The sequence below is a fragment of the Poeciliopsis prolifica genome, unplaced genomic scaffold (assembly GCF_027474105.1).
Source record: "Poeciliopsis prolifica strain line A6 unplaced genomic scaffold, Auburn_PproV2 SCAFFOLD032, whole genome shotgun sequence".
NCBI classification, from domain to species: Eukaryota; Metazoa; Chordata; class Actinopteri; order Cyprinodontiformes; family Poeciliidae; genus Poeciliopsis; species Poeciliopsis prolifica.
In genome coordinates this window covers 5,217,775-5,289,863 of record NW_026562407.1, presented here as the reverse complement: position 1 = coordinate 5,289,863, position 72,089 = coordinate 5,217,775, and the positions used below count along the sequence as shown (strand labels likewise).

At 39.1% G+C, this 72,089-nt stretch overlaps 2 protein-coding genes and 1 long non-coding RNA gene across 4 annotated transcripts; all 3 read right to left on the bottom strand.

Moving 5' to 3' along the window:
* Positions 1 to 17,714: 17,714 nt before the first annotated feature.
* LOC129373216 (leucine rich adaptor protein 1-like) lies at positions 17,715 to 22,999 on the bottom strand. Its single transcript, XM_055051026.1, has 2 exons — positions 22,160 to 22,999; positions 17,715 to 19,271 (listed from the first exon to the last, which is right to left on the bottom strand). The coding sequence occupies exons 1-2, from the start codon at positions 22,382 to 22,384 to the stop codon at positions 18,879 to 18,881; spliced, it is 618 nt and encodes a 205-aa protein (XP_054907001.1). The 5' UTR covers positions 22,385 to 22,999; the 3' UTR covers positions 17,715 to 18,878.
* A 104-nt stretch (positions 23,000 to 23,103) lies between these two features.
* Positions 23,104 to 28,730, bottom strand: LOC129373215 (5,6-dihydroxyindole-2-carboxylic acid oxidase-like). Its single transcript, XM_055051025.1, has 7 exons — positions 28,143 to 28,730; positions 26,739 to 27,061; positions 25,264 to 25,468; positions 24,998 to 25,165; positions 24,736 to 24,915; positions 24,510 to 24,656; positions 23,104 to 23,829 (listed from the first exon to the last, which is right to left on the bottom strand). The coding sequence occupies exons 1-7, from the start codon at positions 28,507 to 28,509 to the stop codon at positions 23,642 to 23,644; spliced, it is 1,578 nt and encodes a 525-aa protein (XP_054907000.1). The 5' UTR covers positions 28,510 to 28,730; the 3' UTR covers positions 23,104 to 23,641.
* Positions 28,731 to 49,527: 20,797 nt separating this feature from the next.
* LOC129373218 (uncharacterized) lies at positions 49,528 to 53,813 on the bottom strand. 2 transcript variants are annotated; one of them, XR_008607326.1, is made up of 3 exons: positions 53,507 to 53,813; positions 51,104 to 52,843; positions 49,528 to 49,988 (listed from the first exon to the last, which is right to left on the bottom strand). It is a non-coding gene; the product is annotated as an uncharacterized LOC129373218 (long non-coding RNA). The 2 variants fall into 2 exon arrangements; XR_008607327.1 differs by lacking the exon at positions 53,507 to 53,813 and having other exon boundaries at positions 51,104 to 51,199; positions 52,702 to 53,485.
* Positions 53,814 to 72,089: the final 18,276 nt, after the last annotated feature.

Here is a 72,089-nt window from a genome sequence, read left to right as displayed (position 1 = left end):
TAGGTTTCCAGTTTCAAATGATGCCACTGAGGCATATTGCTTTCAAGACAAACAAAGAAAGTAAAGAAGAAGAAAAACACATCTCACTGTTCTATTTTTATTCGCATGGCTACAATTATATTTCTGGGGAAACTGTGAAGATACAAACAAACACATATATTTTACTTCCTCCACATGAGCCAGAATTATGCCGAAGTCATACTTTGCGAGCAGGAAGCCTGCTGTTATCATGATTTACAGCGAGGTTTTCCTCTTTGCTCGGTCAGATACGGCGAGGTGCAAAGTCTCGCATTCCTCTTCTGCTGAGTTGAACCCGCAGAGTTGAAACCAAATTACATCATGCAGGGGTCGTATTACCTCCGGACCTTTCCTGTGGCTGTCGGTGTTTAAACAGACAACAGAGTACATGTTCACCAAACACTGGCATTAATGTTTGCTGTCGATTCCCCCCCACACCTCACCGGCGTCCACTTCTTACATGTCAGCAGGACAGACTGTGCTCTCAGCTCAGATTGTGATAACAGACAACAGAGTTTAATGGTTCTTTTGTATCAACAATGAGCTGCAGCCTCTGTCTGATCAGCTCCTCCACCTACTGCGCCTCGCTTGATGAGTTTGCATTGGAGTTACAGTTTCAAATTACATCATTGCGACAAAGACCTGATAAGGCTGGCTGTGTAATCATTGCTTTATGAGCTGCATGTGAAGCGATGCTGTGACACAGCCATTCTGAACTGTTTGCAGAGCCATGGGTGGCTGTATTTGTTTGTGAGAAGGGCTCTTGTTTGACTTTCTGATGGCAGTACAAGGATATTAGATGTAAATAGAAAAAAAAAAATAGACAAGATGAAGTATCTGCATGCACACACGTATTCACTCATTCAAATAATGGAATTGGGGTCAAATCAACCGTCGAGGCAAGAAGAAACTTTTGAGAAACAGTTTGGGAAGAACTCCTTTGTGTTCCAACACGACTCCATACCACTGCACAAAGCAAACCAAAGCCTGACTTCAGCCATGCAAATCCGATGAGGTCTATAGTGCGCGGAGATCGAATATTTTTCACAAAGTGAATTGCTACAGTCTTGAAACTTCATCTTATTTCAAGGCAATGCATACTGTTTCATGCAATGGGTTTCCATGGGTAGCACAGTAAAAAAACTGAACAACTAGAGAAGTCATGCTTTATGGAGTGACAATCATGTGAGTTGCTTGGACAAGGGTATATTGTCTCAAAGTGTGGTGCAAAGGAGATTACCATGTGAGGCAAGACATTTACAACATTTTTATGCTCTCAAGTTTGTGAGTTTTAGGAAGTGAAGACATGAGTGAGGAACTTTGATTAAGAAGAACTTCACCATACAAAGTCCAGACCTCAACCCAATGAAATTACAGTAGGAGATTTTCTATCCCATTATGACTGTGAGTCGTTCCTTCTCATCCAACATCAGTGCCTGACCGAACAAATGAAGGAATTGTTTAAAAAATAAATTAAAAAATCCTTCAAACACTCCTAATCTTTTGGAAACCTTTCCCAGTGGAGCCGAAGCTATTCAGCTCCAATGAGAGGCCGGTGCATTGCTGCACAAATATATTTGCTCCACATCTATAAGTAGGTCATGCTATTGATTGATGTCTCTCTCTCCCCTGCTCTGTCGCTTTAAAAATATAGAACATCGATTGATTTTTAGGACATAATCGAAAAAGAAAAAGATCAATGATGAAAGTACCAGTCATGCATTAGACCTTCTTTGCTAGTGCAGTCATATTCCATCTTTTATCAGCGAGCACAACCCCCACTCACATCCCCATCACACCGAGGCAAATATTAGCCTGAATTGGCAGACTGTCGATTGGCTTTTCTGAAGTGGGACATGTTCAGGCTTTGACTCGGGTGTTGAAAGTTTGAGCTACGCTGGTCTCCTTATATCATTCTGACTGTGACATTTTTAAAGCAGCTGTTACTGACCCCCGAGTTACAATCCTGGCGTTTATCCAGTCTTTGAGATTGGCCTGAAGTTGTTTTGAAACCCCTAAACCAGCGGAGCCCATCTTGAAACTTTCATGTTCAATGACAGGTTTCTGTGGGCTTTGATCTCATATGTCCCTGGGTCATTAGTTGCATCACATGCCTGCTATCTGACTTTAATGACATGCTTTAACAAAGGCTTGATAAAGTAATAAAATCTTATTCTCTCTGGAGTTAGCACATAGCTCATTGCTTAAATGACAGAAAAGTAAAATTATACTAAAGCATCTGAATCTCATGGTAAAGAAGGCTCACTGTTATAAAGCTGTTTTTAATGTTAGGTTACATCATTTTAATTATGCCTGACATAGAGCAACATGGAGGATGTATTAACTGAGCAGGTTTCATGTTTGTAGCTACACTACAAAACTAAATCTAAATACTGAACTCTATTTATTTTGGTGTTTTTCTGTGTGTTAATTTTGGGTTTCTGTGTTGTTCAGCTGTGCTGCCTGGTCGATTGAGTGTATGTCTCCATTAAAATCATCATTTACTCTTCATACCTGGGTCAACCACCACACATCATGACAGCCATATCTATGCATATTCAAAAGACTTGTGTTTGTCATAAGAATCACATTTATTTTGGGTAATTTCTGGTCAATTTTATTGTTACTGAATCCTGTGCGCGTCCAGATGTTTTGCGTCCAGATGTTTCTGTAAATCTTGCTGCATGACAACGTCACCAACCTGACTGCAGTTCATGTGTTTCTTCCTGTGCCCCTCAAGTTAATCAATCAGTAGGATCAGGCTCATTCGTCCCACAGCAGCACGTGTTTTAAGTCTCTTTACAGTGGACACGCGATTATCACAACACTGCCTAAGCCAGGGGTCCTCAACGGCCGGTGTCCTGAAACTTTGAGATGTGCGTCTGCTGCACCACACCTGAATAGAATAATTAGGTCATTAGCAAGGCTCTGGAGAACTGATCTACACAAGGAGGAGGAAATTAAGCCATTTCATTCCTGTTTTTGTACCTGTGGCACATCTAAACACTGCAGGACAGCCGTGCTTGAGGACTGGAGTCTGACTGTGGCCTAAGCTGTTGAATGACTGTAAAATATATCCATGGGTCAATGTAATCATGAAATGTATAGTATAACTGTTTATCTGCTGAGTCATTGACTTCTTTATGTTAGATGAAATTATGTTCTAACTGTAAAAGCTGCTGTTTTGTATCATGAAAATTTTCATATTTGTACAATATATCATCATGTTTCTACATGACAATATTTATATTACAACAATGTGAAGTTTTTTGTTTTCACAAAGTAAATATGGATGTTGTAATAATTTAATATACTGTTCTTAAGTGAAAAGTATATGTGTAACATGTAACTAACTAACATAGTGTGTTGTACAGACACACTATGTTATAAAAATGTTTAAAACAATACAATTTTCAAGTCATAAAATCAAATAAATCTATTTCTTTTTGCCTATGTGGCAGCTCTACACTTCTGTAGAAATATATTTTGAGTTACTCTCTTGCATGATTTACGAGAATGGCCCATGAGAGGGGAGGCAGAAAGGACTTCCACTGGGCTCTAAACCAGGACACTGAGCCGTGGCCTCAGTTGTGCTCTAAAACATGTTTAAATGTTGCTGACCAGACAAATGTATCCCTGGACTTCATGTCTGCTTTTGCTGGTACTGTTTTTCCCCTGACTAAAGATCACAGATGGTAGATAGTTCAGCATGCTTGACTTCTTTTGGTGTCTCCAAGTCTTTAGCTTGGAAAATTTCTGCCTTTTCCTCTTCAGAGTCACAGGGGGGACTGTCACGAGGGGACTGATGGGGGACATTTTGGACAGATTTCACACAGTATCCACTTCAGCCAGCTGTCATCAAGGAAACCAAATATCCAGAATGTGTCCTGGGGTTTATCCTAATTCTTAAGTTTAGTGTAATTTAAGAGAAGTATAAAAAAAACAGCAACAAACCATAAAAGAAGCATAAAAAAACAGAATGAAAAACCACTATTACAAATAGTACCTAGAATTTATAATAGTAGTTTTAACAGATGTCTGCAGGATAACTAAATAAATCAGCATGAATTAAAAGTCAAATAAGTACTTGAGCTTATTAGAGACCCACTGATTGACAAGAAAAACATGTAAATAGACTTTTTTCACGCTTCCGGGTTTGAAAGCGGATGTGGGGTTGGACAACTTCAAGTGGCTATAGCGTTAGCATTAAAAGGCTAGGAAAATGGCTCAGTCTCGGCGCAGTTGTGTTTGTTCAGTCCCTGGTTGTTCATGTGAGGCAAGAAAACAGCCTAATCTATCATATCATGCGTTCCCGACGGACCCGGACCAACAGAGGCAGTGGATCCACGCGATCCGAAGAGATGAAGGTCCGGACTTTTGCATAAACACGGGGAGCACTTTCGTATGTAGCCACCACTTATCAACAGAAGATTTTGTTAGCGGATCCACCACCAGCCGCCTTAGAAGTGGAGCTGTTCCTTCCCTGTTTGCCTGGAATAACTTCACTGCACCGGCAATGAGAGAGTCTGCTTTCGAGAGGGCTAAGAAACGGCAGTTTGTCCTCTCAGAAAGCTAGTCAGGCTGAAGATGCTACTGCGGACCATGACAACACGGCACATCCACCAGCAGGGGCCGGAACGGTTGTGCGCATGCGCGGGGCCCGGGTGGTTGTGCGCATGCGCCACGCCAGGGTGGTTGTGCGCATGCGCGGGGCCGAAGCGGCTGTGCGCATGCGCGGGGCCCGGGTGGTTGTGCGCATGCGCCACGCCAGGGTGGTTGTGCGCATGCGCGGGGCCGAAGCGGCTGTGCGCATGCGCGGGGCCCGGGTAGTTGTGCGCATGCGCGAGGCCGGGGCGGTTGTGCGCATGCGCGGGACCGGAGCAAATGTGCGCATGCGCGGGGCCAGGGTGGATGTGCGCATGCGCGGGACCGGAGCAAATGTGCGCATGCGCGGGGCCAGTGCGGATGTGCGCATGCGTGGGTCCGGGGCAAATGTGCGCATGCGCGGGACCGGAGCAGATGTGCGCATGCGCGGGACCGGAGCAGATGTGCGCATGCGCGGGGCCGGGGCGGATGTGCGCATGCGCGGAGCTGGGGCGGATGTGAGGTTGGACAACTTCCGGTGGCTATAGCGTTAGCATTAAAAGGCTAGGAAAATGGCTCAGTCTCAGCGCAGTTGTGTTTGTTCAGTCCCTGGTTGTTCATGTGAGGCAAGAAAACAGCCTTATCTGTCATATCATGCGTTCCCGACGGACCCGGACCAACAGAGGCAGTGGATCCAGGCGATCCGAAGAGATGAAGGTCCGGACTTTTGCATAAAGACGGGGAGCACTTTCGTATGTAGCCGCCACTTCACACCGGAGGATTTTGTTAGCGGATCCACCACCAGCCGCCTTAAAGTGTAGCTGCTCCTTCCCTGTTTGCCTGGAATAACTTCACTGCACCGGCAATGAGAGAGTCTGCTTTCGAGAGGGCTAAGAAACGGCAGTTTGTCCTCTCAGAAAGCTAGCCAGGCTGAAGATGCTACTGCGGACCATGACAACACGGCACATCCAGCCGCAGGTAAAAGATAGTATATTGTATTTATGTTCCATGTAAAATAATTTCAGTAAAATATAACTGTTGCTATAGTAATTTTATTATTATTATGATCACATAATAATGAAATTATGATATTATGTGGTTATGTATTTTGTGGAGAGATTAAGTCAATGGCTGACTCACAATATATATTGATCTTCACAGAAGTAATGTTTCAAATATATAATTAAAACTTATTGCTAACCGTATGTTTTGCAATTTTATTTTGTGGTTTTACAGGTGCACTTGATGAAGCTCTGGATTATATTAAGGAGTTGGATGCCAGACTTCAGAAAGTGAATTTGTCTGCCACACATTTTAGCCGCTACTGTGCCTCTGATGACCAGATCCGGTTCTACACCAAATTTCCATCTGAATGTGTGTTCCGGATCTTCTGGGAGTCCATTGCACCCTCTGCATCACGCCTGGTGTTCTGGACCAGAGCACAGAAACTTGGAGAGGAAGCATGTGCTGAACCAGGCCTGCCTGCTGCATGCCTCTGATTGATGAGTTCCTGATGTTCTCATTCAGGGTAGCAGTGGGCATGAAGAAGCAGCTCATTGCTGACATGTTTCAAGTCAGCATAGCTACTGTGACCATCACCTGGGCCAACTACCTCTTCATTGTGTTCTCTTCCATCAACCTGTGGATTAGTCATGAAAAAGTAAAAGCCAGTATGCCTCAGAAATTTCTGCAGTTCTCTCCAAATGTCCGTGTCATCTTGGACTGCACAGAAGTTGCTCTGGAAACGCCATCATCCCTCACCTTACAGTCTGAAACGTTCTCTGCCTACAAGAACTACACCACTCTGAAAGGGCTGATTGGAGTTGCTCCCTGTGGGTTGGTGACATTTATTTCAGCGTTGTATACAGGCTGCATCGCCGACAAAGAAATAACGAAGGTCAGTGGAATCCTTCCTCTGCTTGAGCTGGGAGATGAAGTCATGGCAGATAAAGGCTTCCCCATTCAAGACCTCCTTCATGAAGTTGGAGCCAAACTCATCATTCCACCATTTAGGCATCCTGGTCAGTTCAGCAAGGAAGAGACAGAGGAGACCCAGACCATTGCTCGGCTGCAATGGATCATTGTAGAGCGAGCAATCGCTAGAGTAAAGTGCTGCCACATCTGGGATTCTCTGGTGCCTCTCACTTTAATAGGAACTGCCAATCAAATCTGGCACAACTGTTGTGTTTTGGCAAATTATCAAGGCCCATTTTGCATTGCAGACTAAATTATTTCTGTATGTTAATTGTTGTAATGCTATGTAAAAAGTTAAATGTCTAGACTTTTGCAAAAAATATTCAATTAAAACACTTCAGCAGCACACTTGACTTTCTTTTTGTATTAAGTTGAATTGCAAGGAAAACAAATCAAGTACAATTTACAATATCTAGTAAAAACAAAAAAATCCATAACTATTTCATATTTTATAATTGTACACCATACATTGATTTAAAAAAATACTTAAGACAACTCCAAGTAGAAAAATTTTAAAACATAAGTTTCAAGACAACTGCAGTTAAGAAAACAAATTTTTGTAAATTATCCAACTGTAAGCATCACGAAAATGGCTAGCAGTAAGCTTCCGGTTGTCGTGAAAAAGCTCTATTGTCAGACACAACTTTCTGAAATTAGGTTCCTTTATAATGATGGATACTCCTTATTATATGCATCAACCCGTCTATCCATCAGTTATAGGATTGAAGGTTGAGGTCCTTATAAACTTGTAAGGACCTTACCACTTTGATGAGGAGGAGGAGGAGTTGGCTGAAATCTGGCTTAGCTTGCCCTCCTGGTATCTCCATTTGGGGTTAATGTTGTAAATATAAGGTCTATAAATTGAGTTTTGAAAAAATAACCTTTGCAACAATGAAAGACACATCAGTTCGCGCTGTTTAAAGCCTGAGACCTATAGAATTACCGGAAAAGTCTCAGAATCAAGGTTAAGATGATTTTTGGGTTCTGATTGAATAAGCCTTCACCACTTTTAAAGATAAATTGTTTATCTGGCAGAATTGTGGGTATATGGTCGGGGAAAAAAGCGGTGACTGTGACAGTGTAAACACACAGATATTTGCTAACATCAGTGGCTAATGTCTCTAGAGCTAGCGTGTGCTATGTAGGTTCTTATTGATGCTATGCTAATTGGATCTTCTCTAGTTCCAAATAGCAATAAAATTCAGGTTGACATTCATAAAACCCAGATACCTTTTGCATGTGAGGCAACCGGTGTCCTGAAATCAAACAGTCAAAGCAGGAACAGACACACCTTGTCGTCTGCATTGCTGCTGATGAAAAGATGTCAGCGATAATATTCCTGACCTGCACCGGTGTTATCTGCACCGGCAGCTGCCTGACATAACTTGAGCTGATGCTTGTATCTGTCTGAAGACATGCAACACAACAACAAGAATGCTTTTTGGTATTTGACTTAAAAAAAAAAAAAACAGATACTGAAAATATTTAAAGCCGTCTCAAAGGATGTCCGAAACAGATAAGCTTTCCGAAATACATTTACAAAGTTGGAACGAGTGGATATCTTCATACAGGATTTTTCCATAACAACAATTTGAAGTCAAATATGCATGCGAATGACTTAATTAAGCAGTATTTTTCTTAACTCTCCTTGATCAGCTTATAAGTCAAGTTTGTTGTTTTTAGTGCATAGGCGGTGAGAAAGTGTCTCAAAGAAAGCCCTGGCAGCCAACAAGGAATTTAATTTGTTAAAGCTCTAGGGAGTTGAAGGGAAACATTTCCATCAGACTTGTGTGAACCTGTACTTTTGGACCAATCGGAACTGTTTTTTGAAGTTTTTAAAGACTCATACATACCAACTGGTCAAACGGTGTGAAAGTAATAAAGTCAGTACATTTGCACTTGTTGACAACCAACAGACATGACCGCAGGGCGAAAACAAACACTGATGAGGGAGTCTTTCACATGACTTGATTGACTTCCTTCTGCCTTGGCCAGACCCGACTTCTACAAAGTAATTATCATTTACATCGTAATTTACCAGTCACCTTCCAAATTTCTCTAGGCAGTTGCATCAGTACACTTTAGTTTGCAAGGTTGTAAATCAGATCGCTCAGAGAACCAAACATCTTTTTTAAAACCTGTCTTAAGGAAATAGCATTCCTTCATAATGACTTATGTCTTTGCTGTTGCTTTAAAAAGAATCCCCTTGAAATAATAGCAGACACTTTCCTTAACATTCGTCAAGCTGAGACAGAGACTCGAGGAACCAATGAAGTAACTTCTGTAAATATCAAAAGTGGTTGTCTGTCTGCTTTAAACTTAGCAATGTCAGTTGACTTGGTAAATACTATATATATAAATGTGAAAAAAAAACATACAAATAATGCACATCAAGTGGTGCTATGAAATGTCTTCCACCACAATCTGCACAGCAACAGAGAAAGCAGTCTGCAGAGGCTTGAAGCCGCACATTTATCAACCAACTGTTTTCTGAAGTGGGACGTAGTGGAATCTATGCAATGTAGCTCCGCTTGCCAAGATCCAGATTCCTCTTGTGATTCTTCCTTCTTTCCAATAAAAATAAGGAGATAATAACTGCAGCGCATTAATACACGATCTATATATGGACTGCAGTGACATTCCTAAAGAGTCATTATACGCAGAGCTGCACGCCACAACGATTAGTTATCTGGTTATTGATGTATAACCAAGTGTTCCTCGAGAAGAACTTTGAATGTATTTGTTTTACACCAATTCCATTCTAAAAAAATGATAAAAGAACTGATACAAGATTTTAAAACCAGATTAACAAAACTTTAAAATAACTGCAAACAACCGTGAATTCACTCAGTGGGTCACAATGATTCTCAAAGAAATTATATGCATCAACCCGTCTATTTTTTCTTCAGTATGTCTGTTGTAGTTGTTACACATTCATGGAAACAGAGCGGCCCCTTTGCCAAGTGACACTCTGTGGTTCATTCTTTGGGAATCCAATACAATCTAAAGGATAGGGATCTTCTTCAGGGTCTCCTACCAAAAAGACACAAACACCAACCTTCAAAGGGATACTGCAGGTATCCTAACCAGAAGCTCAAACTACCTCAGGTGAATCCCTGAGAGCAGGTCCTCTATTATTAGTAAAAACAAGAAGGTTTTGCTTCAGGGTTGGAGATTGTGGGGCCATTATTATAACCTGACCTTGTGTCAGACAACTGGAGGAAACCTCATAAATAAAAGAGGTCACACAGTTGGTAAAAGGGTTGTTTAGACCGTTCTTCTGTGAGAAGCCCAGGTTCATTTATCATTGTGGTCACATTCCCATAGAGCCTCTTGGAGGCTCAACCTGATGCAACAATGCTAAAGTACAAAGTAGATTACAAAATAGCATTCAAATAGCAATTTGGTCAAAGGCAATTCTTAAGGCTACTGCTGCCCTGAACATTGTTGGGTCACTGCAATGACAGTACTGTGTTTAACTGGTGATGTCATCTTAGCAGGTCTGTTTGTCGATCATGTGGTTAAAACCTAAACATGGATTCGGGAGCTTTCATAAATAATAATTTAAAAAGCCTAACCAAAGCCGCAGAAAGAATATATACACACCAATAGCAACTTACTAATAAGACAGTAGGAGGTCCGTGCTACCATAAAAGCCTCCCGTAAACCCTCCCAGACAACCAAAGTCCTCCTGAGTCCTATCAGCAACAGCCTGCTAAGAGGCTTTATCCTCCCACTCCACCCCGCCCCGGCACAAAGAGTTGTCTGTTAGGACGGGGACGCGTCGCAGGAGTCAACCGAGACAGGTGGCTATCCCCGCAGGGTATGAACGTGGGGGCTGGGAGGCTGAGCAGTGCAGTCATCAAACAACAAGCCCAGACAAAACCCTGGTGTTGTTTCAGCAGTGTGGTTTTTCTTGCAATGTGTAGAAGGAAGCAGCATTAGCAGCATTGGCTTTTTTCAAATTAGAATCAAATTGTTTGGTGGTAGAACTAATATGTTGGTTTTGAATGAGTGAACGCCCTTGATCCTTACTGATTAACAGTGTCTATTTCCATAGCAGCACAAAGTTAGCCAACAAACTTAAATGTTGTAAAGTGTTTTTGGCCTGCTTCATCATGTGACCCCAGAGGGGATTACACCAGGATGTGGACAACCTTTGCTTTCTTTTCTACAACAGATAACTGCAGTGCTAACACCAGTTTGTTCAAGAGAACAAGAGGAGAGTTGGCTTCAGCTGCACCCTCACTCATTACTCCCTGAGCAAAGAGCAAAACTGTTTTTGGTCACTTTGGACATTAAAGTTAATTTATTAGTGGCTACCAATATTTATATTAATGTTTCTATGTTTGCAATTGCAACCAATATGTGACCTTAAAGCGTAGTGAGTGATCAGTGTGCTTAGAAAAATATCATGTCAGTTCGGCCTGCTTGTTAGAGCTCAGGAGAGATTTTTAAAAAATCACTCCAAAGCAGACAGGATCACTTTCGTTTTGTACAAAGGGATTTTTTAAACGGCCCTGAGTCAGAGCAGCAGTAGAGATCCTCCAAATCCTACTCAAACAGACATGATCCTGTTTTTTTTAATCAAATTTCTATAATTGGAATATCAGGAGGTTGTCAATGAAATGATGCCAGCTTTGCATCCTAATCACTCACTTGGACATTATGGCTTCTTGAAACCAGAGTAAAATACTGACAACAATGCTGTTACAGGGATTTTGAATTTTTTTGGAGCACGTAAGTTGTAGCTGAAAACACATTTTTGGCAATAAATGGTGCTTACAGGATTTCAAATACTGACGACTTGCTGATGTGCCCTGGGAAGGCAGGACAGTAACAGGGGAGCACAGTGTTTGCTTCTTCCCAAGAGGATCAGATCTCTTTCACATTCGAGATGACAGTTAATGAGGGAGTGCAGACAGAATGGTTGAGAAAATGGGATCTGCAGGAAATCGGCTGTTTTTGGGGATAATGAGCACAAAAATGATGGAGGAGAATCAAATGGAACATGGCTGATAATGAGTATTCAGAACTGAATATAGGGCAGGATATCTTATGAAACGGGAATTTGGGGAAAATTATGTGGGGTGAGCCAGAAAACATGAGCTTATATTCAGCAGATTAGTCAAATATATGAATTACTTCACCACGAAGATTAGTTAATTACTTATTTATTTATTTTTTTGACGACATTGAGTCAAATAAGCATGGCGACTTCCTCCGTGACCGCAAGTTGCACTCATTCGACGTAAAGGGGAGTTCTGGTAATTAAGGACCATTCTTCCACTGGGAATCATTTTCAGAGGGAACCAATGTGTTTGCCAAGGACACGCTCAATTGTCTCCTTTTTATGGCAGGGTCATCTTGTTGCCGGGAAACACTTCATAAGGCTGCTGAACTTTAGGCCCATTGTCAGGAGAGCTTACCAGCCATACTGGGTTCTAAATAATTAATGTGGGGATAGTTGAGGAATCAGCAGCACAAAGCTGATTATTTTCTCAACTGAAATGGTAAAATAATAATAATTACAAAAAAATCTCCTAACCTTAACACAAAAACAGTTATTTCCCCTCTATCACTGGTCTAAATTTGGTTGTGAACAAGTAAAGCAGAAGTTCTGGCAGGGTCAGTGTCTGCTGCCTTTGATTCCTATTATAGTCGTGGAAAGGACGCCAGGAAATGAGGACTGAAACGGGTTTATCAAATGAAGTAAAGGTTTATTTTGTTACCTACTTTGTCTTTGCCGAAAGGTTCCCTGCTGCAGTGTTTTACTGTTTAATCTCAGAGCTCTGGCTGTGATCAGGAACAGGCACTCAGTCCAAAAATGCCTTTAAAGGTACAGCGCTGCAGCTCAAATCTACACAATGAGAAAATGAGAAGCGGATAACAAAACAGAAGGCCGCCTTTTATTTTCACTGTCTTCGATGTAGAGCCTAAAGCCACAAATTAAATCTGAATATTTTTCTGTATAAATCTTGGTGCTTTAAGTGTGACATTTAAGTTATAATACTCCCCAGATATTCATTTCCATCTGCTTGCTGCTTCTCAATCATCCAGGACATGACAAAACTAAAAAAGGCTTCAAAATAAAGCAACTTAAGTTATAATTTAAACGGCCCATAACTTGTAGTGGGAGCCATTTCAATAAATCAATGTTTATGGGGAATTTTATTGAGAGCAGTTACTCATTACAGCGTTTTTATCTAGAACCTTACATTTTTGTAAAGATGTAACAGAGATTAGATCAGTCAGACTGAACAAAACTTGAAGCTAAGCAACATCTGAATTTTAGTTTTACTTCTCAACAAGTTGCTTAGTTAGAAAAATATGTTTGATGTGCATTACTAGTCATTTTTGGTCCTGCAGCTTGAATGTGATTTAGAAACTTTTAAAACCACATTTTACATTTCACTGTAACTTTGCTGACCTGTTTATAGTATAATAAAGAGATGCCCTTGCTTATGGTGTGTGACTTTTAGTCTTCCAGAAAGTGAAATACGGGTGAAATGTAGATTTAAGGTTTAAGATTAGTGTTATGACAAATGATGAGTAAGTTTTTCCAACCACAAGAGCTTCTAAGGAACTTTAGTCTTTGGAAAGCTTCATAATGTTTGTCTATTGTTGACATGACTTGTGGTCATGGTGTGAAACTGGCTGCACCGGTTTATGTCTTCACAAAAGAGCATTTCACAGCTGCCACTAGATATTGTTTGCACCTCGCCATCCTGAAGCTAGTAGATGTATTCTTGTGCTTCCAAATCCTGAAAGATATTTAGTTTGGAATATGTTCTTTAATGCCAGATTGATTTTTATAGGCGGAGATCAGTTCGCTACAGCTGCTGTCTGAAAATTAATTAATCACAATTTTATCTGTGCATAACAAGGACTTTGTTGTGCTCCTAATTTAAAATATAGAATCCAACCTTGTGCGGTTTGATTAAAAAAGAAAAAATAGCAAGATTTCAGCATTTGTTTACAACTTAAACAAATTAATCTCAATAAATAGTATGCATGGAAATATAGAAGCCTATTATATTTTTGAGACAAATTTGGAAAACTATACACTTCTGTTTTTGTATTTTCTTTATGGTGTGTATGACAGAATTCTGCTAAGCCCACTTTGACAGTGATTTACTGATCTGCAAGGAATTTTGGTTCAGCGAATATATGAATATTATCTTCCAAGAGGAGATTGCTCAGGTTTAGCTTGGTTTTACTGGGGTCAAGATCCTCAGAGATTATTAATTTAACACCGGTGGCATACAAGCACAAAATATGGGACAGCAATTTTGATGAAGGTATGAGTTGACATGGAGCTCTGATTATATAAATTCTAATCATAAATATATTGAAAAAGCTGCCTCGACATTCTTGGATGCTTCTTGTAGCGTTTTTCAGAAGCTTCAACAGTGGGCTCAACCTTTAAAACACCAGACTTAACCTCTGAAGTTTTTTTTTAATTATTATTAGCAGGAAGAGTTGCTCCATCTGAATGCATTGGTTCCCAAGACCGGCAGAGTTTAATGAGCCTCTCTAGAAGTGGCACTCAGATTCACAGCTTGGGAGATGGCCAACAACTGCTCCCTGAAGACTGTCTTCTCATAATGAATGTTTTCCTGATGGGAAGAAGTCGAACTTCCACTTATGCGATAATTTAATGAAAGCTATTTGCTAGCCCTGAGAAGAAATGCTCTCAACATCACTGAATATTGAGTAAAATGGACTTCAGGGTAAGACAAGGCTTGGTGTACAGCTAAGTATTTTTCCTGGATGAAACCAGATATTCTCCTTACGGGTAGGCTCTTTTCCACTGCTTCATAGAAATTCTCAACATGCGGCTCTTTGGCCTGGAAATGTAATAAAGGAGTTAAAAAAAGATATTCTAATTTGCCTTATCCTTTAAAACACAATTATTTATTCTTCAGTTCACAGTACTTGGGACAAAACCTAGAAGGCAGCAGATATGTTCACAGGAATCAGGAGTTGATTTATTGTTGAAAGTTGTAGAAAAATCTAACATAGCTCTGGAATGAGCCACAACCTTGCAGAGAGTGAGACAAATTAAAACAGAGCGAAGCAATTTCATAGTTAGTATATTCTGAATCCGTGGCTTCCTGTCTCAGGGGTCTGCTTTGTCTTCGGCTCGTTTGATGTCCCACATAAAACCCCACTCCAATAACCCATATCCCATAACCTCATTTGGTAGCATGGTGACAGTTTCCCAGATTCTAAACAGTATCCGTTCCCCTTCATCGTGTGGCATGGGTCCAACCTCCATGACTAATTTGGCAAATGCATCAGCACTAGGAGTCATGACTTGATTGTACAACTGTGTAATTACTGGCGCTGAAACGAGCATGCAAGCTTAACAGAGAAGATAAATAAATCCTTTTTTTAAATTTTATTTTTTTTTTTTAGCATTTTCGGAAGCACTTTTGCTTCTGAAACTTAGGAAATTTGAATTGATTTGTGATGGTTTGCTCTCCACACAGCCGGGATGTCACTGAACCTCAGATTGGGCTGAGCATAGCCGCTGATAACAACGACAGAAGAACTTTACTCTGAAAATATACACACAAAACAGTGTCTGTGTGTCTTTTGAATATTTATTTCAAACGTCTGGCTTTTGTCCTCATTTTCTATCCCAAGGCCTGCTGATGGATTGCAGAGACATTACATGTCAGATTACAGCCGCGTTTCTCCACAGATCAGTAAATAGTATGTTTTTCCCTTAATTATAACTTGAAAAGTGTAAAAAATATTTGTTCTCTGTCCTTTTTTCCTAAATAAATGCTAATTAGATTCCTTGAAAGGTTATCACTATTTGGATTACTTGTAAGTGCAAATGCTAACAATTGTCTCAAAAGTCAGCAAACTGAGTGTAATTGAATTTAAAGACAAAATGGTCTCAGAAATTTGTTAGAGAACATTACAGAACATATTTTGGTTAAAGCATATTAATGTATTAGAATAGCCCACTCAAAGTCCAGACCTATTAGCAATAGAGAATTTATAGCACAACCTGTTGCTGTAATCAGATATTCACCATTTAATTTGACGAAGCCTGAGGTGTTTTGCAAAGAGGAGTAGGCATAATGTTTCTGCAACATGATCAAATGTTAATGGAATACTCACCCTTACTCCTAGAAATCAAAAAGGTTCAGATATTTAAAAGATTTTTGTTATGTATCTATGACTTTCGTCCTCCTTCCCAGACGTTTGACCTGTCAGAGAAATGGGTTATTTGTTGGTCAAGCCATTTCAAACTCACCTATGACTTCTTCAAGCATAAAGGACAAAAATGAGCCAGAGATTTTTTTTTTCTTTCTTAAACGTTCAAAGAAAAACTCTGAATGACCCTTAAAAAACCTTGAGAGCTGTTGCTCAGAACTACTTTGAAAGATAAGATGTTCTTGGAAACAATAATGAAGGAGAACATCTACATTTTAGCACAGCATTGTATATTTCTCATGACTGTCTGGCGCTTCAGGAGACACTTAATGCCACAACAAAAACATGTTGTTTTAGTCGTTGGTGCAGCAAATGTACACCGAAAGTGCCGGTAAAACGCCCAAAATGTCACTCTGTTCGTGTTTATTGTACCGTGTAAGACTGGAATTCTGCTTTAGACCGATCGCAGCTTTGACTGACAGAACCTGTTCTGACTGTCTCGATTATTTCACGGCCACTGGCTGCATGTATTCTCGGCTTTATGTTTCTTGTCTATTAAAGGAATATTAGTCAGCCAGCGCACAGCGGCATTTGTTTGGACATGACATTCAGGCAAGTTCGGAGCAGCTTTTTTAATTGAAGTGCTGACAAGGAGGTCACGCACGGCGTTCACGGAGCTCTTTTTGGTTTATTGGCCCGGGTCAGCCTGACTGAGAGCTTAAGCTTGTCAAAGCCCCTGGGAGGCAGAGATAAGGGAAGGAAAACCAAATAAAGCGGCTTTGCTCATGGACGAAGACAAAGTTACAAGTATGCTTAGTGTTCCAGAATAAAGTGATTATACCCGTCTGGACCAAATGCAACACTCCGAGTGTTTATGTGCAGTTTGGTTTTTGTGAACACTCTATTTAACACAAGAAGACTGAAGCTCATAAAAACTAGTGATATGTCGCAAATACTTTGTTCCAAATTGGAAGAATTCTTTATGATGAAGCAAGGGCGGAAGAAACCCTTGCTTCATCATAAACAGAGAGGCCAGATCCCCGTCTAAGAGCTAACCCAACATTCACTGGCCAGGTTCTCATATTTCATATAATGACTCGTCTATGTTCTGCATCGGGAACTGAAATTATCACAAGAAAGATAAGAAGCAAATGACACAGAGTTTGAGATGAGAATAACCTTCAGAGATGAAAAAAAAAAGAAATGCTCTGCATGGTTGGCATTTCAAGTCCAATTTCACCTCATTTCTTATTCTCAAATTGTTAAATCACAAATGAGATGCAGCAATGAGGCACAGCACAGGCTGAAAAAAATTTAAGAGAGCCTGAACTGTAAAGATTTTAAGCAGTGAGAACGCTGTGAAATTTCCAACTCATTTCAGGCAATCTAATGTTTCCGGTTTGACATTTTCCACACTCACGTTTTCAGATGTTTATTTATTGTTTTGTCTTACTTCAAGCGTCTATGCTTAGTGTAACACGATGAGGCTTTCGCCATAAGCATTAAAGAGTGAATAGAAAGACAAGGAACAAGATTTTTTCAGCATAAATGGAAGGCATAAGGCCAAATCACAACTCTGGACTTTCACGAGTTCACTTTAAGGCCTTCATTTTATTCATTTATTTATTTTCTTCTTATGTAGAAGTGGATTTGGTGGTGATGGTTACATCAGTTAAATGAAGTGTTCTAGATCCTGAAGCAGCCCTTCACTGACACATTGCCACCAGTATTTCTGACCTTGGGAATGATGCTTTTTGATCTGCTCTTGTACTTCTTTAGATCAGGGCAAAATGTGAAGCAGATTCTATTTGATGTGATCACTTCCAAACTAAGCTCATTTACCGTCAACACAGTGTTTGTAGAACTTAGGAACCACAGCCAGAATATGCAGTAGGAAAAAAAAAACATACACAAATATTCCATCAATAATTTAAGTCACGTTCCACAAAAAAGACAAACAGCCAGCAGGTGAATCCTGAACCATGGAGAGGCAGGGTTTATTAATCCCTGATATTAAGGTTCATAATTGCAATATGAAAATGCTTAATGTAAAAACAATGCACAAAATAAACAAAAGACAGCTGGAAGAAGGCACATACTTTGTCACAGTATCAGTTATTTTTGGAATAAATATAGGGGAAAATCAACAAAAACACAATATATTATTTTATTTTCTCAACAAAGATTGGAAACTTTAATTAAAATGTTTGTTTTTGCCAGCTTCAAAAGCAGACATCATCAAGCGCAAAAATGTCAAGACGAATCAACAAAAGCAATTTTACAAACAAAGAACCTCATCAGAAGCCGGGACAACAAAAAGGTGCCCTCAAAGCGAGCATGCGTTTCACACACGCCTACAGTTAACAAACCTCTCGTCTGGTGCCACGATGCAGTTTAGCCTCAGGTGTAAATGACCTCTGAGAGAAATTTCTTTGGTTTTCAGTCAAGCTTTGAATAAGACTACATGCTGAAGCTCCCACTCAGGCCCACTGGCGGCCAAAAGCTTTATTAAGTCCAGTCAGTTAAAGTAATAAAACTGGAAAACGTGCTGTAGGTGGCGCTCAGCTTTTGGCATGAAGGAAAATTGCACTTGCTTTGAAGTTCAAAACTAATAGCTTTGCCACCTGAAAGAGTTAAACTACTCGAACCGTTCAGCATGAAATGTCCAATTTTCCAATCGGCTGCAAAGTCCTAACCCGCTGGTTTTTCTCCGAGAGAGCCGTTTTCCTTAGAAGGAGAGGAAAATCTGATGCTCAGCTCATGTGCAACTTTTGTTCAACCTGTTTTTAGATGGAAACCGCTGACATACAGGATAATTTGACAATAAATATAATCATAAGTCATTACTCTGCATCTTCTGAGTTATCTTTTTTTTTTTAAGTAATAAAAATATTAAGCAGTCATTGCTACAGAGAGGATTTCTCTTGCATTTTGTGACATTTGGTAAAAACAAAAGATAAATGTTTGAGGTTTTGCTAATCCACTTCAGGAAAATGGTGTCAAGGGAAAATATAACACTTCCAAACGTGTCCACGTCTTCAAAAACCAGAGAGAATAAAAATAAAAAAAAGGACAAAGGAGTTTTTTTTTTCCATATATCTCAGCAGTCTTTGTCTATCTCATCTCCACTATCTAAAGCAGTAGTATTCGTCTGATTCCACCCTGAGTTTCAGTGGCGATTTGGTGAAGGATTCGCCAGAGATTACAGCCTTATCCATTAAACGGTCGAGGTCCGTGGGCGAGGACGAGTCTCCAGGTAGGTCCTCTGCCAGAGTGTCCAGGTAGCTGCCGACGGACAGGCCGTCCAGGCCGTCGCCGTTTCCGTCGTTCAGGCTGTTGAAGCTGCCCCGCAGGGAGGAACCGTCCTGGCTGTCCGACAGGCTGTACAAGCTGCCTGTGAGGCTGCCGTCCTGGCTCGTTGCGTCCCCCTTGTCCTCCATCATCCAGCGGATGGACTCGATGCCGTCGTTGATCGACATGAGCTGCTGCATGAGCTTCACGTCGATGGCTCGCAGGTTTGCCTGCACGGTGGAATTAGAACATTGTGATTTAACGTGGAGTAAATATCGAGTTACACCTCGATGTTTAATGTGTTACAAGGGGAAAAAATGGCGTTGGTCATCATCTAAATCAGCAAGTCTGAACTGCACAACATATATCTAATCACAGGAGTCGTCAGAGTACCAGTCTGTGCCATGTCTTACAAATAATTGAGTAATATTTGCACAATTTGGTTAAATAATGTATTATTACACCAATAAATTCTGTAAACAGATATTTATAGCTTGTCAAATGTCACACTCGATATTAATCTTTGTCAGGAAAATGTGGGTTAATCTTAATCAGTAATGCAGTTTCCATTTGATACAATGCATTCACATTTTCTCACTTACCAACAGAAGTTAATGTCTTTATCTATCTTACACTCATTGTCAATACGGTTATTTAATAATTATAAGAGTGAGTTGATCCAAACAGGGACCAGAACAGAAAAATAAATGTCAACTGGGGGCAGTAAAAAGGTTTTCAGAAAACAATAAAATAAAAACTGTTCAATAATAATGAGTAGTAGTATGTTATATGCTTAACTCTAAAATAAACAGAATCTAATATGTAATGATTTGAGTGGCTGAGTGTAATATATAGTTGGTTGATGAATATGAAATGAAAAGAAGAAAGGACAGAAGGACAACGAGTATGTAAGAAATATGCATGCCTTTTGGCAAACTGGTTGACTGACCTTCAGCCTCATTTATAGATGAATAACCAAAGAAATTGCCCAAAATTCTGATGTAACAATAATAAAAATGTCAACTTGAATAACACCTATTGGCAAAAAACGAAAAAAAAAATAAATGAAAAATACTAATCAGTGCAGAATCTTGGTTTTCCAAACCACTCTAGTTAAATTGACTTAACTCCCCTGACCCCCACAACTATATTGGTTTCTTATATTTAGAAGGGGGAAAAAAGCAGGACGAACAAAACCATCACCACAACTATTACTAACCAAACACCGGATCAAGTTCCAAAGCTCAGCTTAGAGCTTATAATGAGTAGTTGGTGGCTGATTTTTTTTTTTGGTTTTGTTTGCTCTTAACTGTTAGTGTTCTCATGGTTGGAACAGTCAGTGCTGTTTTGTTTAGACTATCAGCCTTTACTACGTGGCACAGACCACTAGCAGTTTCCTTCCACGATAATGATATATGCCATACACAGAGGGACCATTGATTGAACTCTCTGGCATGACGAACCGTGCCACTGGGTGTGCGTGCGTATGTGTGTGTGTGTGTGTGTGTGTGTGTGTGTGTGTGTGTGTGTGTGTGTGTGTGTGTGTGTGGGGAGGGGGGTGGAAGTGGACCGCATTTTTGCAGTGTATCACAGGGATTCCCCCGTCTGTTGGTGACAATCAGCGTGAATGAAAAACAACAAATGGGCAGCTGTTACATCCTGCCACCGGGACACGACAGCCCTTCTCTGTTCCCGCGAAACCGGTGGAAAAAATTTCCATCAATATCTGTTTCAGGCCTTAGCATCCTAAACTAATTGGTTTGTTTGCTTATATGGCAATGACTACTTGGGATTTTTTGAGGATTTGATCCGTAGAGAAGGCCAACTGAGATAATTGCAAGCGTAATATTATCCCTGACATCATAATAAATCAAATCCTAACACAAAATCTGCAGTGCCGGAACAGTCCACTGGCCATCTTAAAGGTCTGCTTCACAGAGATAAAACCCGGTCAACCAGACCATCTGCTCAGGAACCCTAATACTTTTGTGACCTTAGTCAGTCTAAACAGTAGTCAGCTGTCTGGGAAAGCTCCAGTGTAGAATATGTGGGAATAAGTACCTTTATGTGTACTTAAAACAAAAAATAAGAGACAAAAATGTATCATGTCATTACCTACCTTTATTAAAAATGAAAAAAGGCAGAAAGTATTCATATAGTGGCCAAGATGACAGTTATAATTAAGCTACCTGTGATATTTTTATTGCTATTTTGATTTTAATACAAAGATCTAACCACATCACAGAATAAAGACCTGCTAAAACAAAACACCTGTCCATGTGTGTAACACATATTAAAAACAATTGTTGCTCAAAACATATTATTTTAGTTTAGATTAAACCATCTGATCATGCATGGAAGTTAAAAATGAAGTTATTAAAATAAATTTCAAAAAATGATTAATGACAACAAAATCTTAGATATTGCCGTGAAAGGTTCAACAAATTCTATGAACAATAAGATTGGAATAATACAGTAATTGCATCTTTTCTATCAGCAGGTCTGCCACTGCTGTTTGTGTCCCAATAACTTTATTTGTGATTACACTACAAGCTGAGTTACCTCCTCAAAAACAACTATTTTAATTTGCCATTGGGATGCCACAAATTTAATTAGCCCACAGAAGTTTACCATGTGTCATTTAAAAGGTGAAAGCTGCATTTGTTTTAGTGACTGTCCTGCCTTGCTGATTGGAGCACACAGCAGCCCTTCCTCCACCTGTTGCTATGCACTGCCATCAGCTGGCTGAAAGAAAGCCCATGTATTTATTTAGAAATATAGCTGTTTATAAATCCCAGGAATAGTTGCCTATAGATTGGTATTACCTTTAGTATCTTAAGAGTTGCCAAAATGAGGTAAACGTACACGTGATTCATTATATTCATTTCTCTTAGTAACATTTAGCAACAAATGGTACAAATATTTAAGCTTTTTTTCTTCTTTTTTTTTTTGTCTTTGCTACTTTTCTATTTTTAAACTTTTTGAAGAGTTCTCTAAGCAAAACTGACTGTTTTGTTCTCAAACAAAAAAGTTAACTTAGGTGAGTTACAAACAAAAAAAAGGAAGTTTGATTTAAAAAAAAAAAAAAAACATTAAGAGACAAAAGTTCCATGCTCACCATCTCCTGCCTCAAGAACAGCATTTTACCCTGCAGTCGCTTCAGGTCCGTCGAACTTGCGCAGAACTTGCAGTTGGCCAAGTGAGGCGCAGCTGGCTTGTCGCGCTCGTGCCTGTCGCCGCGTCTCCCTCCCGCGAGAGACCGAACGAGACCGTCCGGGACTTTTCGACCCAACTTGGTCTCGATGTCCGTCAGGTCCGGAGAGCCGCTGCGCTCCTCGTCCATCGTCACTCTCACGGAAAAAAAAAAAACCCGCAGTGAGTGCGCTCACGGCGCGGCTTTAGGGACAAGTTAAAAGTGAGGCGCTGTGGCTGTTAAGGGAAGTCAAATACAAACTCGTCTGTGATCTGGAGCCACACCAGCAGCCTCCTGTTGAAGCCTGTAACCAGTAGGAGGACAGTTTAACACCAGCATGCTCTCTGAGGACACTCCCATTACAAGAAGGGCTCTCTCTGAAACCAGACACCCGCCAGGTAAGTGCTGCCGCTTACACACCTCTCTCCCCTGGGTGGAGAGAACAAGGGAGTCTTCGTGTACCTCTCTCTCTACCTTGAAATAGGATAAATAAATAAATAGAGAAAGAAGATTGAAAGAAAGAAAGAAAGAAAGAAAGAAAGAAAGAAAGAAAGAAAGAAAGGAAGAAAATATGCAAATTGTGCATGGCCTCCTTGTGACATTAAATAAAGGCCTATTTTCATATATTAATGGATCTATCCACCTTTATGAAAATATAATTTCTGCTTTTCTTTTCATTTTGTATTGAGACCACATTGGACAAGAAGCACGTTGGAAAACCACGAAGCATAGATTTATCAAAAGTGGAAAGGCTCATTCAGCAGCTTTGTGAAAACAACTCATTTTGAATCTGCTTGTCAGAGTCACAAGCAGAATTGTCAGAGTGACGAAAGTCAAAACATTCTTTAATAAAAAAACAAAAACAGACATTAAACTTTTGACTTAATTTCCTTTTAATTGCCTCATGTTGTTTTATTAGCAACTTTAATACATTAGTTGGGTAAATAAGGTGTAAAAAAACAATGTGCAACTCTGTAAATTCTGCACAAGCAAGATTCTTAGAAATTGAACAACAGCACCCCCTTGTGGGCATTACTGCTCCCTTAACTTGGAGATGCTAGTTTCTCACTGGCAGAGATTGTTAAAAGCTGTGTTTATGACAAACTCGTGTATATTACTGTGTATATTACAGTTACATTGTAAACCATGTAATAGGTTGGAAAGTAAATTACTTTAATATTCTTTACCTCATTATTTTACAGGGCATCATCTGGTATGAATTCTATTGGTTTTTCATTAAAAAAAACCCCAGCTTTTTCAATGCATAGTAAAACTGCTGTGATTTCACAATGCAATCTTAACTTTTTAGGGGATTGGGCATACACGCTGCAAATTTTTCTTCTTTTATGGAGAACTGAACAACATTGCTTTGTTGTTGGAGAAAAGACACGTGTCGGGGTTGTGATCTCAGACTACAGATTGGCCTTTGTCGTCGTCATAGCGCTGGTACTGATCCCCGAGCAGAGGCTGGTGCCCCTCCATCTTGTGAGATCGGGCACGCACAGCACAAGTGGTTGCTGCGAAGATGAGTGCCACCAACACGAGGGCGGCGACTATGGCTATGGTGATTATTTCAGTCAGAGAGAATGGTGTGCCTAGAGAAACAAAAACAGATTATTATTACTTTCAATTTGCCTAATATAGGCAAATTCTTTATATTATAACCACAAACTTTAATGTATTTTATTTTGATATTGTGTAACAGAAGGCAAAGAGAAGAACACATAACCTACATTTTGAATTTTTTTTCTTTGCAAATAAAAATCTGCATTTGTATTAAACCCCCTTTACTCCAATGCTATTTAATATAATCAAGTACTCCCATTTTCCAGTTGATACTAAAGTCCCCACCAACTTTCCACATCTTGAGGCTAACATTTTTGCTCATTCGCTTTTGTGGAGTAGCTTAAATTAAATAAAATTAGATGGAGAGCATCTGTGGAAATACCTTTTTAAGTCTTGCTACTGATTCTGAATTGGATTCATTTCCCAGCTCAATTTACCAGATGCTTTGATATGAACAATCCCATATGACTGACTGGGGGTTACAGTCTTGTTGGAAGGTGAACCAATACAGGTTCTTGGCAGGCTTTTACAGGTTTCCTTCCAGAGTTATTTAATCTTTACATCCCTGATAAACAAAAACCCACCTACAGCATAAAGCTGCCACTGCTGTTTCATTTTGATTCAGGGTGATAACCTTTGTTTTCTGCATTAGACAGTGTTTCTTGTATACCAAAATACCATCTGGCTAATCAAAAAGAATTTGGCATACCTGGCCATTCAGCTTCATAAGAGTAACCCAGATTTTCGGGGGCAGTCAAAAACATCTCTGCGTTTGTCACAGGAGGCCAGAAGGGTACCATGTTGTAACCCCTGTTATGACCAATAGGGGCGTTTTCTTCAGGATACACAGCTAAATCTGTTGGGAAATTATTCACGTAAGAGGAAAAAATACTAAACATGCACAGACTGCATATCAGAATTAGTTGCTATGGCACCTGGACCGTGTCTCCTGAGCCATTCATCGAATATAGCATCTGTAAAGGTGTGTAGCAAGACGAAGATGGGGTCATTGGGTGACAGGTGCGTCTGTCCTCCTGTTCCATTCAGGAACAAGTGAGCCAGGTTGTGGAGGCTCCTCACTATGGGGTCGTAGTTCCCCTTGGGGGCGCTGTAGCCTAACAAAACAACATGGGAGGCCTTCTAGTGACATATCATGTTCATATTAGTAAAGACTAAGATCACTGAGCTCTAATTCACCTTCGACCGTGTTTCTGAAGCTCTCAGAGGAGGTGGAGTAGAAAGGTGGTGTGTCGAAGGTGCTAACTTGAAGGCAGTCGGCCACGTCCTGGGGCTCTGGGAGACGCTGGACCATGGGCCTGTTGACGTTTCCTGCTGGGTTTCTCCTGATGGGAGAGGTCTCTGTGCCTGACAGAACAGAAAAACCACTGTCGTCATTCGCACACTTTTTGTTCTCTTCTGAAAGAAGACAGGGAATTGAGTGTGGTCACGAACACTTGTCTTACTGTTGCAGATGGTTCCCAGCGTGTCGTAGTCCTCAACACTCTCGCAAACGACCCTCCACTCCGAGAAGATAGAGTTGGGGCTTAGGGAATTTATGTCAAAGCTGCTCCTGGCTCCCATCAGGTCGTCTGTGCAGATGTCACATGTGTTCCCGCCGATGGCAAAGTTCCAGTAGGGGAGGGCGAAGGAGGGATCCTGCAGCATGTCCTGCATGACAGAAAGAGAGTCCAAAGTTGCAATAGGTTTCGCTCAAAACGGCAGATTAGGAGAAAAAACAAAAAACATTTACCTGGCAGTAGCTTCATATGAAGGTGATGATTACTACATTCTAAATTTGCAATTTAGAAAAGTATTTTTAGATTGAGATGCCTTAAAAAAACAGAGACTTCTTAGTCAGAAATGACTGATCGATGATCTTGCTTGCAAGCCTGTGCATTCACCAGAGGCTCTGCTGTGGCGGGGGACCGATAGAGCAGCAGGGAGCCTACACAAGCATGATTGACAGTGATAAGACTCTGCTGGTTCTAATTTGTTGTGTCTGACTAGAAGAGGTGCAGTTCTGTAGACATCTGTAAGAACACTGAGAGGAGGCAGAGGAGCTATTTTTTTCACAGATTATCTCTCTCATTCTACTGTTAAGACAGTTTTAACAAATATGTAAAAAAAAAAAAATTTTGTGAAAGTTATCTACTGCAGCTTTAATTAAACTAGAAATAGGCCATCAACATTCTGATTTTAATGTCCTCTACCCTGTCTCTTAAAAGCTAGGAAAACAGAAATGTGGTGCCATGAGGACTTTGCTGATTCAAAAGCAAAATAATACTTGAAGTAGACCTTATTTCATCATTTATATGCACACAACCACCTTGAAGCACATCAAAGACGGCATATTTTTCCTTAAAACAGATAAGAATCATTCTCATGGTTCAAATATAGGTTTTTGTATTCCTCGTGCTTTTGTAGGATAGAAAACTTCAGTGTTTCCCAAATTAGATTTTTCTCTAACTCTGTTTTGCCAGGTTTGAACAAAAGCCCCTAATTAAGGAGCTCAAGCAGCAAACCTGCACAGGATATAAGGATGGAGTTTCTCTGTAGGAGTCCAGTACTCTGCCAAGGTTTGAGCTCCACATGCCAACCCCATTTTCCACTCTCAGCTGTAACCCGCTTGTGAAAGGGATTATTAAAAATGTCTGGTACAGTATTTTCAAAAAAGAAAACCCTTCTCACTCAAGATTTTATCATTTCAGGCAAAAAGATAGCATATAAATTCAGTGGAATCAAAGCCCATGGATTATTTATAGTGGCATTTTGCACACTGCTTGTTTATTAAAGCGTAACATTGGAAAGTCAATTCGGATTTTCTGGTAAATACAGAGGACTGAAGATACATTCAGTGAAAATAAACAAGCAGAGGAAGAACGCAAAATAGTGTACGACCATAATCCTTTAATATGTTTAATTGATTTCACCTCCTCACCTGCATGTCTCGCTCCAGCTGCAGCAGATGGAACCTGTGCCAGGTGAGGAACCCGGGGCCTTCGTGGGAGAAGTCCACCCCGCCAAAGCTGGCCTGCCCAGCGCCCAGGAACGTCTTGCTGACAGAGTAGTAATGAGACCAGACGAAGTAGTTGTAGACTGTGACGTTTTCAAACTGCGTGGTGTTCCCGTCGGGGCCGAAGATGTCCGAGTAGTGACGCGTTGCGATCACCAGGTCAGGGTGCACTGTGCGCTTGGCCTGGTTCAGTGCGTTCACAAAGGCGCGCTTCTCTTCAGAGCTGAGCTGCATCACGTTTTTCCTCACTGGAGGGAAATAAAAAGATCGTTTTCAGTTGAAAGGCGATGCCATTTTGCAAAGAGACTCCAACATGTTAATAAGTCAGTTTTGAAAGTATTGCATTGTCTGCTCAAACACAATGCATCCATTTTGCAAAGCAGGAATCTCTCTTTTATTTAACAAATTTTAGTTGCTATTATTTTATAGACATTTCAGAGTCAAATAAAGGTGACCTAAACTGTCTTTAAAACTGCTTCCAGTCTGCATGCTCATTCTCATTATTGTGGAGCAATTGACAGCTGACCACACGATATTTATGAAAACAGGCAACAGTACATGTGATAAGTTGCTGTTGAAAGTACTTGTCAGCTTCAGCACAGAATGTCCACAATTCAACAGCAGACCAGTCACATCAGCTGCTGTCACACTTTGAAGGGAAGTAAGACACATAAATTTGCAACATGTCTATGAAATATTCAAATAAATACTAATATAACTGCGTGGAGTGGTGGTTTTTGGTGCCCATGGCAGAACTGTTTGTTTGCACCCCAAACATGTTGAACATTCCTTTAATTGCATGTGTAGTCAATGGATAGCAGACTCCCCTGGGTCCATTGTGTAGCCAGAGTGCTGAAGTTGATGCTGAAGCCAACATCAGTCAAACAAATTGTTTTTGTTTTAAACGGATGCGGTAAAACAAAAAAGTCACTTTTTCTTGATGTTTTGGGCATAAAAACATCAACTGTCTTCACACTAGAGGTGCATGGGTTTGTGTATGGCTGCAGCAGGGATGAAAGGTGCTCAACCTGGATAAAATTCATGCAAGAACTGCATTTAATGTGTGATTAACATGTGCAAATGTTTTTATAAATCACTGAAACATTTAGACAATTTGAGGTAACTTGTTTATTTGATACATTTCCTTGAAAATATCAGATTTATGAGTCTAATAGTAGTGCTATAGTTATGGTGTTCTGATCCATTTATTCAACTGTAGCACTTTTGGCCCTCGAATCCTGTCTTGTTGTTTAATTTGATCTAAAATGACTTCATACGTCTAAACAGTCTTACATAGAGATAAATTATATAGTTTTAATTGAAACTCACCGACAGAAACCCTTTGATCACAGTTGGCTCCGGTCCATCCGTGTCTGCAGCGACCGCAGTTGTACCCGCTGAAGTTCCCGGTGCATTGACAGGTGCGGTTGAAAAATCGGGCAGGCCACCGTTCCCGGTCGTCCCGACCGTCGTGGGGATACTGCGGCCCGTGCGGCCGCGCGTCGGTCGAGATGGACACGCACTGCCCGCGCCCCGCGCTAGAACCGCAGGGGTCTCCGGGGAAGCCGGGGGGCGCCGGGCAACACTGTCCGCTCCGGAGCCCCTCCGGTGTTGTGCACTCTCTGGGGAACTGGGCGCTCACCACCACCGCGCTCACCAGCATAGAAACGCAGCACGGCCACATTCTCCAAAACATGATGTCACCAGATTTTTACGCACGGGTGCTTCAGGATTTAACTCAGTTTGTGACCCCTTTTATACCTGAAAATTACAATCCTTACTTTTTACTCAAAGAAAAAAAAAGTTCATTACTTCAGCACACCTGAGCTTCAGCTAATATGAGTGAGTGTAAAAAAAAAAAAACGGCCCCTCTTCGCTCGCCCATGCAGGCCTCTTCCTTGTCTATCCCCCCAAAACACTGGAGCTTTGACCTTAAATACCGGATTAGCGCATGACTACCAGGATTTTCTGACTCCCGCGTGATTCCCTCTCATAACATCATATTTCCTACGGGAGGAAAGGGAAGGTAGTGTGATCCAGTCATGCAGAGTATTGTTCTTAGAAAAGTCATTGGGTGAAAGCAGCTTCTGGAAAGAAACAAAGAGAAATGCCAGCGTGAATGAGAAAAGGCTTTTTACTTTCCCCATACCTGACCTGCTAAAACTCTGCCATGGATAAAACATATTCACAAAGTAAAATGAAAATGAAACGGACTTTTGCGACTGTAAATGCATTGATTTAATGAGAAATGCAAGAATGCAACTCTAAAATATCTTAAAACTTCATGTTTATAAAATTAGAAGTCATATTCGAGATCACTTGACCTTTCACCAAAGCCCCTCTTTTTGTTGCCCCTCCCCATTAGAGCATGTGAGACATTAAAGCGCAAATGGCATTCACAAAGAAAAAAAAAACCTCCTAATACAAAACTCTTTTTATTCTTTAAGTGTTTATAATTTCAGACCCAAACTGGTGTTTGTGTGTTTCTGTGTGGGTAGACCAAAACAAAACACAGTTTAGTAATGAAGGTGGAAAAAATTAGACATGGGTTTGAGAAGTGTGCCATGTATTTTAAAAAATAAAAATAGTGAAGATTAATACGTTTTTTTTTAGTTTCAGTTAAAAATATCCATGTTATGTTGTAAAAAAAAAAATGATTTGGTTTAAAATATACCATTATATCTGTGTCCAGTGCCATGGAAACGTCTAGACTATCCTTTATGCTGGGTTGAAGCGCGATCTTTCATTGTTATTGCAAACGAACGACCAAAACAAAATCTGGTCAAATATCTTTTCCACAATAGTTTGTATGCACATTTTTGAAGCAGTGATAAAAATATAGAAAACCCCTTCGTCCCCCTCTCTGCCATTTAAGGCGTTTCAATGTCAAAATAAACAGGTGATCTCACATACTTTTGCACAGTAACATCTTGTGACTTTTACCCTTTGTGCATGGAAGAGTTGAGTCGAATCCACAATGAGCTGACTCTGGAAACACTTGATGACTGGAGTATGCACAACTCTACAGCGATGGGCTTCTTAGCCAAAGAGGGCATGATGGGAAGCTGTTCTCGTGACACATGGTGAATAATTAAAACATCTGCGCGGTTAAATGCATTTGGTATTAAAATGCCAATATAGAAAATACCTTCAACCTCACTGGCTGAAGAGGAAAGACAGTGAAGAGAGCACAGCTCTAGAGATGTGAGTATTTTCTAGTCCACGATGATGATGACTTTTGTTGTGTGTACTGAGCTGTGGGTGATGCTGGCTCATGACATACACCTCCCATTAGCACTATTTTAACAGATTCATGTCTCAGAAAATCCACCCAGAGCTGCCAGTTTATGATTCAGATTAGTATGCCAGGCTGTGCTTGTGATCTCTGTTTCTTTAGTACAATGAAATTGTAGTAGCAATCCACCGCTGTTGTTAGCGGTTCACAGTTAAAGCGTATTCTTATCATCACTGATTAAAATATCCTGCAATTAAAAGTCAAATAAAGCACATATGTGGCAGGAATATATTTTTTTGATATTATACATTGTTTTCACAAGAATACAAGAATGTCATCTTTTTATGAATCTGATATTTACAGGCTTGTTTTAAAAGTTATTTGTTCGATTTTGCGGGAAAAGTTGTCACAGCCAATTATTTTTTTGGAGAAAACACCCAGACACACACACACACAAAGCAGTAAATCATTTAAATGTTATCCGGAGGCTCCTGAAACAATGGAGCATCTTTCTAAAAGAAGGGGGAAGATTGCTCCAGCGTTAAATGGTTCCTTAATCCGGTCACATGTGCTTCACGTTGCTGACCAAAACTACAGTTGGGTAGCGTCGTTTTATAATCGGGGCGTGACGGGCGGGATTACACAAAGCTGGCAGCTAAGCTCATTCTCATGTATTAGAAAAATGCCACCACATTCCTTATGCATGAGCCGTGTTGCATTCGAAAAATGGTAGGAGGCCTTCTGGGCATGGCTGTCAGGAGCATTTCAACGTTATATTCTTATGTCTTCATCTACTGCATGTTTAAACATCAGGAGGGGCACCGTGAAAGCATATTTATAAATTATTTTGATCTTTGAGTTGAGGCTTAAATAGATTGTTGAGGATTATTCTTAATGAGAAACATCTGTGCACTCGATAGGTCAACGTTTTAATAAATTGAAAGAGACTGCTGCTTTAAGGTCGCATGTCAGGACTGGAAGGGCAAACTGGCTGCTGATTCGCTTTTGATTTACTATGCATGCATTTTCATGCACCCGTCTCTCTTCAGTTTCCTGTATGCAATATACTAGCTTTGAATCTTCAAAACGAACTACATTGAATGAATAAAAATCATTGACTTCTACTGTTTGTTTTTTTTTTTAAATGCAACCTTTCTTGACCTGCCGGGTTTAGAAAGAGGCTGCATTGATTCTGTTACACGTTTAAGTTTATCTGAGGTGCAGTCATGGTTGTCCCATGACTGCACCTCAGCCGACTGCCTGTTTCATCCCTATTCTCTCTCCCAGCTAACCATTCTGTGTGCACTCACAGCTCAAACCTTGGGCAGTGAACGGGATCATGTGAGAAGATGTGACTAGGGCTTAATGGTAATCCTTGCCTTTAGTAAAAACGGCACAGTGGGAAGCATTAGCAGGCAGCTATGTATGAGCTGTTCATTTGACCACCTTGCTTCTTCCCTCTCCTCTTCCCTTGTACGACAGGGTTGTCATTCACTTACTTATGAAAGGCTTCTTCAGGATGCTTGTTTTATAGCAGCCTCTATTCCTAGATTTCTTCTCTTCTGGAGTATAAGGGAACCTGAAAATTATGGCAGTAACCTCTGCAAGATTTGTTCAATATGCAAACGAATGTAATTTAATGAGACACACTGTGACACTTGTGTGTCAGTTAGAACTCGCTGCTCATGTTGCTACTGCCAGTTTTTCTTTACTACTAACATGCCTTTCTCTCACATCTTCTGTGGCATTTTCCACTATGTGTAGTGTACTATTCTGCTATTTACAGGCTACTTACAAGGCCCACTTTCTGGATTTACAATTAAAGAAGTAATTTGTCATATCATAAACAGTCACCCCCAAGAGCAGAAATAAGGAGGACTAGACATTTTCTGCTGGAGTCACAAGGTTTTCACTCTGCATATTTAGGAATATTTAGTGGTTAAAACATTTTTACATGAGGTCTCAAGAATTTGAACATTTTAGCTGTAGTCCTCTTTTAGTTGTGGTACTTTTTAGACACACTGTTTAGTATTTACATCTGCAAGTCTTTAGGGGTATGTCTCCACCAGGTCTTCGTTCATTTTTTTTTTTTTGCACAGAAAGACTTAGTCAGAGTTCAGAGTACCTGGGCATTTGATCTCACATCTGAATCTTCACAGAACAGCTGGGTTTATATTGAGAATGATACACACATAGATGAACTCTAATCTATCAGTTGGGGGGATTGCTGAAAGCATTTGGATGGACTGGATTTTACCAAAAGGTATTAGCATACAGAGTGCTGGAAAGACTGTATGCTAAACAACACATGTTTAGGATTTTGATCAATAAAAATTACAGTAATAAAAAAAATTAAAAAAGCTATCTTTTTCCTTTAAATAAGGTTTTTTTTCTTTCTTTTTTTTTTGGTCTATTACATGAAATCCTAATAATTGTTCATGTTTGTAACATGACAAAATTGATGAATGCCATAATATTGTTTACAATGTAGTTTGAATCACACAAGTGAAAGTCAGACCAGCTAGTTTGATTTAAATAAACCATATTGAAAATCATATTGAAGTATATTAAGAAAATTAATTTCTTACTTAACTAAAGAAAGACCATAATGTGCAGAGGAATAGTAATAGTTAACAAACATTGGCATCATATTAAAATTCCTTTTTCCAAATCATCTAAAGGTAATCATGCTTCATAAATGAATGAGAACTAATTGTGAAAATGTTTTGGACTGGAGATGCAGTTCACTTCTGAAGAGAGCAGGGAGCAAACAGAAGCCTCCGCTGTGGCAGAGACTGAATAAACCTCGTGACCAGAGGCTGAGGTTCAAGGAGTGCGTCTGAGAATGTGGAGGGCTCTTATCTCTGTTCATGCAAGCTTGCTCCCGGGACTACATATTTTATTCTTTAAACTGCATGAAAGATATTCATTGTTTATAACAACAGCTGTAACCAGACAAGAACCCTGTGGGCCGTGATCAATGCAAATCTATATTTTTTCCGAGCGCAATCTTAGATTAAAAACCAGAAGTAATGAAAAACAAAACATTTTTTGCAGAATTAGAGTACCCAAATCTCTTACTCAAATTGGTGATTGTTCCTATGTTCTTTCCATTTGTGGTTATGACCAAGGTGGTTGTGCAGAGGCGAAATTAATTTGTCTCTATGAATAGAAGGGAAAAAATTTGCTTAGCACCATCTGCTCCTGGAATACTAATAAGTAGGATAATAAGAGGCAACGTCTCTATTGGAAAATGCTTATGTGCTGGGAAACACAAAGACTTTTTCAGCAATTAAATAAGTAATCCTCAAGATGGAACTCAGAAGTAAGGAAGTTAACAAGGCAGCGTCCTGCACTAATTACTAATGTCAAAAGTGAATCTTTTCTTAATATTTATCACACACAGGGTAATTGGAGAATTTATTTCCAATTTTGAAAATGATGGCTAGAAGAAATTGTTTCTCAAAAATTCTGGTAAATAAAAAAAAATACAAATTTGTAATACAGAAATGTTATATTATTGGTAAAAGTTTGACATCCTTCATAACAATGGAAGTCACAAAAGGTCATGGCTGTTCACAAAGTACTTATTTTTTACAACAATCCATTGATTCTGTATTGGCATTCAGGTGAGCGGCTTGGGCATCTTTTTTTTCTATCACATTTTTTCTTTCCACCAACCTTTCCATTTATATTTTTGGATAAACTTTCATCATATTGGCCCCAAAATGGCCACCACATAACAATATGTTATATATATATATATATATATATAACTGTAATATTCTGCATTTGTGAGTAATATAAGTATAAATATCACTTTGCCCAGTAATATTTATATAACAAAAGACAGAACAAAAAACCCAGAATCCTATATAAGTCTGCATCAAATTCAAGTTTCACTTTTGAATTAAAATGCAGGGTATGATTTGTTGAATGCAGCATAAAACAAAGAAGAAAAAAGCAATCTACACACTGTAGGCGCAATAAACTCAGTGACCAGTAGAGGGCAGTCACGTTGCACTGAAAGATTTCCAGACGAGCCGAGTCGTTAGCTGTCCTGGGTGGGGCTTTTATCTTATGCAATTATGATGAACATTTCAGACAGATTGAGGCGTCTATACTGTGACATTTATTTAGTTTTAAAGGCATTCAATACATTATTGAAACTCCAAGAGGCAAATAACTCATCACTGTTAAATCCCCCACACCCCTCAAAAAAGGTAATAAACCCCCCCTCAAAAAAATAGAACTTTTAAGTTCACTCTGGTGACGCATAATCTTTTTTATCTGGAAATTGAGAATTGTTCTGCTGATAAAATGCTTCTACTACAAGTTTGCTGGAGGTGAACTACATCCATCAGCTGCACACCAGTATTATTTTACACAAAGTCAAAGAAGATTGACATTTGGGAAAAATCTCCAATCCATAAGCCGGTTGACAGAGAATGTAAAAGAAATTGACAAATACGTATCAGACCAGTGATGCGTGTCATATAAAATGTTCCAGCTAAGCCCCAAAGCAGGTTATTGTACAGATACCAACTGCATTATCATTGCAACACCACGGCACCCTGCAGAGGTATTTCAAATGGGAGTCACAAGTTGAACTTCATTTGTTCCAGAAGAGAACTTTTCAGAATATGGTGCCAACTCAAGGTGGACTGACAAGCTGACAAATGGCAGGAGTTAGTCTCTCAAATGGAAACCAACACAAATATCGGGATGCTGTCTACTTAGCACATGCACCAGCATCTTAAATCTGCTTCTTCCCCTCCAACACCCAAGCACTTCAGGTGATTTACATACCAATAATTTAAACAGCTGAGGTGCCGCGACTGGGCCTCCAGCAATAAAACACAGAGATCTACTGCCCAGACTGCTGTTACGACTTGATTGCTTTTTAACAGTCATTAGTCTTGCCGAAGCCTCTTGAAAGCACGCAGCTTTTTTTGGGGTGGGGGGTCAAACCTTTGCGCCAAGTCACAAGTTTCTTACTGAGGTATGAAAATGAGGAAGGATATTGACATGCGCTGTAAGTAGGAGTAGTAAGGGTAATTCATTCAGGGCCTGGCTGTGTCACAGATCAGGGGAGTCAGCAGTAGTAATTAGTGAAGAAAACTGTAGTCTTGCTCTGGGATGTGACAGGGAAAGAGCTGGATTTGGAGAGCTAAGCAAACCTCAGCCAATTAAATTAGCAGATAGGTGTAGATAATGACAAGGATAGAAGCTAAGAGCTCATCCATTTAGGACGAAAAACAGCTTTTTAAAAAGAATGTTTTTCAACTGTCTAATAAAATAAATACCATGTGCCACGTTTAAAAAATGGTATTGAGATTTTCATCAAATTGTAGAGGTCTTCACTGGCCACCTCCCCAGTAGCATGTTGGATCACATTGTCTCTAGACTATGTAGAGTCCCAGGGGTTGGTTAAAGATCTCCACTGGTTAGCAAAGCGATACAGTACACCCTGGACAGGCTGTCTGTCCATCATAGGGACACTTCAAAAGTGTTTTGCTTTGCTAGGCCAACCAAAGAGAAAGAATCATTCCTCACAGATTTTGGTTAATCATAAATTAACTGCAAATGACCCCCAGAACCCAGAACCATTATATTACCAGCAACCTAGCATGGCCACCGCCTTCCAGTGGTATGTCTCGGTTTTCTCCCATTCACTTAGATTCAGGGCCGGCCCAAGCCTGAATCTAAGTCCCAGGTATGGATTCTGCAGAGATCAATGTCAGTGACTTTGTGCACGTAGTTTGGAAAATGCTCTTTGAAAGTGCTCTTCAGACTTTGGTAAAAGTGAAACATGCATTGTGTTGTAATGTATGGCAGGTGTTGCATTTCTGAGCATTGAGTGATTCAACCCTGTCTGCAGGCAGATGAGAATTAGGCATTGATGTGGCATATTGCTTGTCAGCATGAGACATGTGCGAACAATATAATAAATATAAAATGACTTTCCTAAGTCACTTTCTTTTCATTACAGTCTGAGGTCTGTGCATCTCAGTAAAAAAAAAGTCACATTCCCTTTGTACCGTGTCACACGTGGGGTTCTGAAAGTTTTATGACTGACACCAACTTTCTTCAAACTCGCTCAATGTGAACCGACAACATGTTAGTCTGAGCTCAGTGAATAAACTTCCTCTCATCAGTAGGTGCAACTTTCCCTAAAGGAAATTAATTCAGCACAACTTCTCAATATAGACGCCCATTGATCTGGTTCTGCAGCGCATCTCTCGCTGGTTTGACGGAAAAACTCCCATAACAATCCAAACTACAAAGACAAAACGAAGCATGGCTCCTCTGCATCGAGGATGCTGCAGTGTTGTGGGCTAGTTATTATGAGAGCAGCTCCAGTTAAGTTTTGGAGCAGAGGCGCAGAGGTGATGGCGATGAGTCAAGATGTTTTAATGAGACAAAGCAAAATTAAACCTCACCCTGTACGGCTTTGCCGGAGTGAGACATAACCTGAAATGTGGGATGAGTCATGCTAGTTTATTATTATCTCCTTTGAACCCCGAAGCTATGCCTTCTCCTTAAAAATTTCCAGGAAATCACATTCAGGCAAATTTCACATCCTGGCTTCCTCCCTCTTCTCACACTCGGTGTCCTGCTACGGTCTCTGTACCTGACTCAGGTGGAGAGTTATTTTTTAGCACTCCATTATGTCACATAGCCCAGTGTATTTCATTTGTTATGCAAGCAGGGGTGACAAAGGTTGAAATGTTCCTGCTAATTTAATGCCTATTGAGACAGAAAATTGGATCTACTTCGGGGGAGCCGCGATGAACGCCGGGATGCCAGAGCTGCCAATTTCTGCCCAGGATTATTAATTAAAATGAAATTTCCATGGGACCCACGACAGTTGCACTATCTTCTGGACATATTTCTTCATAATTGGAATCTTCATCAGTCTCCGGAGAAGAGGGGAGTTTTGTGGTTGCTTCCCTATTGGAACTTTGAGGGATTCGCTTAGGTGTATTTGGACAGCAAACACACAGGCACATCTTAATAAATTAGAATATTATGAAAAAAATTATTTATTTTGGTTATCCAATCTAAGAAGTGAAAATATGGATCATTTTCTTGGCTTTTACTGATGATTTTTTATTTTTTATTTTATTTATTTTAAAAATTATGGCCTGCAGCTGATAACCAGAATTAAATTTCTCCTAAAGTTAGAATATACCGAAGACCAATAAAAATTAGGGACTTTTTTTTATAATGTCCAAACAGAAATGTGAGTGGAAGGAAAAAAGTGTGGTAGAAAAAGATGACATTCGTTGTTTAGAACATTGTGAAGTAAAGTCCGATCAGGGGTTTGGATTGGCTGGTCATTTTGCTCCATCTTTTTATGCCTTTATGACCGAGTACTATTTGCTGTCAGTTCTTATCCTCTTCATAGACTTTTAGTAATTGCAGAGTTTACATTTCACACCTGCACTAATTCATGTGGTTTCCTTTGTTCCGCCTGCCTTAGCCTACTATTGACAAGAAGTAGGCTTTTTCAAAGCTGTAAATGTTTGATTGTTGTTTAATTATACTGGTATCATTTTGATTATGGTTCAGTAAATTAAACTGCTAGAAGAACATTTATAAAATGATGTTAAATATGTTCAGAAAAGTGGTTGCTTTGCGGGGTTTGACATAGTTTGTTTTCAGGTGCAAAATAAGACACCAAATGAAGATGTGTGGTATGAATTTGGAATAGAGGAGCTTGATTTTTTCACAGATTGTCTGTCTTATACTGTGAGGACATCGTGATAGTTTTAACAATATGTGAGCAACATATTTTAATAAAAGTAACTTGGGTTGGGTGTGTTATTTCCAATACCCTGTATGTGGCTTGATAATTTACAGTAGTGGCAGATGGAAGGACAATGAAACACAATCTCACTTTCTTTCCAGCACTGAGATAAAAAGCAAACAAACAAAGAACAGAGAGCATCAAGACTGCAAGAGATCCAAGTCAATAGGGCACGTGCTCCAAGTTTTGTGGTGACTCATGCATAACTAAGAGACTTTAACACATCTAAAACCTACATTATTTAATATGCTGCTGTAGCTTGAAATAACAAACCCAAAACAAGCTGTGACACTCAGTGATTCAGGACAGGTGTGCTTCATTTGCTCCTCTGGGTGCTCTTCTGGAGCCACAGCAGTGAATCATTTCAAACAGCAGCTCTACAAAACAAAAAGATGTTTAACCACAGGGGCCTTCGTTTTCCAACTTTTGTTCTTCCCTCAGGTTCACGCGTTCTGGGAAAGAGGTATTCATCCGCGCAATATAAGGTGTCTGGTGCAAGCTTGATTCATTCATTTATTTATTTATTTTTTACCACAATACAGCAGTTGCAACCAACCATAAAATGTTGGATTCATCAACTTTTACAGACCAAAAATAATATCTCTGTCTAAGTATTACATAATTGGATTACATAAAGTATATCATGAGAAACTAGATATTTACCATTTGTTGCACCATCTATCTATCTATCTATCTATCTATCTATCTATCTATCTATCTATCTATCTATCTATCTATCTATCTATCTATCTATCTATCTATCTATCTATCTATCTATCTATCTATCTATCTATCTATCTATCTATCTATCTATCTATCTATCTATCTATCTATCTATCTATCTATCTATCTATCTATCTATCTATCTATCTATCTATCTATCTATCTATCTATCTATCTATCTATCTATCTATCTATCTATCTATCTATCTATCTATCTATCGAGAATTCTTACATTTGTAACGGTTGTTTTGGGTTAAGATGGTTCTGTTACAGTGCTCAGCTTAATCCTAAATCATGAAAAGAACTGAGGTGACCCGAGCCATTGATGTGAACACAAAAAACATGGCATTCACCTTGAGGCACTTTGGTATTGCTTCACTTCTCAGCTTCAGGTTCTACTTTCATCTTACATTTTAGATACAGTTCACACCCAACTGAGCCTCATGTCGTAGAACAATGCCCTTTCATTAAGAAAAGCGGTGGTTTAGTCTACATTGCACCAAAGAGTGTGATTTTATCTTCTTAGATTCTTAAAAGCGTTTGCTTAAAATATATTGCTGTAAAATGAGGTAGGGCTTCTTTCAACTCTCCTAAAACATAATTTTGCTATATTTCAACTGGCCCATAGTTGTGTAGCTCTGTATTTATTCATTTTCATCTGTAAAAATTCCCAAATAGGTAAAGCAAGATCTATTGGATTTTATTTTTCTTCCATCCATTTTGTAATCCTCAGTCAAAAGATCAAGCTGCTGTCTTACCTTTTCATGCTGACAAGAGCTTAAGCACTGTCACTGGACGGATTTGGACCAGACGCAAGCTGTGCTGAAGTTTCTTTTGAATTACTTGGTCAGATCACAACTCCTCAGAAATGCATGTTCGTGTCAAAGCAGGTGCACACAGAGGAGCACACACTGCACAACTCTTCTGATATTACAAGATGGTATGAAATTACAAAATGGGAACAGAAATTAAGTAAAATATACCATTGTAAAGATGTATGAAAGCAATTAGATCAAGAACTTGGATTGATCTAAAAAAAAAAATGCATAACTTCTATAGTCTGACATAAAGACAGTGAATGGAAGTACCCTTCAAATAGAGTGCTAATTAAGGGCCTACACAGCACATCCATCTGTCTTTGTTCCCATTCTGGAGCTGCTCTTGGAGAACTGACGACTTCTGATGCAGACATAAACTTAATTACAGAAAAGGAGTTTTTGCAAGTGAAGGGAACCATATGTTTTTAGATCATTTCACAGTTTCCAATGCAGCTATTATAATGCAAAATGATTTCAAATTCTGTTAGGCCTTGGATGTTTTTTATTGAAACCAACCTTTCTGGAGATAGTAAACTGTTGAAACATGACAAGGAGAAATTAACCAACTCATTTCATCACCACTCTACATTCAGTTGTTTGTCTTTTTTCAATCATTCTTTTTGGAACTGGTGCCAAACAGATCCAATATTTGTATTGGACCCAGTACTAACTGATGCTGTTCTCAGATCTGATGTTAGGCTGAGGCTTTTGCTCTAAGTATCCATCCAAATATTTTGGTTCTGATGTCATATTTAATTGGAAGGTTAAAATAACAACGGAAAAGTCCAGGCGCACCTAAACAATAAAACATACTTAAAATTCAAACCAGCATTGCCACCTTAATAACTCTGTCACTATATTTAGCAAATATTCAGACCCAGTCTGTCAGGTTATTGTTTTTTGAAATGCAACTATTGACAACTCGCATTGCTTTTTATGGCGTTCATGTTAAAGCATGGATGATTCAACAGCAGGGGGTCCTGCAGTTCTCTTTCCAAAAACACTCACAGGTATACCTCTCCTCACAACACAGTCTCTCTCAGCTGCAGTAATGGTTGTTTATGGTAAAACCTCTGCAACCATGTTCAAATTATTTCTACACATTAATATGGAATGTTTTTTTTTTGTTGGTGACTGAACTTTATGTCACATGGTCATTCATGCTTTTCAAATCCTTTCTGCCTTCTGAATACAACCAAGATGCATTTTTTTTTGCATCATCCTCAGTATGCTCTTATTTGCATCAGATTCTGATGAGTGAGGCATTTCTCAGATCAGACAGACTCCAGAAGATCATACATTTAGTCTACACCACAGAGTCCGGCTGCTTCTGCTGATGTCTTCACTTTGTATCATAGAACTACATCGTAACTGTTTCTGAGTCCCATATTGACCCGAACAACTTATAGTCTTTATGGGTTTGTGACTTTTGGGTTTGAACAGTACCATGATGCCTATAAGTATGTGTACATCTAAAAACAATATCAAGTTCAAAATATGTATACAATTACAGCCTGTAGGCTTTTAAATACAAATTTGTCATAGACAGAAATTTTACATGTAAGTTTGCCAAAATGATCTTTTTAAGAAAACTCAAACTCTTAGTTTTCCAGTTCTTCTAGTTTCATTTATTATTCTTTTTGCATATTATGGTCCGCAATATGCATTTGGCCACAATTGTAATACTTTGGTACACCAACCTTATCTTCAAACTGTACAAAATAATGAGCTATATATTTATTATCAAATGTTACAAGTCAGTGCTTCAGCAGTGTGTGTCCTGCCTCTCTACCAGCATCTTCACCTGGTCAGTTTGTTTATGCCATCTGTCAAAATACATCGCTGGATGAGGGAAAGAATCTGAAGAGGCCCTTTGGCCAACTTACACTTTGACCTCTGAAGCAGTCTATTATATTCTCATGTCTACTTTTGTTTAGACATCCTGCCACCTGGCTGAGCTGAATTACCAAAAACACATCACCAGACAGAACAAACGCCCAACATGCTAAAAATTTACAAGCAGATGAACAAGGATTTCTGGCCATCTACCAAAACACCAAAGCAGATGGAGTGACCATGGGGGATGGCCAATCACACATTAGCAAGAAATGGCAGAGCCAATTGATGAGCTTGTCAGTGGCCTAAAGGGAAACGGGCTTCAGTCTGCTTTCTGCTCGGTTCTAGTCCTTGACCTGTATTCATTCAATGTAATGTAACACTGGTTTTGGACCGCAAAAACTGCAACAGAACAAAATTCCATTTTGTAAAAGTGCAGAAGACGTACAACACCCTTCCTAATCCACACAGACCTCAGATAGAGGAGCAAAGACACTGAATTAATTCAACGAGCACAAAGAGCAGAGCAAGTCAACATCTTATGGGAGAGCTAGAGTGAATGTACCATGACGGAAACCTTAGAATATGCAAGAAGTGTCTCTTTGCTGCCGTCAACAGTCTCCCCAGTCTCCATGTTCCTTTCAGCTGACATGATCTCACAAAAAACATACAAATGTAAGGCTACACACTCAGGAGCAGGGAAACATGGTGAAATAATGGAAGTGGACACCATAACACAAATCAAGAAAGACGCAGCCTCTGCCATTTACGAAAGAGACAGTCATGTCTTTTTATCCCATTTGGGCCACTTGCATAAAGCTATTATCAATTATGCAGCGGCGACCGTATTTAATTTAAAACGCACGCCACGTCGAAGCAACTTTCATTCAGCGTTTGTATGTTCTGGTTTTCTGTGGAGTCAATGTGAGTTGGGTTACATAGGAGGAAAAGTCTCCAAAGCACAGTCTGTGCGACGGAGCTCAAAGGTGCAAGGTGGATCCTTTCCATTTAAATGGGAGGAGAGGACATCCATCCCCCCTGTCACAAGGAATACAAAAATTACACGTTTCTGCTTCTTCTAGAGTGTTCAGAAAGTTTCAGTGGTAAAAGAAAAAAAAAATCTAGCTGCATCAAGAGCAGACTGAAGTCTGTTGACTCTGTGGCAGCTGTCACAAAGTTTGTCAGCTGTTGTTAAGCCCTGTGTGTTTTCAGGGAACTCCGTTTGAGGCTTCGGAGCCATAGAGCAGGTGTGCTAATTTACACAACGCTGTGGTTGAGCCAGTCAATCCCTTCTGATGCTACCTGCTGTGATTTTACACTTTTGCCATCAAAAATGTGCCTATGTGTCTCCAAACTATTCCTCAGGAAATAACATTGGAAGAAAAAAAAAAACTTCAGAAGGATGATATTGTTGTCAGGCAGCCCTGAAGTAAAATCCCTTGGTGATTTCACGGGCAAAGTGTTGCTATTATGATAATAAGAAGTAAATTAATGAAAAATTGTTGTTATAGCTAGGAGGAAATGTGTAACCTGAAAAAAATAGCACTCCTAATGGAAACTTGTTTTTATTCACCAACATACTTATGTGTATGGCTTTTTAATATCAGTTTTAGGAATACTGAAATATTTTAGTATTATGACAGAAAGAATAAATAAAACTTAAATATCTTAAAACACGTTTTGTTGAAGGAGAAATTAGGACACCTCTACATCCATTCCCCCTTTAAATGGCTAAAGTTACACACTAGGTTTGTTAAGTCCGTAGATTTAGAACATCCCGACTCAGCTTTTTGAAGGAGGTTTGCCCTGTGTGTACCCCAGACATTACATTCTGTATCCTAAGTGTTCAAACGAGAGTGAAAACAAAGAGCCCTCCGAGGTCCTCACAAAAAGAAATGCAGAAGTTTGTGAGTTTGGAGAGGGATCTAGAGAAGACTCAAAAGGATTTGAAATTGTCAATTTTGCTGAATGAGAAAAGTTGTTCATTTGGAATGCAGGACATGTTTGGGATAAAATAAATACAGCATTCTTGAAAAAAGAATTCAAAACACCTGAAAACCACAGAGGTGGAAGTATTAAGATTTGCTTTGCTTTGTTGTCTCAACAATTCAGACTATTCAAGTTCTGGTTCTGCTCTGCATCCCTGGATCAAGAACCAGACATGGATAACCAGTATTCAGCTTCAATGCGCCACAAATCTGGAACAAACTTACAGAAAACTGTAAAAACAGCTGAAACACTGATTTCCTTTAAATCAAGGCTAAAACTCCACCTGTTTAGAGTTGCTTTTGAACCATGAAAATGAAACAACTTATTGAGGTGTATTGATAATTTTGGCGATGGCACTCATCAAAATGTAACGCTTGTTACTAGTTTTCTCAACTGTTGTTTTCTAGAACATTTTGAACTGCTTTCCATCTTACTGAAATGGGACATACAAATAAACTCGATTGGCTGATTGATGGTTACACATATGGATATGTCCCAGGGCCAATTTCCACCCCACAGAGCTACCATTCCATGCAATGGTGGATGACATCATGATTAAAGAACTTTATATAGAAATACTGAGGCAACATCGAAAGATGCCACCCAGGAAGTTGAAGCCTTTTTGGATGCTTCTGATGAAGACAATGCTTTGGTCAAAATATATTTTATTAAATTTGCCATGTTGAATAAATTTTAAAAACCCTATAGTACATCATCGATTATTCTTTGGCCAATTCCTCATTTTACAGTGGGATTTTTTTTACATTTTTTTTTTACTGAAAGCAAGAGGATCTTAAGAAAACAAAAATGATTATTTACTTTTTTCACCATTGTCTCACCTCATAGATAAAAACTCCACAAAAAGAACTAAGGAAAAAAGATCTTCAATATAACGCATGACATTTAGAACCAAGATTTATGAGTATACATGTGAACTCTCTGTTAGACCTCTGTGGCATTTGTTTTTCAGACATTCAAAAACTGGCGAACAAAAGAGGGGTCTTTCAGAAACATCGCCTTGTCTCCGTTAGGGCTGCTGATGATAAAATCCACTTACACAGTGAGTGCTATGACATCCCTGGCTCCCCCACAGGGATCATGAAATTTTAATCAGCATTTGCACAAAGAGGGCCTAAATACATTTTTCATTATCGTTGTGTATATCATCCTCAGTCAGTGGCCCTTTAATTCTTAAATGTAGACAAGCTTCAGAACTTGCTGCTGGCTGAACTGAACCTTAAACGGATTGTCATATGTTAGAGCTATCCAATTTCTAAAATATAGAAAATAAATGATAATTGTCCTATTTTGTTTTTGAGAGCATGTCAGTAAGAACACTTTTGCAGCCTCTGCTCTCTTAAAATATGGAAGTGAGCACCATTATGCCATTGCTGTACATCTTTTTAATAGGATTAGGTCAATTGGATGTGTGACTGCCATTTGATTTACCAAAAAAAACAAAGCAATCTTTGAACAGAAAAGAAATATGGGCGCTCTACGCAGATGTAAACACCTGAAGATTATGGATTTCTGATAACTCACCCAATACAGGCGTTCTGATGAAACATGATATTTAACGGAGGCAACAAGCTGAACCCAGGGAACACTCTTTTATGTATGGTGGCCCAATCTTTTCAGAAAGTATCACTATCACTCTTCAGCAATATGTGGCTGAGTTCTTGGCAGTGTTTTACTGACTATATTTTATCTTCTACATATTTTCATTTTTTATTTTGATGACATTTTTTGTAACAGTCATGAGAATGAGTGAAGCTGAACAAATTACATTCACTTGTTTGTTAATGATTACATTGTTTGTATTTGTATTGTGTGAAGTGTTTTTTAAAAAGCTTTTTTTCTATATTTTCCATTAATTTTACACTTTAGTAGCCTGTAAAATAGGGTTTGCTTTGAATGACTTAGGCTTAGGCAATGAAGAGGTTTCTTTAGTATCAAAATAAGACTTGCTTTTAACTGTCCAAAAATAGGTTAGAAATAAGATCTAACAAAAAGGAGAAAGAAAGATTCACCTATACGAAGACACACATTGAGATAATTGGCAATTAGCTGCAGGAGTGTGATTATCCTGCATCTCAGTCTATCTGTGAGAAATCAGGTGATGTCTTGAAACAAGAAGTAACTGAAGATAAATTATAAAGGAAAAACTGCTACCAAAATACAACTAAAAAGGAGGAATAAAATAAAGAAAGCAAGTTACTTCAAATAATGTAAACAGACCAGTTTCTGTATTATGTGTTTTACTTAGTAGAAGAAATAGCAGAAAAGCAGACATTTAGAAATGTTCTGTCCTCAGCCTGTAAGCAAGCTGTAAAAACATTAGTGCTCGGACTGCAACTTAAACTGCTGGGTCTTCAGTTCTTGGCACAACACTGGCAACTGGCTGAAGAAACCTTGTTTAAAACCTCAGAGAGATGGAGAGGCTCTGAGTGCCAGCCCAGCTTGTTGAGAAAGTCGACCACTTTCTGCCTCAGATAAGGACACATCACTCTCATTCGAAGAACAAAACAGGACTGCAGCTGCATCATGCTATTGAAGCTGAATCTCTGTTTTAAACTGCACATAAAAAAAATAATTTCCACAGGAAGATGGAGCCCAATGCATTTGGAACCTGGCAACAGTGAAATAGGGACCCATGGTTATTGTCAGAAAAGATATTTCCTATAAGGCTTCTGGTTAAGATGAACATGTCAGTCCTAATGTGTGTTTAGTTAGAAATCTGGGCAAATGGAGAGTGATTTTGTTTTATTTTTGGACAAACTAAACTCCAATGTGATGGCTGCAACTGACCATCACATTCAAGTCCTTTGTTGACTTCACTTGGAGAGAAATGTCCTCACCTCTTTGACAAAGTTAACTCAAGGACTTTGAGTCCAAGTACATTTCAATTACTTTGACTGGATTAGATTATTTTCAAAGTATTTTTTTTATTCTACCAAAGCAAAATCTCCCAATCTGTCTTTATTTGAATGCATTATCTTTGAGATACTCGTAAAACATCTGCATATGGTGACATTAAAAAGAGAAGATTCAGACCTTTTGTGTTTCTGCAGACTGACAAAAAGAAAGGAAGGATTCTGTATCACAGCATTGATCAGGCCTGTGCCTGTTATTATGAGATGCCCTTAGGCCTAATTAAATATTAAACCTTTTATTGACTTCCACTGAGGTATTTGTAAATAAATTTCCAGCCAGTGAAGTCATCAAAGATTACAGATCTTCCACCTTTCCTGAGTCAAAGTAGTGGTTATTGCTGCTCAGCCCCTCCCTCCAAAACCATTTAGGCACATTTAGAATGATGAAAGAGGAGCTAAATCGCTACCGATAGCTTCCAGGGGAACAGATAGTATATACATCTCAGTCTATCTGTGAGAAATTACATGTTCCCTTCTATGAGGTTATAAAAGCGGGTTATAAAACAATGCGACATTCAGGGACTCGTCCTACTTTACAGTTATTGTAATTCTGATTATCAGATAAAAGAAGCCGTCAATTTCTACAAAGAAGCTTGAGGACCAGATAGAGCGGAAATTGTGACTGGATGGCGCACTTTCTTTTTTACAGCTTCATGCCTCGGAGTAATCGCAGAGGAGCAGAACGGAGAACGGTCGTTTCTGCCGAGGTGGCGAGAGCACATCCAGTCGACCATTAATCACAGGTGACGCTTGCATTTGACATGTCCATCCTGACAAAGTGCCTTAATTGATTGTCCTGCCTGTCCCGGGCCAATAAATCAGGAGGTCCATCATCAATGGGACTGAAAAACTATTAAGTCATAACCCCGGCTAAAATAAACAGAAGGAGGTGTGATGATATAAAACGCGCTGGCCTTCACTGGCTTCACGTGTCCATAATTCATGGACACATATTACGCTGCCTCAACAGCCTCTGCTTGTCCCTCTTCGTCCAACGGGACGAGGTGAAGTGCGTCAGCCAGAGCTCTCTTCAGGTCGAACAGCGTGAAGTTCTCGAAGCCTAACAGCAGATGGAGCTCCTTGTATTGGCTTCCCATGCGCCAGAAACATTACATCAGTGATTTATTTTCCCCTCCAGCTCCATATCATCATCATTACATGCCATTTATGTCATTATGGCTGGTGTGTGTGTGTGTTCCACTTGAAGTCTCTGAATGGAGAGATAAAAAGCAGCATCCAAGCAATGCAAGGTAGAAGGCGTTCGGTTCTAAAAAGCCAAGCAAAATATGAAAAATGATGCAAAAAGGAAAAGGTTGTATACCAAAAAAGTTGGATTTGTCAAGCTGAGTATATATTATATTTTTCCATCAAATCCCCTAAGGTTAGTTTCAGAATCAACTTCCTATCCATTTTTTCAACATGAAGTCTGTCTACCTCTAGGCTATTTGTTGTCTTTTTTCATTTTTCTGACTGCTTACCAAAATAAATTGGTGCATTTGTCCTCGACCTGCCTTCATGTGACCCTCCCCAGACTTAGAGCCTACGTTAAAACCCTCACCAAAATCTGCCCTCACCCTTTTTATTTTTTTATTTTATTTTTTATATTTTTTAGCACTTAAGATTCAACAAACAAACCTCCCACTTTTCCTAAACTGTAATCCTACACCACCTTAAAGAGTAGGAACTGACCCACACTGGATTAAATTAGTGACAGTACACTGGTGCATAGATGTTTGGTAGCCTTGGGAACACAACGGGACATGAATATGATGAGAGATGACATTTAAAGGAAGGGAAAGAAAAGATGAAGTACGCAGAAGTAAAAGCTATGTGGACAGCTTTTGGCGCCAATGTTGAGGCGCGGAAGACACGTCTTAGCTCCGATTACTGCCACTACAGAAGAAAGCTGTGAGTGTGAGGGGAACCCACAGACATTTACAGCTTTCTTTAAAAAAGCCTTGACAGAGTGGGAATGGAGCTGGTTGGACCACAAACAGCAAGCAAAGGATCTGAGCTCTTGCAACTCTTTGAATCGATGCCTTCAGCATACAAGTCTAGTCAGATCTATCTACACATCTGACTGAATATCTATCTATTTATACTTCTGGCTGAATATTTGACAACTCTTGGCAACATTGACATAGAGTTTATTTTCATTTTAATTAGATGTGCAAGATTGTGCCTAAGCTTAGCTTGGCTGCTGCCTGCTTGCAGTTAAGTGGTTTTTGTTGGGTTTACCCTTCTTGTAAAGAAGGGTAAACTTATTTTTTTTTACTTAAGTTGTCTGGTTTTGTGGCATAAATCAGGCTTTTAAACACAGTTTGTAGTTGTTTTATTGTCACACTCAGGGCTTTGCAGAAGCTTATTGTCACCATGCTAACCAGTTCTGATGTTTTTTTGGGGATTATTGCGTGTCATACCCACATTGTCATCATGTTCAGACAAAAGAGAGAATGAAGGACTAGGAGAAATCTGGAGACAATTCTCATCTGTGATGAACTGGCGACTACTAGCAGCGCTTAAGTGGCTAATAAATCGACTGAAATTTAATCATTTACGGGCTTAAAAATTCTTATTTATCATTCAGCAAAATGTATTTCTTCTACTTTTTGTTTTTGATCAAAAAGCTGGAAGCATTCGCTTATTATGTCTGTGCCTTGATACCAACCAATGAAAATAAGCCTGTATTGAAAAACAATTTTCTTCTAAATTGGATGGAAGTAGATCTATTTGAGCTGGACCCCTTATGAGTCGGAAAAAAAAAACCCATTCCAACTTTTACTCAAAATTATTGTTCCTAAAGATAATTCATGTCACATGTTGTATCTTCATTTTAAAGAGAATGGTCAGACTGCACATCTCCAGAGTCTGATGGGTTCACAATACAGGAGAGAATCGTAAATTTGATAATAATAATTTTAGTATAAACAAGGTGACCACTTTTAGGGCAGATGCCTTTGTCAGCAGAGGCCAGAAACAAAAATCTAGCAATTGGTAACAGATGAGACAATCAGCCTAAAATGAAATTTTATGTGTCATTTTCAGTGACACATAAAATGTGTCATAGTTCTTTCTTTTTTTGGTTTTTTGCCTGATCTGCTTCTGATTGGGTGGGTTTTTCCTGACCTGTTTGTAAGCATACATATTTGTTCAATATGAACAAATATGTGAATGGCATCTGGCCTAAATGTATTCAACTTTCTCATATTAAGAAGTGAAGTAATATTAATAGTGAGTGATGATTTTTAAGTTTTGCATTATCATTCCTCACTGCAAAAAGAAACAGCTCAAACACATTTTAATGAAAAGCCTGAAATTAATATCAAAGTCATGCCCTCTTTGAAGGAATGCAAAGGTCAGTTTTTAATTGCATATATACTGAGACACATTTGTTACATTTTATCTCCACTTTCCAGTCTCAAAAATATTCAGCTTCATATATCCAAATACCCGTCACATGCACACCCATAAAAAAGGCGCAGTGCTTGGTGGTGCCAGGCCAGATTGCTATAGCTGAAGATACATGGTGGAATCATCAATCACTGGAGCCTCCCTCTGGTCAAATCAAGTTTGTCCTGGTGTGAGCAGAATGTCGTGCCAGCTTACGAAAGGCGGGCCTTGCTGACTGGTGGGGTGTGAGGGGCACGGCGGGGCTTTTCTTCCTCCCCCTCCTCAACATCTGGGAGCGTATCGATCTCAAAGCAGATGGATGAACGGTTGATGATGAGGATGAGACCGCTGCTTCTGGAAGGCCGACTGGGACGCGTCTTCCACTTGTGACAGATTCTTCTACTCTGCAGTCCACCCCACAGCAAAAATTAGAAACAGCTGGAAAGATAGAGCGACCATTGCTTAACCAGCATCTGTTCTCAAGATAAAAGACAACTTATTTGATTCTCTTTTCTGTGAGCTGAAAGAGTTATGGCACTGGATGAATAACCAAGTGAAAGGCAAGGAGAATGTGCGCCGTTCACATTCTGAGGCCAAATTGTGCGCCCTGACCTTAAAGCAGAGCTAATAAAAAAGACCAAGTTAAATCATTGAATACATGACGGAAAGCTTCCATTCGACTTCAAGAATGATTTGCAAATTCAAATTACAGACGCATTCATATGAGCCTTTGGCAACAAAGCTGCTCTGTCCTCTGTTTATGAAAAATACATCTCATTCGTGCTCATACATCGAGTCGCAACAGCAGAGGAGTTGAAGTACTTCTACCCCGAGCATCCGTGTTGCCACTTCCTGTCTGAATTCTGCCATTTGTCAAGGTCAACCATTTCATGGGAATGAAATCAGGGTGAAAACCAGGTTTGAGCAGCGGGATTCATGGAAATGAAAAAAAGCTGAAGTGCAGCTCAGGAGTGTAATTGGTCTCCCGGCATCTTCACACACCGCATGATTAACATGCCTTTGATGGATTCCAGGCACATTTGCCAGCAGAACAAAGACACGGGAGATAATTATGATTCGAAATGTCTGAATTTCCACCAGTTATTGACAGACAAAGTATTCAAAATGTCTTGGACATTGGCCTTTGATGCAAATTGATAGATTTATTCAGTTCCTTTAAGGTGCAGTTATCTTCAAAAGACCAGGCGGGATTAAAAATGGTTAGAGGTGAGCAAGAGAGACGTTGCTCTGAAAGACAGGACAGTACAGAAAGGCCTTCAGTGCTTCTATTTGCTAAATTGATTTTGAAACTAGATAGGAGACACATTAGTTAATAGATTTCACTCAGCCGTGGGACAAGATTGATCATTTATTAATTGGCTTCATCACTAAAATTGTGTCGGGATTGCTGGAAGCAAGAAAAACATATCAGCATAAAAGCTACGAGAGATAAAAGAGATTTTTCTGTGTAACCTAATTATATCGTCAGTGTATGGCAACCACAACCTTGGTAATTGCAAACCTGTATCACTGTTCAGTTGGCCAGAACTCACAATCTCTGCAGGGGGGCTTTCTGTGTAGCGTTTGCATGTTCTTCTTGTCCGCGTGTAAAAACGGTGAGTGATCCAGTTTCCTGCTACAGTTTCCTGCTACAGTGCAAAAAACAGCATTAGTTGGTAATTCTATAACCTACTGACCTTAGGTGTGCTTGTGAGTATGAGTGGTTGCTTATCTTGCGCAACCTCAGAAACCAGAGATAGAAAATAGAGGAAGGTGAGTCTTTTTTAGGATATTTTTAAAAAATCAATGCACATACGCATCACTGTCAATATTTTCCTCATTCTGGTCGTACCGACTTAGCCTTTATCAGCTGAAAACAGTCAATGACTGTTTTTTCAAAACTTTTATGATTTTTAGTTTATTTATTGGTACCATAGAATCTCATTCCACTGTTAAATACCTGAACAGTGACAGCTAGTTGAACATGACTTTTTCAAAGAGGGGATTTTGATATTGGACTTCTAGAAAAGGAATGTGATATCTAATTAACACCATATTGGGGAGTAAGTAAATAAGTGCATTTCTCTCCAGGCAAAATTACCAGGCCAAAGGCTGGTAACTTTTGTAGTCGTATCATTAGAGCTACTGCATTACACCTTAATAATTATCTTGAGAGTTCAGCAGAACCATCAACAGAACACGTCGTGGTAATTAGAGACTCATGGAGGTTTGGTTGCCCAGACCACACGTTTTTCTTGTATCTCTAAATGTGCCCTTGCTGTAGGAGTATAGGGGTTTGTGATAATCTTTGCCTATTTATTTCAGTGCTATCCACTTATTTCTTCATGTAAATTTGTTCTCAGTCTGGGCTCTGCAAGTTCTCTGAGCTAAATGTCATCTTGTACCTTGGGTCTGTGATGCTCTATTCAAAGTGAGCAAAGAGACCAGATCATATAGCATGTATGATTCGTGTTTAAAAGCAAAGTGGAATAACTCCTCAGAGTAGTTCACTGATACCTATAGAGCAATGTTTGCTCTGATCCCATGCTGTTCAGTGAATGAATACAACAGAATCAGGCCCATACATCTGATATGTAGGTTTTTTTAGAAAAATACTTTTACATAAAAGGTACTTCTAAAACCCAGAAGATGTGATGAATAATTTATCTACTTTCCCCCCACACAAAGTATTTCCTTGTTTTGTGGGGGATTTTTATTCACTGCCAATAGAACACCAGCAAACTCTGAGCTACTTTAGTCCGTCTGTTATTTCTCACAACTGCATGTTCTCACAGCACAAGAAAGTACAAAAATCTTTTTTCTACCTTCATGTGAACCACCACCCTCTTGCATAACTATGCTATTCAAACACTGCACCAAGGCTGGAATGCAAATTGATGTTGGAAGGATCTGAAAAGCCGCAAAGGCAGTTCATATCAGTCACATCGTGTTTTGGAGGGAGACAACATCAGCGATTCAGTCAGATATACTTCAACGACTTATTTTCCTAAAATTAATGTGGTTATGTAAATGTTTCTAAAATATGTACAAAGCGACAGTCAATTCCAGTAATCAAATGTACTGCAAGTGGAATAATGTTACATCAGTAAAGGTGAAAGGATGAGTAAAAAGAAATTGTTAAAACTTTTACCGCCTTTTAAATCTGTTCTACTGAGATCAAGGCTGAAAACAAGGTTAACCCGGCGATGAAACTCCTCCAGTTTCAGACAGTTCTGTTTTTATCCAAGTTCACGCAGCATATATCCTTGGGAGTTGAAGTTCTCATTTCTCCGCTGCATGCATATTCAAACAGAACAGAGAAGAAAGAGGGTAAACAATTAAAGAGATACTGTTAATAACTCCAAATTTGGAGCGCCACACTGTTGAAAGAGCTAGAATAAATGTAGAGCTTCATGAATACGCTGGTGTACTATGCAAACGTGTAGAGGAGAACATGTTTGTCCTTACAGAATGGTGGGTGTTTTTAATCCCTTTGGGACATAGTCTATATATTACAAAATTGTATTTGATCAGAATCGGGCCAGAGATAACTACTGTGTCATTTCACAGTGGAGCCAGCTTCTACTCCTCAAACATTTGTTACATTTTTTAAAATGTTTTCTCCAAAGTAAATTACATGACAATGTTGTTGTGAAAACCAAAAATTCATGTTTTCAATTTTCTTTAGGACACTGGTTTGTCTTGTGGAAGAATCACAATGCATGGACTGTCAATAAGTCAATAAGGTTTCATTGTTGGAACCCTGTATTAATACATAGTGGACTGGTGATTTGTCTGCCACTTTTAAAATATTGATGGCATATGCTCCATCCATCATGGCTCTGGGTTGTTTTGGGTTTCTAATGAGTTTGTATTTTGATTACTTATCCATTTCTTACACTAGCTCTAGCATTAAACTAACTATCAATGATTAAATTAACAATAACGCATATTACCTGTGTCATTGTTCACTGCTGGACCCTTGTCTCGATCCTAGATCTGCCCTCTTGTGTTCCCCAGTTATCTCCCGTGGAAGATGTAAATGTTTTTGGGAGTATTAATTTTTTTTTTCCATCCTATGTCTGCCTCAGCCTCATTGCACTTTGGGTACTCTTATATAAGTGCCAAAATAAGGCAGGAGATGGATGTATTCTGGAAATAAATTACATATAGACTTAGGGGACGTCTGGAAGTGACTAGTTGCTAAATTTTATTTAGGAATATCCAATTAAATCGAGCCAATAAATGCAATCCATATTTTTAGACTTCGGTGTGAAAAAAAAGCAACAACAAAAAAAAAAAAACATTTGAAAGCCATGTACCATTTTCCGCTTCAGAATTATGTTCTGATTTGTGTTTCATCTATCACATAAAAATCCGACAAAATAAGTTTAAGTTTGTGACTGCAGCGTGACAAAATGTTAAGAGGTGCAGGAGGAATGAATACTGGAAGGGACTGTAAAGAAATGAGGGGTAATTTGGAATTTTTCTGTGGCAAGAGGAAGTAAAAATCTGTCACAAGCAGAGGGAAAGAGAAGGTCAATTAAGAGTTAACCTCATCACGCTCACTGAGGGTCCTCTGAAGCCCTTTAGAGAAGTTCTTTGTACAGATATGAAGTCAAAGACTGCCTATTAAATAGAAGTGTGTTTTTCTAAGTGTTCTGTTCCACAGCATGTTTTGATGGCCATATGGGTACATAGAGAGGGGTGTGTATGTGTATGTGTGTGTGTGTGTGTCGCTGCTATGCTAAAATTCTGTCCAAAAAGGGAAAGAAGAAAGAGAGGGAATGAATCATCGCATTCTGTTCTTTGTTGGTAAAAAGGAAAGCTGTGCTTTTGAAGTCACTTCGGAGTTTAAAACTCCCAATCTGAGGACAGTTTGAGTCCATGGCTAACAGTTCAAACAGCAGCTTGACCAGCTGAGATGAGGGAAAGAGGAAACGTTGTGCAATTATGTCTTTAAGCAAGTTATACAAATACATATAGAGTGTAACTCCTGGTCTCCCATAAGCTCGAAATATAATAGTCCAATTGAAGTAGCTTGCGTTTTTCCATGTGGCCTTCAGTTTTGTTAAAAGCCTTCACGGAGCCCAAAAAAGGAAGGAACAACATGTTGCATGGCTTCACTGCTGTGCGACTCACTCGTCTGAATCCCAGTCAATATTTGATGAGGTCAATATTTTCTTTTTGTTTCTCAGTGAAAAATGCATCAAAATATCAAACGACGCTTTGCTGTAACGTGACACATCCAGCACTGTTTTCCGTCTTGAAATGCTTGTCAGTTCTTGGGGAGCTTTTATGCCACAGATCAAAGCATCGCAAGGCTTCTGTTTTTACACTGACTGCATAAAAGATCAAGGCTCATAATGAGGCAACCTGAGAGGTGATAGTTCAGAAGATGAAAGTATATGGGCTGCTTTGGGTATGTTAAAGAGATGTGCCGCACTCTGAAGCATAACCGTCACATGAGTTGACTTTGATAGTGGCAGAGGTATTATTAACAGTATAATATGCACTTGATCTCTGCTCACTTTCATTACGTTAAGTAAAATCTATGAGTGCCAACAGATGTGTTGTTATAGCCAGTAGTGAAGGGTCATTACCTTTATCCCACTGTGCCAAGACTTGAATCTTTTGACAGAGCTTAAATTGTCTTTAAAAAAAATAAAACTTAAGATGCTGTTTGCCGTAAAAACTCAAACTGCTCCAAATTGAAAAAAGTAAAGTATGGGCTTTAGACGCTTACTGACAGAGAGTGAAGTTCAACTCAATCTCACTTTTAGCCTGAAAATATTGACATATAATTTAAAAAGTCTCTTAAAAAGTCAATATATTTCAATACCCAAATTAAAAAAGTTAATTTTGCACAATTGAAAACACATGTTCACACTCTATTAAAATAACTTTTCTTTTTTTCACTGCCCGGCATTAAATGAGGCTCAGCTTTTCATTTTAAGCTCAGTTTATTACCAAAATAATTTCTCGTAGTTGAACGTCAGCAAAATGATAAAAATATGTTCAGTCAAAATTTTATTTTGGATTTGTTTTTGATCACCTTATATTATGGCCAAACATTTCCACTTGTTTTGTTTTTTTCAAACATTAAACTCTTTTGGTGTGCTTCAATCCGTCTTTTCATTTCTTGTTCTTTTCAGTGAGTAATGGTTTCTCTCTGTCAACCCTAGAAAACAAGCTTTCCTTGTTCCTTCGTTGTTGTGCAGTCAGGAAGCTTAATATTTGACCTGCCAACTGAGGCGAGTAAAGTCTTTTATTTATTTGTTTTTGCTCTGTCCTTGAATGACATTCTGGATAATGCGAAAAGTCTTAAATGTACTTCCCTTTTGATAATATGAGACTTTTTCTCTAACTTTCGTTGTAAAGGTGTTGGAAACAAAATAATCCGCTGTGTGTTCTATTTTGTTTTAATTATATTGATATTCACATTTTAATGGTGAAGCATTAAGGCATCAAATCTTTGGTCACTTCATTTAATGTGATTTATTTAATTTATTATCCAGACGGTTCTGATGTGATTTAAATTGATTATCAATATAACAAGCCCACTCTTCCCGCAAAACAAACCTTACACACAACATCATAATTTGTCAGGCAAGACATTTTAGCTGAATAAAGAAAAAAACAAAAACAAAGAAAAAAAACAGAGATTTCATAAGTCAGACAAAAAATAAAATAAAAAGTTCAGTTACAGAATACATTTAAAAATCCAGTACAAGCAGCTATAAAAAAATGCTTTGGACAAACAGCTGACCTTGTTCACAAAGTAATGAGTTCACTTGCAACAACAAAATCTTTAGATATTTTCAGTTTGTCTGCTACATTTTATAAAGACCGTTCATATTTATACCTGTCTGACTTTCTTTCACTGCTCTCGTTTGTCACACATCACACAAGTGTGGTCACTGTAACACTGTGATTGGAATAGCTGTCGATGCATCACAAGCTATCTTATATACTTGTAATTTTATGACCTTGTTTGTGGTGTTTCAGTTAAATACCTGGGATGTTATATCCAAAAAGAGCTCTGAAATACAAAATCCTGATTCCCAACAACTTCTGGCTGTTGCAATAAAATGTGTCCTCATAGTTATTATGATGGAGCTTTGGCCAAGCCAGTTTCGTTTTGATGCAGAGGGAGTGCAATGTAAGTGAATGTACTAACTATAAACTGTTTTGGTGGAGTGGTTCTTGGTTCTCGTTTTAGGTTCCTCAAATTTAGGTCACAAATTACCATTAAGATAAGATCCACCTTTTAATGCCTCCAAAAGAAGATTTTATCTCCCATCCCTAGTTGCCATTTTGAATAATTTTTCTCACTTTACAAAAACAATGGGAGAATTGCTGTGTAACATGAGTGTTAAGGTATAGTTGGCAAGCTGTACATTCAGTGGCCGTTTATCCATTTCTGAATAATGTCAAAGAATGAGACGAACTTGTTACCAAGCTCACAGCTTTGAGATTTTTTTTTTGTCTAGAAAAAGAATGGATTCCTGGTTCTGATTTGTGAGACTACCATGTGGTAAGTCTGTTAAGCCTTGTTTTTAAACACATGGATTTAATTGCTCTCGCGCATCAATTCTGTTAACAATGAAGCTAAAACCAGCCGGCTGTGTCACTGGCTACGCCAAATGCATTATGACATCTCACAGATGAAAAAAAATGTTGGCTTTTCATTTTCAGCTGCCGGGTTACTGAGAAGTGATCCATTCTAACTCCCAAACATCATTAAGCTGTCACTCACAAGCAAGTGGTTCCATGAACATTCGGGAGCTTGTTAGGTCATTGATTTCCATGTTAACACTGTCCTGCACTTCCGTCAAATCTGTATAAATAGTAACGGCTTAATGTTCTCGAAAATGTTTCTGTTTTAGAGGAAGGAATAATCAAAGTCAATCAAAATAAACGAGGACAGTGTGATGGCAGGGAAGAAAAACAATGACTGACATAAAGGTTTATGTGTACCCAACATAGAGCCGGGGCTCACCAGTGCCAGTCAGTGTTTAGCTAGACCGCCCCTTGTTGTTTGTAAGTAATAATTTAAAACCCCTCAGTCATCCAGGAGCCTTGAGACACAGCAGGTTTCTAATTTAGCTGTAGAAGATGCTCCCACCGTGTAACTAATTCTGTGAAGGGCACAGAAACGCACTCAAAATTTATAATGCTGCCAAAAATCTGAGCACCCACACTCAGAGAGTGCTGAAAATGAAAAGCTTAATTCTGGGTGTCCATCTGGAGATTTCTTAGCAGTCAAACCCTTACAAACAACAATGGACCAGAGCAATGTCATCTTACTGTGAGTGATGTACAGATATGAATCGCGGGACTATCGGAGACGAAAGATGGCCCTCTCATACACTTCAAACGGTTTTCCGATACGTATCACGGTTCCCGAACTGCAAGGAGTTGTTGGGGCTGCTTTTTCCATTAAAACTGACTGAGCTGTCTCACAAAGATAGAAATCTGTCTCTGCCTCACACACATGACAGTTGACCTCTTTAGAACTAAATAGTTACAGTAAATAACTATTTAGTGTTAAATAGCTACAGTAAATAACTATTTAGTGTTAAATAGTTACAGTAAATAACTATTTAGTGTTAAATAGTTACAGTAAATAACTATTTAGCACTAAATAGTTATTTACTGTAACTATTTAAAAGTAAATAGTTATTTACTGTAACTATTTAAAAGTAAATAGTTATTTACTGTAACTATTTAAAAGTAAATAGTTATTTACTGTAACTATTTAAAAGTAAATAGTTATTTACTGTAACTATTTAACTGTAAATAACTATTTACTGTTAAATAGTTACAGTAAATAACTATTTAACAGTAAATAGTTATTAGTTTTGTCAAAGATCAATAATCATATTGATCTTTGACGGTTTTCCCATACGTATCACGGTTTCCGAATGGGAAGGAGTTGTTCGGGCTGCTTTTTCCATTAAAACTGACTGAGCTGTCTCACAAAGATAGAATTCTTTCTGTCTCACACACATGACAGTTGCAGAGGATCCATTGCCATAGCAACGAAGCACAGCAGGGCCAAGCAGCTAATTATAACTACAAAAACGCATCACTGTAGTTTTTACTATGGCAGAGCTCTGAGGAAGGAGCTGGCCTTTAGAACTACTTGTGTTTTGGGCATTTTATAACTGATTTTAACCAACCTTTGCTACACATGGGATTAGTGTTAATTAAGTTTAATTAATCTTAATGAAATTAAGTTTAATTAAAATTTCAAAATTAAAGCCTTGACATTTTTTATATTAATTGACTTTTGGGGCATTTTATAACTTATTTAACACAATCACTGTTACTCATGTGATTAGACTGGACATTTTAAACGAGTCTTACTGAAAATTTCAAAATAAAAGCCTTAAGATGCCTTTTGGGCTCATGCCTATTTTAGTCAAAATGGCTGCCTCAAACCGATACAATTCTGTCTCCCCCTGTCTGACTCACAGCTGGCAGAGGATCCATTACCATAGCAATGGAGCACAGCAGGGCCAGTGGTTAGGACTACAAAAACGCATCACTGTAGTTTTTATTATGGCAGAGCTCTGAGGAAGGTGTTGGCCTTTAGAACTACTTGTGTTTTGGGCATTTTATAACTGATTTTATCCAACCATTGTTACACACAGGATTAGTGTGGTAATTTTAAATTAAGTTGAATTAAAATTTCAAAATAAAAGCCCTGAAATTCTTTTATATAACATAATTGCTCTCTTGGGGATTATGTGACTTTTTTTTAACAAAAGCACTGTTACACTTTGTATTATTTTGGACAGTTAAAATGAAGCTTAATGAACATTTCAAAATAAAAGCCTTAAAATTCCTTTCTGGCTCATGCCTTTTTTAGTGAAAATGGCTGCCTCAAACTGATAGAATTATGTCTCCCCCTGTCTGACTCACAGCCTGCAGAGGATCCATTACCATAGCAACAGAACACAGCAGGTCCAGCTGATTTAGGACTACAAAAACGCATCACTGTAGTTCTAACTATGGCAGAACTCAGAGGAAAAAGCTGGACTTTAGAACTGCTTGTGTTTTGGGCCTAACTCATTTTAACCAACTATTGTTACACATGGAATTACTGTGGCAATTTTAAATTGAGCTTTAAAACAAATTTCAAAATAAAAGCCTTCACAATTTTTACATCAAGTAAGTGCTCTTTTGACCATTATATGTGTTATTTAATCCGATCACTGTTAGACATGGGATTAGATTGGCAATTTAAAATCAAACTCAATGACAACTTCAAAATAAAAGCCTTAAGATTTGCCTGTGGCTAATGCAGCGCCACAGGCACTGCAATGATATTAGCTTGCATGATCTTTTTCCCTTCATTAACATCACAAACATTAGCATTTTGTTGTTCCCCACTAGTGCACTGCTGTAGGCAGTGCAATAAGATTATCCTGCATGATCTTTTTCACTCAGGCTAGGGCTCTGCCTTGCGCAGCAAGGCAGAGCATTAGCATTAGCCTTTTACCTTAAATGAGGTATTAGCTATTTCCCTTACTTATTACCCATGTTTAGTATACTGAAGGCAGTAAGTCATGCTTGTGACAGTAAGTCATGCTTTCTATAGCATGGATGCTAATGTTTAGCATCAGAACGCTGGGTCCAAACCAACGGGCACACTTTGGCAGGCCCCGGTTAAATTTCTTCAGGAATTTTATAGTTATTATAACTTTTTCTTCCGTAGACCGGAATGCGGCTCGCACCGCTGCGAGCCCAACCACAAAAGTGGTATCAAAACTTGCGGCTCGTTCCCGGCATTGGAGCTATTACTTTTATGGGGAATTGGCGTTACGACGGCGACGTAAAAAGCAAAAAACGAGTGAAATTTCCAACTGCCGAAACGCAGAGCATAACTGCCACCAACTGCCGCTACGCTAGAGTGAAAAATGAAGTGGATTTCTGACCCCAAATAAATTTTGAAATCGCCGCCACGCCCACAAATATCATGCTATCGGTATGAAACTCGGACATGACATCGATACGAATTTTTCTAGGGCTTACGGTTTTCTGTCAAGGTGCTTCAGAGCAAAATCAAGTTCCAGCCTAACTGACGCTCTCTACCATGTATTTTAATACTTTTATGGAAAATTTCAGACCTGAGTGCACACCATTTTTCTCTCATCGCTGCAATTACTGTGAATGAGCTACAGATTTGATTTGCAGGACAATCGGAGACAAAAAAATAGCTCTCTTATACGCTTCGAACGGTTTTCCGATACGTATCACGGTTTCCGAACGGCAAGGAGTTGTTCGGGCTGCTTTTTCCATTAAAACTGACTGAGCTGTCTCACAAAGATAGAAATCTGTCTCTGCCTCACACACATGACAGTTGACCTCTTTAGAACTAAATAGTTACAGTAAATAACTATTTAGTGTTAAATAGTTACAGTAAATAACTATTTAGTGTTAAATAGTTACAGTAAATAACTATTTAGTGTTAAATAGTTACAGTAAATAACTATTTAACACTAAATAGTTATTTACTGTAACTATTTAAAAGTAAATAGTTATTTACTGTAACTATTTAAAAGTAAATAGTTATTTACTGTAACTATTTAACTGTAAATAACTATTTACTGTTAAATAGTTACAGTAAATAACTATTTAACAGTAAATAGTTATTAGTTTTGTCAAAGATCAATAATCATATTGATCTTTGACAAAGATCGTTTTTAATAGTTTAATAGTTTAATAGTTTTGTCAAAGATCAATATGATTATTTTATAATGATTTCATCAACACTGTGTCTCCAGTTATAAGGTTGAACTGAAGGGGAGATTGTTCAGTGGTTACCACCGTAACCATTAAACAACATCAAGGGAAAACAAGACTTCAGTCATTTGTGCGTCTTTTTGTGTTTCTATTGTCTGGAAAACTATAAATAGGATTTCAACAACACCTAAAACAGCAACAAGCGACTCATTACATCGGCAAGCGACTTTAAAAAAAAACCAAGCCCAAATCCGCTTATGATAAGCGGACGTTTGGAGCAGAACTCAAAATGTGCATCTGCCTCCATATTTCATGTTTCTGCCGCATAGACTCTCCTCAAATTTAATCACAAAAGAAAATAGTAACACAAAGTGATTTTGACAAGTCACTGTAGTCTCACTACTGGGTTTGAAAAAGCAATGCGTTAGATTACTAGTTCCTGAATCAGTGGTTGAAAGTCAGTAGTGACATCACTGCACACAGGTTTGTCTTTTACCTCCGTGAACATGAACTCTGCCTCCCACCAGAAACCCTCTGTTCTCAGCGTCCACTAACCGTTGGACCATTTCTGAGGAGGGAGACGTGGAAGTTGATCTCTGCTCTGATTGCTGATGAAATGAAGTCACTCGTGCTGCAGCGGCTTCATTGGCCAAATCACGGGCCTTGACTTTGACACGTGCTGTTGAAGATGTAAAACCAACAGCACACAGAAAAAGAAAATCCCACGTGAAAAAGTTCCGTCCACCCGTCCATCTGTCCTTCCATCCATTCGTCCGTCTGTCCACCCGTCCGTCCATCCATCCGGCCATCCATCCGTCCGTCCGTCCACCCGTCTGTCCACCCGCCGTCCGTCTGTCCACCCATCCGGCCGTCCACCCGTCCGTCCGTCTGTCCACCCGCCGTCCGTCTGTCCATCCGCCGTCCGTCTGTCCACCCGTCCGTCCATCCATCCGGCCGTCCACCTGTCCGTCCGTCTGTCCACCCGCCGTCCGTCTGTCCACCGCTTGTATCCAGGAGCTCATGACCATAAATGAGGGCGGGAACGTGGATCGACTGGTAAATCGAGAGCTTCGCTTTTCAGCTCTGCTCTCTCTTCACCATGATGGACCGGTACAGCACCTACTTCACAGCAGACGCTGCTCCGATCCGTCTGTCAATCTCTCGCTCCCCTCTTCCATCATATGTGAACAAGATCCCGAGATGAACTCCTCCACTTGGGGCAGGACGCTGGCCTCGACCCGGTAAAAGGCTCTCTACCCTTTTCCGGCTCGGGACCATGGCCTCGGACTTGGAGGCACAGATTCTCATCGTGGCCGCTTCACACTCGGCTGTGAACCGCCCCAGCGAGAGCTGCTGATCACGTCCCGATGGAGCCAATAGGACCACATCATCCACTAAAAGCAGAGATGCGATCCTAAGTCCACCAGAACGGATCTCCTCAACACCTTGACTGCCCCTAGAAATTCTGTCCATGAAGTAATGAACAGAATCACAGAGGGCAGCCCTGGCGGAGTCCAACTCTCACAGGGAACGAGTCCGACTAACTGGTGTTCCACGACCAGGACGAAAACCACACTGCTCTTCCACAATCCGAGGATCCACTATCAGACGGAGCCTCCTCTCTTCCGTCCTTCAACCCAGACCTGCTCTCACCGACAATGCTTCAGAGAGTCGATCATATTTTAATATCCATCATGGATTTTAAAATATCCAAGATGGAACCCAATATTTTAGAGTTCCTGACTCATACATATTCAGGAAAGCTCGCCCGACTCTCTGAAACACTGTCGGTGTCTCTTCAGTGTTGATTTCTTCTGTTTCTGCAGGTGTTGCTGTTTTCTGCATATTTTGACCGCTATCTTTAGATTTAATGCGATCTAATTTTATCTTCAAAACCACAATCTCCTTATTTAACTCGTCAGTTTCCGATTCCATCCACATACGATCCCTGTTGTGTTCCATTAATCGGCTGTGGGCCTCTCGCCGAATGCAAATACTTGTTTGTTGCATTTGCTTGTTCGTTTTATTTATGTCCTCAAATTCATTTTTTAAGGATTTAATCGTCCCTCTCGCCTCCTTTAATTCTTCGTTCAGGGCCCTGATCCGGTTTTCATTTTCCTCCTTCAAATCAAGGAGCATTCTATTTTGCTCCCTGAAAAACCGAGAGTTGCAGTCCGAGTTGTTGCTCATTCGCTCCATCTTGCTCCTCAGTTTATCAACGGTTATTTTGAGTTGCAAGTTCTCATTCTCCAACTCTTTGCAGCGTTTCTCTAAAACTTCCAAAGTGGTCGATACACTGTTTTGCGCCATTGTCCTTCAACTTTATGAAATCGCAAATGAATCTCTCTGTAGAATCTTGGAATATAGAGACAGTCACCAATGATGTCACAGAGAGGATGAGTGATATCACAGTTTCGCATCAAAGCCACAAGAAGTCTGTTGTGCGCGAGGGGGGAGGAGCGGGAGAAGATATTTTTTTTAACTTTATTCCCAGACACACTGTATAACGACAGTGAAACATTTCTTTCACGAAAAACAAATACAGATAAACAGTGTTCAAGAAAAAGCTAAGCTAATTCAAAGCAGTACAGATTTCAATTGTTTTAATAGCTACTTTCTGTCAGACTCTTAATATAAAACTTAACTTCATTGTAAAATACAGCAAAGCATGGATTTCCCTACCAGGAACAATGAATATGATATTTACCGAGTGACAATAAAGGATTTATGAGAAACTAAAAAAAAACCTGCAGCAGCATCATTCTTTAATACTTCCTGTCATCTTCTTTGTTATTTCTGCCAGTAGTAACATCCAGTTGTTGATCACACGACATGATGTGAAAAATGTGTTTCTGTTGCAGTTTTGTGAAATAAACTAATTTATACAGTGAGAAAACCAACTCAACCTAACGCAAAAAAATTAATCAAAAAACATGTTTTTTTCAAAATGGTGTGTTTCCATTAGGTAAATTTATTGTTTTAATTCCAACTTGCACAATAATATGATCAATGGAAACACACCTGTCTATTATTTACAATAGTAATAGCAGGAGATAATCAGTCAGTATGATTTTTATGCTATCTAAACCTGTTTATCAGTCTAAAATAAAAAATATATATTAAAATATATAAATAGCTTTTTATATCCCATTATTAATTGATAAATTCAAAATTAATCAACAAAATAAATGAGTTTTTGACATGTTGATGTTGGAAGCATTTTTTATCTGCAGCTGTATCTTATGCTGAAAATAATCTATAAGAATGCTTTGTTTTTACATTTTAGGCAATAAAATGTTTATTTTCTGTATTAAAAAATGGCATAATTGTTTATTTAATGTATTTCTAATATAATATACAAAAGCCTGAAATTATTGAAGGCACAATCTGCAGAATTTATCTGAATAATTGACAGAAAATTGGATCAAAAAGTGATTGTCTCCTGGTATAAACTCAGTTTCTCCTTTTTTGTTATTTTTTGCGCTGATGTTTTCCATCCTTTGCTGGAAGCAGCTTTCTTACCTGGTGTCCTGCAGTCTACAGGTGAGGCGCCAGATTCAGTCCTAGTTCCTCTCTCTCCTGTCCACTGCTGTCAACACACCAACACTCTCCAGTGGATCCATGGCACTGGAACACACAAGAGGAATAACATTAATGAACACATAGTAGGAATGAATGAATAAACAGATGCAAAAGGAAAGTCTAGAGTTACCTGTTGAGGTAGGAACTGCCCCTGTGCGTCACAGCGAGGGACAAACACTGGAGCTACGAGGTAACGCTCCTGAAGCCTGGCCTGTGCTCTGTCTCTCTGTTCCTCACATGCAGTTTTAGGATCATCTGATCCAAAAAGAAGAAGAAAAAGAGCCAGAAATGAAGCCATTTTACAACAGATGGCATGGGATTGATTAACAGAAATCAGTTTTCTTCCATAATTCAACGTGACATTAATTTATTCCCTTCAAAGCTGCAGTTTGTGACTTTTCGATTTGCTTTAATGTGTTTAAAATGTCACCATGTTGTGATAGTTTGGTATGAGACAGATTAGCCTGGCTAACAATGATGGGACTAGGATGGCTAACGATGACAGCATTAGCATGGCTAGCAATGATGACATTAGCATGGCTGTTGACGACAGCATTAGCATAGGCAACAATGACAGCATTAGCTAACGATGATGGCGGGTAAATGGTTATAATTGCTATAATTGTTTGTTGGTTCTCCACCATTAACCTAGTTTGTCTCTACTGTTCGAGCTAAAAGCTAAAGGACCAATTCCATTTTTGTTATGTAGTTATCTTTGCTGATAAACATTCAACAACGACAGAAATATGATGACGGGTTGAGGAGAGCAGAGATCTTCTGCTCTCCTTTGAGAATAGCTAAATATGTTTGTGTAGGAGAGAAAATCTGGCTGAAGGAGAACCAAACAGAGCATTCTAGTTTGTTTTCGCCTTAAATTTGTTTTGGTCTTTTAATTCACAATGTGAATATTGCTACTGAAACAACTGGTCATGGCAAATTTATTTTTATGTGTAACAAACAGATGTCAGCGATGGCTACTTATCACACAAGAAACAAATGGTGCTTTTATTCATTATATGAGGGACTTATATGGCCAAAGGATGTAAAACCTGATCTTTCACCAGTCTAGCCTCGGCAGTACTACTTGGTGATGTTAAATGCTGAAACTTTAGCACATATAAAAATTTGCAATAGTACAAAAAGGGCAAGTCAAGCAGTGACTTGCCCTTTTTCTGTTTAAGAAGGGTTTAATTTTCTTTTCATCACGCAGTTCTGAAGTTTTAAAATGATGACTTTACATATTTGAGATGCTGTTTAGAGATTTTCAATTTACTCTGTTGTTGCAGCAGACATTTGTATGTAATATTCCCAAATATATGGGGTATTTTAGGCCATAGTAGGCCAGCTTACCACTTGGTAACTGTGACAGCCATAACAAAACTAAGTAGTTTTCTCAGTATTTGTGACTGTATTTTACAGGTAGTAGTTTCTTGGAGAACATTTAAAACCACTTCATGGTTCATAATGCATTAGACGACTTTTGAAGTCTGACATTTAATGACGCATGTTCCTGAAATTGTTTTTCTCCTCCTTCATCAGGTTTTTTAAGAAATGGTGACTTGTCAGGTTTGTGGAAGTGAGCAGTAAAAGCTAACTCGGCATGTTTATGGTAATTTTGGGCATCCCAGCTTCTATTTCTGTAAGAAACATGGAGGTGTGGAGCTAAATGGCGCTTTTGCAAGCTGTTTTTTGGGGGAACTGTAATTGGGAGAGTCAAATAAGTGCGTCCAACAGCTGTCATTTAACAAACCACTTAACGCTTGCTTCTTCTGAACAAAAGTAATTTGACACCTGCATTTTTGGTAACAAAATACAGGATCTGTGACAAATGACTAAAACAGTGCAGCAATTTTACAAGATTATTTTTCTAATTTAGTAAAGAAACTGAATCTGTTGTTCGGGGATTCTATTTTACAGTGCCTCTAAAAATAATTAATACTCTTTAAATTTCATTCATATTTTTGTCATATTACAGCCACACACTTGAATGTCTTGTATGGATTTTAACGTCAACAGAAAGTAGCACGATTCAAAGTTTTCAAATTTGTAAATAAACATCTGGAAAGTGTGGTGTGCTTTTAGATCAAGCCCCCTGACTATTTTTGTTGAACCATTTGGCAGTTCCTCCAGCTTTCCCCCAGTGTTAGTATTTATTTAAATGTTTTCACACAATATTTCCCCTTTTCTTATGTGTATTTGGGTCACTAATTATTTTTTTGTCTGGCTGAGTTTTAAAGGATTGGCTGAGGGAAAGCACTGATTGTAAGGCAAAACCAGGAAGTGGAGCAAACCATCAGGCTGCTGGAAGCATGTCCCTAGGAGACTCTACCTCTCTCTACTAATAGCACCAATGCTAAATATTTTTAGTGTTAGGTTATTTTTGATTTTACATTTGTGTTGTAGTTCAACTTTGTAGGCATTGCTTGTCTTTGACTCCTGCCCCGTCCCTCCTCGTTTGTGTAGGCCAGCCTTTGTGTATAAATTTGCTCCATGACAAAAATCCTTCACCATATTGCCCTGGAGTTAGCCCTATCCACTCTGAGCAGCTTTTCTATCTCTTCCAAAGAAAGAAAAGGCAGCCCGCCAGCGTTATGCTCCCACCATTATGGATAGACTGATTCAACAGTGCTCTGCAAGATGTCAGGAAGCTAGGCATATTGTTTCATAACCTAACTCTGCAATAAAGTTCTCTACAACTTTCTCCTTGACCTTTCCTACTGGGTCACTTGTTCTTGATGATGCTGTTTGTGCTTAACATTTTCTAGCGAACCTCTGAGACTTTCACAGAACATTTGTATTTATACTGTGGTTAATTTAGACCCAGGTGGACTTTATGTACTAATTAGATGTCTTTTGAACATATGTGATTGTTCTGTACTTTTATTTTGGGAGTTGGTAGAAAAGGAGACCAGAAAGCTGCTTTCTGAAATCTGAAAAAAAAAGAAATATTACAATCATTAAAGATTTACAATCTTTTCCTATCAGAAATATTTTGATTTATTATTATTTTTTTATTATTATTATGTTTTTTTTTTTTTTTACAAATCATCAAACAGCAAATAGAGCAAAATAAAAGAACAAAAAAAGCTGCCTTACATGTTTCTGAAGAAATATAATATTGCTTAAAAATGCAGCAACTGCAAGTGGTAGAAAGAAATAATACCAAGAAGTTGTTTTTAGAGACCTTCATCATGAAAAGTCTGCTTCAAACATTGCAATGTTCTTTCAGGGATTTTTTTTTTTTTTTTTTTTTTTTTGCTCCCAGCCTTCATTCTACAAGTTTCACATCAGATGTGCAACAAAGCCCTTTCCTTTTTTATGCGTTAACTTTTTGATAAGCAAGGGGCGACGTCTTAGCCACTTGTCAGTCACCCACCATTTCAGCCACATCAATTTAAATGGACAAAAACAGCCAGAGAGCCAATATTTAAACCAACCAATTCAGCTTCAGGACACTCAAATGATATTGCAGATTTGGAGGTTTCGTCCAGCCAAGTTTAAATAAGCATTTCTATGTTCTGCATTGGGTGTGTAACATGGTGTCAGGTAGCTGCAATGAACGCAGGGAGGCAGAGGGAGTGCAATCAGCCAGCCTTCGCCTGGTTGATATGGAAGGCCGTTGCTGCACACACAAACAACCAATCACCAAGGGACAGTGATTGATGTCTCATCCCGCTTTGAAATCTATCACCCGACCAAGTGGCTGTCGAGAGCTTGCCTCATAGATTGTTAAACATGGCCTAATATGCATCACCCTGGCAAATAGTTCATTCATTCTTTATTATGTGAGTCTGAGTTGTGTAAGCAATTGTCTAAATGTCTTTTTAATGCACTGAGTGCTTCAGTGTCCACAATAGCGCTTGTTTATAAGTAAATTGATTTGGTGCGTTTTTATATTTGATCAGACACATTTCTGACTCTTGAAATTCAAAAGCAGTGAAATTACTAGTGTGATCATAAGCGTAATTGAAAGGACCTTTATTTCATAATTATTTAATGTCAATGGTGAAGCTCTAGTGCAGACCTGTCATCCACAGGAGGCCTGTTTTCTTGTTTTCTGCAAAAAGGCTTTGCTTCAGATTAGATTCAGTTAAAGCAAACTCCATCTTAACGAAAAGTAATTGAAAGATACATGTTATGTGGCTCTAAATGTGAAAAAGCAGAGGATTCATATTCGAGAATCAGGTGATGTTCAGGGAATTAAGCTTGAAGGTTCAATGAAAATCCCCAAGAGGTCAGATGATGATTAGCTGAATTAATCGGGTAATTCACCACTTTCATTTTCAGTTTCCTGATGCAAGTCTTTGATATCAGATTAAGTGTTATTACTGTTGTTGTCATATTTGTTTGCTGTCGCATCATTGCTGCCATCTATGTTGTATACCTGGCGTGTGAGAATTTTCTGATGGATCTAAAAAAAATCCAAACTGGACAACTAAATTGAGAATGTTAATGTCTGCAATGTGTTATTTTGCCATAGTGTGTTTTTACATGCTATTGAAAAAACTGGTACTAATATGCAGAAGTAGAACTGTGGTATGAATTTTTATTTAATATAAAACAGGTCATAAGTCCCTTGATATATTAAGATGTTGTCCTAAAACACTTAATTGATGACTGTATAAAGTAGAAATAGTGTAATATATGAAAGTCTTTGTATTTGTTTATGTTTCTAATGCTTAATCATTAAGATTGAAGGAGAGATTGAATGATTAATAATAAATGTACCTTTTGATTGTATTAGTGTTTAGCTCTTGTCAATTTCCCTCTTTTTGTTTAAGTATTTATTAATCTTGGTGTTGATTTTTAATCAATGCTAACAGTGAAAAACAAGAAGGCCTATGCAATTTCAAATGCAGATTGCTCAGTGCAAAGACAGAAACAATCAGTCTGCTGAAGGATTGTTTTATGATGAACATAATTACAATTTTATGTGTCTTAGCATTGCTACAAACAAACTGGATTGGAAAGAGGAGGAAGCAAAATAAGGATAGATGTTATGTGGAGACATAAAGCATTAAATCCACCCCTCCACACTTAATTAGCAGAAATCAAACACAAGTCTACTTGCAAACGCAGTGAGGCAACAGTCTGGTTTATTCTAAGATCTGTGAAATCACACTGCATCCCGCTTGTGTCATTTACCTCATCTCACCCTTCACTGAAAAAAGACTTGTGAACAATAATGTTTCTTGCTTTTCAGACTCACTCTCTTTCCCCAGTTTGGTTTCACGAAGGCACAGGGTGCAGCAGGCAGATAACTGTGATCTAGTGAACACGTATTTTGTGTAAACCTACTGAAATGATCTGAAAGATGTACATGAGTCTCATTCGTCACGAGTGTGAAAAAAGCCGCCCAAGAGGGTCAGCAGTATCACTTAAACTCTCCGCCCGCGTGGAGTGTTCTGTTTATCATCCACCATCTTGACAAGTCTGTCCTCATCACCACACTTATGTCCTCTCCCTCCAGACACTTGTCCTCTCCCACTGCAGGCTGAGGAAGACATCGGGAAAACGGGGGAGGAGAGGTACATTAACTGCAAGGGTTATTTTTCTCCCCTGATCCCTGTCAGATAACAGTGTTTGGTGTTTTTTGTCTGTGGCTACCCTTAATCAAGAGGAGGTGGGACATCGAAGGAATTTGAGTGGGATGCTGATAAAGTTTGTTTCCAGGGCCTAAGGATACAAATGATCTTAAAAATTTTGGCTGCACCAGAGGAAGAAACTGTCACTTTAGGAAATGATAAAACTTTTTTTGTGTATCGCTCCCTTGAGGTCTGACTTGCCCACTGTCTTCCGAGGGCGACATTGAGAAGTGAAAATTACCGTTTGCCATAAGTCAAATTGCTTCAGAGTTTGATCAAACAAACCATAGTAAAGCATTTGAGAACTGGAAGAGAACTGACAGTTCCACAACTGAATATGCAACTTGGAAGCACTTTGTTTGATTCATTCAGAAATTCTGAATTGCCAGGTGCTGGTCTTTATTATTATTTTAAACTCAAATGCATATTTAAAATTCCCATCAAGCTAGTTTTAATTTTGAAATGTTTATAAGTTTAATAAGGCCATACATGATTTATATTCCAACCTGCAGTGTTTACGTCTCGGCTCGATGCCGTATGTTTGTTGAAACAAAAGTGTTCATTTCAATAATTTTAGACCCAAAACCTCACTTGAGTTTACCCCTCAAAGACTTGACATAGGGAAAAAGCACTAAAACAAAAACTGTCTGAATGGCATGATGGAAGATCTCTTTCACCCCAACAGCTGGGAGCCCCACTTCCATACCATAAATAGGAGCAAACGGTTGGGTTCTGTGTTTTTCCGTGTTTACTTTGAGTTCCTGTTGTCTCTGTGCTCTCCTCGTTGTCCTGGCTTCCCCTTGATTACTCCCAGGTGTGTCTTGTTTCCTTGATTACCGTCAGTGTATTTAATCCCACCTGTGTCCTTTGCTCCTCATTGGGTCTTTGTCATTGCTTGTCTTTGTTTGTGCCGTCCACCTGTATGACTGGTTGCTACCGGGTTTGAGCCCTGGCTTCCTACTCAACCGTACTGCATGGCTGTGGATTTACTGAGTTTTTGTATTTTTTGGTTCTTTATTATTATTGAAACCACCTTACGCCTTACCTGGGTCTTGAGCGTCTGCCTCACCACCAACATCCACATCATTCCCTGACACAAACACTTGATCAGGATTCACTAAAATGGTAATTTACTCCTCTAACTCTATATCGTCTGCAGTTCAGCTGCAAATAAAAATGCAGTTGCAGAATACGTGGCACGGACAGGATTTTGAGGAGAGAGCTACACCCAAAGTATATATGCAATATGTGTAACATGCAACCTCTTTCATACAAGAAATTGGTGACATCTGATGACAGATTCAGATTTTGAAGACTTCAAATTAGTTTCCAATGGAGATACAAGGAAATGAGATTTAGTGCACTTGTATCTTTACAGACTTATAATACTTTAGCGTTCCACAGTGTATTCACATTTTGTAAGATAAAAATCCATGAAGAACTGGTACAGGAATGACAAGAATTTAGCATTTCAAAGTCATTCTACAGTTCACATCAAACAAAACACCAGTCATATAACCCATCACAAATACATTTTAGCCTCTTGAATTCCTCTATCCCTATCGGCTCCCCCCCTTGGGAAATATAACTATTCCCAGGACTGAAATCCTTGGTGTGC

Coding starts and splice junctions, on each gene's coding strand:
- LOC129373216 (XM_055051026.1), bottom strand. CDS start 22,384: ATGGACGAGGAGCGCAGCGGCTCTCCGGACCTGACGGACATCGAGACC. Junction 19,272..22,159: donor TGTTCTTGAGGCAGGAGATG/GTGAGCATGGAA, acceptor TCCACCGTGCAG/GCAAACCTGCGAGCCATCGA.
- LOC129373215 (XM_055051025.1), bottom strand. CDS start 28,509: ATGTTTTGGAGAATGTGGCCGTGCTGCGTTTCTATGCTGGTGAGCGCG. Junction 27,062..28,142: donor TGATCAAAGGGTTTCTGTCG/GTGAGTTTCAAT, acceptor ATTTCCCTCCAG/TGAGGAAAAACGTGATGCAG. Junction 25,166..25,263: donor GCTGGGAACCATCTGCAACA/GTAAGACAAGTG, acceptor CTGTTCTGTCAG/GCACAGAGACCTCTCCCATC.